This window comes from Anthonomus grandis, chromosome 12 (assembly GCF_022605725.1).
Source record: "Anthonomus grandis grandis chromosome 12, icAntGran1.3, whole genome shotgun sequence".
Classification (NCBI taxonomy): Eukaryota; Metazoa; Arthropoda; class Insecta; order Coleoptera; family Curculionidae; genus Anthonomus; species Anthonomus grandis.
In genome coordinates, this window is record NC_065557.1 from 22,518,785 (window position 1) to 22,590,873 (window position 72,089).

Consider the following 72,089-nt stretch of genomic DNA (forward strand, 5'->3'; position numbering starts at 1 on the left):
TAATTGTTTCGTCATTCTCGTCAAACTTAGGAAAAATATGTCAGTTTCGTTCATATCTTCAAAACATGTATGTTTATTTTGCGCTGTTAATTTCTCTTCGAATTTTCTTTTTCTGAGAGCAGCATTTTGTTCCATTATTGTCGCCATTTTCTCGACTGCAGTTTTTTTTTTGTAAACACGTTTTGTTTCTCTTCATGTGCTCTAACGTTTTAGTATTTTCGGCGAGCAATATATCGTCTTGCGAAGGTGTTTGTTGTTGTATAACTGTATAATATGTTCTTGGTGCCCTTCATTAGCTATATCTTCAGCGTCTGTACTGCGTTCTTGTATTTGCTGTTCGTCTGCGTCAACGTCATCGTAGTTAATTTATCTTTCGTCGGGAACGCGAATTTTATGTTCATTTTGAAACTTCTGCAAATTGCCGCGCGTCCTAAAAACACTTACATAGAATTGTAAATAAGACTCAAAAGTTATTTACCTTCGACCTTCTAAATACGGCAGCGCAAAAATGTCATCTGCTGTTCAAATTTCCATGGCGTAATTTTTTTGGTAGCCTAGCCACTTTGTGTAGACAGGCGTCTATTTCTTGCATTACAGAAACATCGTCTAAGTTTGTCCCATTTTGTCTTGGCGTTGTCCGCTTGAAGTAAAGCCAACGAAATACATATTACACTTTGTTTCAGATTTCTGACAACTGGAAATTCGTTTAGGATTATGGGATTTAATTACAGAATGGGATTCAGTACAGTTCGTGAAATAGTAATCGAAGTGTGTGATGCCATATGGAAAATTTTGGGGCCTATTGTACTGCTAAAACCAACGGAAGAGTAATGGAAGAAGTCGTCAGCTAGATTTAACCAACTGTAGAATTTTCCGAATTGCGTTGCTGCCATAGACGGCAAATACGTTAATATTCAGTGCTCTATTAATGCAGGATTCACATACTACAACTACAAGGGAAGTCATTCGATAGTTCTGTTGGCACTGGTTGATGCAGACTACAAGTTTATTGCCATTGACGTTGGCTCCTACGGCAGGAATAGCGATGGCGGCATATTAGAAAAGTCCGATATTGGAAAAATGCTTGAGAACAGAACACTGAACATGCCAGAACACTCTCCACTTGAACCAAATGGACCACCTCAGCCTCATGTCATCGTGGCTGATGAAGCATGCCCACTGAAAACATACTTGCTTCATCCATACAGCAAATATCACTTACAAGGAAATGTTGTGTTCCGATGCATACGAACCTGATAATGTCACTTTAAATATGCCAGATGCTGCCTTTCAGTATCTTGACGGAATGAGACGGAATTGCACTAATGACGCTTTTAGAGTTCGAGAAGCTTATACAGAATTTTTCAATTCACCTTCGGGTAGCGTACCTTGGCAGATAGATATATGGTTAGCAGAGGCAGAGTAGACCGTGATAACAATTAAATATCTACAGCATGGCACTTTCTAATAGAATAAATTGGTAAAAAATTAAGGACTAATACGTGATCAAAATTCATTAATTTCATTAGAAAGTTCCACTCTGTATATACTGTGTATGTGGTCTGCTAATGCGTTTATACATATTAATAATAAAAGAACAAAATCACTGAATTTACCTGTTATTTGTAAGTGTCTACCAATTTCTTCCCAAGCTTCTTGCCGAATCGTCTGGTCCCTATACTCGGCTGATGAGTGATTGGATAGCACTCCATGATTTCTTACAAGTTCAATTAACTTCTCGTCCATTTTTCATATACTTATATGATTTTTTTACACCAAAACCTGTGTCAAAACACTAATTGTAATGTCACGTTCCACTACAAAATGCAAATTGGCGGGATAACAGAGGCGTGCTATCATGTGAGAGCAAACGAACGCGCCGTGAACACGTGAGGTGACAACAGTGTGATTCTGATACATAAAATTCTACGCGTAAATGGACTTGCACATACTATGCAAGTCACGTGATAACACGTGAGCTCACGTGACGTGATGATAGTCTGTTTCCGCCTTAAGAAACACACGTTTTTTTGTTATCTTGAGTTGTAATAAGATTATTTTTAAGTATCAGTAATCATATATTTAAAATAAATAAGTTTCAAAGGCACATTCATGGTGATAATTATTGATAATATCCTACACGTATGTAGAAGCTGATAAATTGAGCTATCGGGGGAACAAACAAAATCCATGAAAACCACCATTTGTAAGACTGGAAAATAAGTCATTAACTTCAATAATTAAGAAAGTTGTTTAACAATAATTTTAAAACAGCCCAATAATATGATCTAACTTAATCTAAAAAGAGAGCTTTCCGCTATATTTTTTAAATCTACCGAGATTAAATATGAGCCCAAGAGGCTTTCTACTCGCATGTCAAATCAGAAAAAAACGAGAAATTCTTAGTTGCGATATATCTCACGTAATTTATTAACATTTACTCTCCATTTTTATAAAAAAATACGAACTATACGAATCTTAAGAAACCGTATCATGGCCGGACCGATGTTTTATAACTTAAGTAATTTTATGAGCCACGAATACGGCACTGAGTCAAAAGCTTTTTGTAGATCCAAGCCATCGATATATTTCTTCTTTTAATTTTGGCTTGTATAATTATGATAATGCTAATAAAAGCAATACTTTACAGCCTCGAGCTTTCTTTTCATTCATTCTATTGGCAGGCCAAGATTTGATTATCTGAGATTTTGGTATCCAAGATATATATCAAATATCTTATAGATAGCAGGCAAGCATGTAATTGGCCTATAATTTTTGAGCTTTATGTGATTTTTGGTTTTAGCGAGCATATATGTAGCTCCTATATGTACCTAGTGTAAAAAACTTTGAAATTGTGGTCAGGTATTTTATAGCTGTCTGGACCATGCCTGTTTACCCAAGCTTTTCATGGAAGGTTTTTCCTCCGGCGTTGAAGGTTTTGTGGTTCCAGTTCGCAGCCACGGGCTACTTATTTACTTCACATACTCTGCACTGTGCACATTACGCTTATCAGAGGAGCGTATTAGCGTCATGTTATTATTATATTATATAATTTATATTAAAGATACTCTCAGTTTTGTAATTGTAGCCTTTCTTGGTCTTTTGAAAGCTTTTTATAACTTAAGGGCGGGTGTTTTAGAATCCTTAAATACGGAAAAGCAATTTGCTGTAGCTAAGAATTTTAATATAAATTTTTTAGACAGTATAGGTACAACTGGACCGCTAAACACAATGCGTCACAACTTATACCAGACAATCTTTGACCCAACTTGGGAAAACAGCTGTCTTGATAATATTTTCTGGGATGCAGATCCTGGCTCTCTGGGATCATCATAAGAGACCAGCCATCTTTAGAAGGGATCTTGTTTTCTCATCACATTATCATTTCATATTTTTGCAGATTTTTTTCAGTTTTGTTGTTTATCTTGGAAACAATTAAACGATAGTCAACGCGAGTCCGGTAAAAGTTGTAATTTGACGTTGCCAATAAATAAGGTGTGTTCCTGGCGTAAGTGTGACTCAGAGAGAAGTCTCCCTGGGTTCCATTATATTATTACTATTATTATTATTATTAATATTATTATTATTTTTATTATTACTGTTAAAACCTCCAATACTACATATCGATTCATCTACTCTATTAGATGGGTGAGCTCAAATACCTACAAATGATATTACTTATCTAAAATTTCCATGATAATAATTAATTTAAAAAAAAGCACACTTTGATTAAAAAAATATTTGTAACCCTTACATATCACTTTTGTTCAATTCAAAAGGAAAAATAAGCATCATAATCAATCCTATTTGTCTACTATATTAAAGTAGAAATGCTTCGATAAATTCCTATTGCCTTTAATGATATTTCTTTTGTACCTTAAAAGCCTATTGCGAAAATTTAGACCGATTCCTTTTGTGGCTATTGAAAATTGGTTAATTGTATAGTATAGATTGCCGTTCGGGTAGCTTTGAGCTTCCTACATTACAATGCCAGAAAAAACGATTGATTTATTTTCTTTAATGGATTTTTTGGGGCTATTGTATTCAAACTAGAGAAAAACTTAAATTTCTTTAAATTAACTAGTCCCTATTATAGCGACTTCATGCCAAAGGTCATCGCAGTCTCCTCTGGATTGCGAAGAATCAGTTAACCCAAATATCTAAAATCAAAAGGAATAAGCTCTTTGGGAACTCCTTCAAAAATATGTATATAAAGGATGATATATAAAGGATTCCTAACAGGATTTTCCTTGTTCCTGTTAGGAATCCTTTGTATAGTTTTTTTTTTAATACAGCTACATGTATCTTAACAATAAACTTAACAAGGCTAAACAATAAAGCTAAGCCCCTCCCATTTGACGTTGACAGCAAGTAGAATATATCCGGCAAACTATTGGATGATATGTAAAATAGACAGCAGTAGTGATTTGTACTAATTTCATAGATGGCTTTATATTTTCGATTAGATTTCTCGAGATTATTCCTGTGATTGATACAATGATTAAATCAGTCTACTTTTATTTAATGTTAAAATATTTTAGTATAACTTGATAAAGTAAAGCTGCCAAAATCTGAAGCCGCCAAGATAAAAATATGAAGCAAACATTGGAACTTTTAAGGAAAAGTAATCTTAAACCAAACCTAATTTTATTATTGCAATCCCTAAAAAGTTGTTGTTCGTGAAAGCAATATCAAAGAGAGTTCAAATTTAAATTATAATACTAACTGACTAGAACTAACGCAGTATCAGATCAATATTACCCTTCAAAATGCTTGACCTAAATAAAGAAACACATAATATAAAATTACACAAGATTAAAATTCACAGTTATAGAACTCATCGACACTTTAGAACGCTCTACTTATCAAAAAAACACATAACATTTAAATGCTCTTACAGACTTTTCTTTAATTAAATTAGGCAGTTTGTTAAATAGATTTACTGTAATAAACTCTGGTCTGTTTTGGCATTTTTCTAAGCGGCAGTATTTTGGGACATAATTGGCATTCCACCGGAACCAGACAGAGGACCGATACATGGTGAGGCAGATGTTTGTCCATTGGCCTTTACAACCTGCCAGCGATCCAGCAAGTACCTGGAAATGAGCCCAATGGCACTATCATTAAAATTATAATATTTGAGATTTTGTAGTAATAGTTTATGAGACATACAATCAAAAACCTTACTAAGGTCGCAGAATAAGCCAGATAGAAAGAGTCTGTCCTCACAACCATTAGTGATGTTATGCAGTAGTTCAAGTACAGCATGTATAGTATTTTTGCCCCGTCTAAAACCGAATTGGCACTCAGAAAATAATTTGTTAGATTCAAAAAAGGCAAATTACGACGTGATTTGCCATTACTTTCTCAAAGAACTTCGAAATAATGAGAAGCAAGGAGATGAGCCCTATAGTTGTTAACAGCATTTTTATTTCCTTTTTTAAAAACTTGAGTTAGTAAATCTTTTTTTAAGCAGGATGGAAAAATGTGTTCGGATGTATTAAGATTAATTAGTCAATGGCATTACAATATTGTTTTTAATTGATAAAATAATTTGTACACTTAACCCATAAATATCACAACTTTTTTTGATTTTTATATTATCTGTAATTTCCGTAACAATATTAAAACTTACTTCTTCAAAGCTAAAGTTATTACAGACAATATTTAATCTGGCTGGGTGTATGAGAGGATCAAAGTCACTCCTCGGAAGATCTTTAAGAAGCGTTTCTGCAAAACCTGCAAAACAAAATAGTTAAATTCCTCAGAAATCAAAGAACACTTCAATTCATTAGGCCTCTGATTCCGTTTAGCATTCACAATATTCCACATTGACTTAGTTGGATTTTTTGAAGTTTTTATAGCTCGATCATTTCAAACTTGTTTTGCTTCTTTTATTGCATTTTTACAATTTTTTTTAAATCCTTATAGAAAACCAGCCTACTCTATTTAGTTGGTCTGGCCTTTTCGAGAATATTTTTTCTGGAAATGAGTCATGGAAAGAATCCTTCAGAATAGAAATAAATGTATTACATTTATTTCTAGCACTCATTGCCCCTTCTTGGTAAAATCTTATGAAGCGTTTTCAATTCGCAGGAAAAACTCATTCATACCTCTCTGAGTGCTAGGTCTGTGCATACCCTCAAAACACTCCACTGTAGGCTTGTCAGCAAGTTTGCTGCCAACTACTTGTCCCTGATGATTTGAAATATCCTAGTTAACTATTGTTGTCAAGGCAGGAAACCCACGAGTCGGTTCGGAAATCAGCCTTCGAAACCCATAACTTGAAAGTAAGTCAATGACTGTTCGGGAATCAGAGTCTCCTACCTCATTGCCTATTCCGAACGACACATTGAAGTCCCCCACCAGAACAACACGCTCCCGATGTCCAAACGGACAGATTGCATCCTCCACAGCTGCCTCTAAGAAAACAGCCAAGTTTCCTCTGGGAGCTCTGTACAAGCATATTTCTTGCTTGTACTACAATTAAATCAGGCTTATTAGTACACTGTGTCCCATTTTGGATGAGACTGCAGGGTATCTCTGTCATTTTTTAAGATAGATCTTTGCGGTTTTCGCGACCCTGTATCACTTTTTTGTAAAACTTTTAAAGCCACAAACAGAAATATTCTAACTACTTTTGTTCCTGAAATACAGGGTGAAAACGAAAATGTTCACTTTTGGAGATGTTATTATTCCTCAGGCCCTGTATAAGATAGAATAAAAATGAAAACTACTTATAATAGATATTTTTACATAAAAGTCAGTGGCGTATTAAATTTTTTTTTCCAATGCACTGTTTTTAAGATTGGGCACAAACTTGGTATTTTTTAAATGGAACACCCTGTATATTTTAACGTCAAATTTTTGCATTTTTTTTTCTGAATACATTGATGTATCACAACCTATTCTTTAGTAAATTTTAGCTTCAAAAATCAGAAAAATCCATATTTATTTTTGTTTTTAATAGTAGGCCATGAATTCTTACACACATGCATTTAATTATTACTTTTTTAAAACGCCATGTGATTTAAACCTGTTTATTTAACTATATTTTAAACATTAACTTAAAATATTAATATAAACATAAAAATGTTAAAAACAAAAAAAAATATATCGGACCAGGTTTAACATTAAAAACTAATTAGTAATTACAAGAATCAAATTAGAAAATTAATTACAAAAACCAAAAAAAAAACAACAAATATAAATTTAATAAAACTGTTCAAACTGCTGTCCATTTTGTCTTATACAAAAACCACATACAGTCTGTATTCGTCTTAAGGCATTTAAAATTATAAACGGTTGCCTTTGTAAGTTTATGAATGCTTCTTCAGTTGTCGCTCGGAGTTCATTTATATTATTATGCCGATTTGCATAAATTTTATTTTTTAAGTACGACCATACAAAAAAGTCCAAAACACTTAAGTCCGGTGACCTCGGGGGCCATCTGATTGGCCCGTGTGTGCCAATCCAACGTCTATCAAAATGGGCACTTAAATATTCTCTAACTACCCTTGAATTATGAGCGGGCGCTCCATCTTGCTGGAAATATATTTGATGTCGCTGGGCTAAAGGTATGTCCTCCAGCAACTCTGGCAAATTATTTTGCAATATATTTAGATATCGTTGGGCAGTTAAGCTACCCTCAAAAATTGTATATACAATTTTAGTGCCCAATACAAAACAGGAAACACTAAAACCAAATCGGCCTTGTTGCTGTCGTTCAAAAGTAATATTGTTGGTTTTCTTGATACCAATGTCTGGTATTTTGCCTATTAAATATGCCACTACTGCTTATATGGGATTCGTCAGACCATATTACCTTTTTTACAAAATCCGGATCTTCATTAGTTTTGGTTAAAAACCAATTAGAAAATTCCAGTCGTTTAAACGGATCGTCAGGATGCAATTCTTGAATAATATTTATCTTATACGGTTTAAATTGATGCTTTTTTAAAATTTTTTGCACTTTTGTTTTGGAAACTCCTATCTCTTCCTCTATCTTTCTACAGGAAATTTGGGGTCTTGCTTCCACACACGCTAAAACATTAATTTCGCCAGCTTCATTTCTATCAACATGGGGTTGCCTAGGTTTTGAATAGCAGCCATAATTTAAAAGATTAGATTTTAACCGGAATACCGTAGCTCGAGATGGCTGACGTCTTTCTGGAAACCTAATAAGATCTTTTTTATTTTTTGAATTTTGTAACAAAATAAAATAAGCTAGAGCTTTACCTATTTAAATATAATTGCTGCGCCGCTTCGACATTTTCGTTAGAAAGGTTTAAACATTTTATAATATCATACTTTTCAAAATTTTGGAATTCCATATTTTCACCGTCAGCCATCATTATTGATATGTATTGAGTCTGTTTGTGACTTAGTTTCCATGAATGCAATAAACAAAACATTTTTTTATGCATGTGTCAAAGAATTCATGGCCTACTATTAAAAAAATAAACATAAATATGGATTTTTCTAATTCTTTGAGCTAAAATTTATCAAAGATTAGGTTGTGATACATCAATGTATTCAGAAAAAAAATGCAAAAATTTGACGTTAAAATATACAGGGTGTTCCATTTAAAAAATACCAAGTTTGTGCCCAATCTTAAAAACAGTGCATTGGGAAAAAAAATTAAATACGCCACTGACTTTTATGTAAAAATATCTATTATAAGCAGTTTTCATTTTTATTCTATCTTATACAGGGCCTGAGAAATAATAACATCTCCAAAAGTGAACATTTCCGTTTTCACCCTGTATTTCAGGAACAAAAGTAGTTAGAATATGTCTGTTTGTGTCTTTAAAAGTTTTACAAAAAAGTGATACAGGGTCGCGAAAACCGCAAAGCTCTATCTTAAAAAATGACAGAGATACCCTGCAGTCTCATCCAAAATGGGACACAGTGTACTTTTTCGTTGATCTGTAAGTACTATTCGTTCCTCGTCGAATTCGTTCTCGTCATTTTCAAGTACTGACACCGACGCATAGTTGTAATATGGTACTTTATATGTTTCCAAAAATTAAGTTTTTCTAATACCTCTTCGTGGAATAGTCTAGCGACTAGAATCGTTTCGCTGTTTACATAGGCGAAAATGTCTAACAACCTTCTGTTATATGTTGATAAATTTAGATGTTGACAGAGTAAACTTCCAGAAAGTACAGCCTCAAATTTTCACATTTTAAAATTTTTATAGCGAAAATACTCCATGAAGAGCTAACGTAATGGTTTTATAAAATTTAGATCTCCTGATTTGAGATATTCTCGGACACAAGAAACTTAAAAACAAAATAGATGTAATAAATGTAGACTAATACTAATTATTCAGTTAATGACTGACTAGGCACGCACCTCTAAGACATTGTAAAGAAATAATTCCAAATACATTTGGACATGAAGCGGCGAGAGTGCACATTATTATAATTAATTTTAGACTATTCGGTTAGCAGTCCTAGTTTCTTCTCGAATTTCTTTGTTATGTTGTTGGTTTTTTTGTTTTACTCCCGAGAAATCAACTTATTTAATATTATTATATATCTGAGATTCAACATAACCTCCAACAATATGTTACTTTAATCCATTTAGGTAAATATATATAAACTCACTACTAAGAGCGGATTCCGTGTACTATTCAATTCCACATGTCGTATACTCCATTTTCTTATTTTGTATTTCGCGCACCGTTTGCTTCTAGCTCGCTACAAAGACGACACCTCTAGTCAGTTGTACAGTGCTTTCATTTCATAACGAACCACCCTTAATCACTTCTTAAAAAAAAACACGTCAATTTAGATATACAGGAGGACGTTTAATTTTATATTTGACAAAGTTCTACTAATCACCTCCAGCTAACCTCACACATTAGTTTTTGCTTGATGTTGTGTATGCTTCGGATTTACATAAGAAAAAAAGAAGCTATGCAATAGATATTAGAAACTATGCAAAGACCACATGATAAAATTTTGGCTTAACATTTTACATGGCATCATCATATTCAAAGTATTGCTGGATTGCTGCATTATTAGTAAAAGTGGTTCCGATTGAAAGTATTACCCAGTCTAAAAGTATTTGACCATTATCAATCAAATTTATCATAGTTTGGCAAAATTCAAATCTACGATTAGGATTGCCTCTAGCAGCTCTTGAACTGGTTTCATTGTAAAGGGTCTTTTTCCTGCTGACTTAGGCATTTTCAAAACTGTTTTGCGACTTACATCATAATCCTGAAATATTTATCTAGACCCAGTGATAGGTGATTCTTCATAACTCAGTAAAATATCCAATTTTATATCCTTGCTTACCGATAATTATTTTTGGCTAGGGATACTTCTTTATTACTATATTACTTTCACACTACGTTGACTCAGTGGGGGCAAATCAGGATGAATTTCTAGAAATAGCGCCGCAACTTCATTTTAAATATGCATTTAACGTCGGGATATTTTGTTTTAAATTTTTATACCGCTAAACAGTTTTCTTCAATTTAAAGTCAATAGTTAATTTATTATAAAAAGTACACTATCAATTTCCTTTTTAAAAGAACTTTTCAACAAGGAGCCACAAGTGACAATAATCCCATTTAAAAAAATTAAGTAGGGCTGGAAAAAATATTAGTAGCGTTTCTTTGGCGATTGAATTTCTATCCAATATTTTTTGATAACAATTAAACTGTTCACGAATATTTTAAATTTGTATAAACGTACTAGAATTAATATGACTATTTCCTACTGAAAATAAAAATGTTGACGAAAGAATCTACTTTCGGCAAGATGGTGCACCTCTCCTCATTATGCTGCTAATGTACGAAAATTTTTTGATAATTTCTTCCGCAAGAAATGGATTAGTAGTTACCTTTGTAGTTACCTTGAAGTCGAATCAGTAAGTCTATGCTAAAAGACTCAAAAATCATTAAACAACTAAAACATAGGATTAGAAACGAAATTTGATTAATTACTCCGAATGTTTTAAGACGCTTACAAACAGAATTCTATCATCGATTAGGCCGACAATTTTAAATAGTTGCTTAAGTAATAAACAGTTCTTTTTTTACAAAGAAATTATATATTATTAATTTTCATCATCTTTTAAAATTTAAATTGTAACAGTATTTTTGCGTTTTTCTAATTTTTTTCTTTATATATACAGATTTGGAATCGATCATAATGCATAAAGGCGAAATATGGCAAGGCGCATGCATACATTTTGTACAAAAATATCTTGCATAAATAACAGTATCGACAATTTGGAGCAACTGTTAAAAATGAAGAATGCCAGTGAAATAAATGACAGAATAATAAAAAAAATAAAAATCTGTACGGTTAGATATAGATTTTAAGATGGTTTTAGGTTCTATCCAAATATACCCCAATAAGTAATCCAATTTTAAAAGCAAATTTTATCCAAGGGATTACACCGAGAGCCGACAATACAATTCTATAAGCACCATCAAAACTTAAAACATATGTGAAGAAAGGAAAATCAACATGTTATTATTCCCTGGAAAATAATAACTAATTTTATTTTAGTATATTATATATGTAATTTTATATGTATACAAGGTGTTTATTTTAATGTAATCACGCACATAACTCTTTAAAAACGAATGATATGAAAAACTTACCTCTACAAAAGTTTGAATGTACGATGAGGGAAATCTTCATGTCGAATACACATTCAGAAAAATCCTTACGCTTGTAATAGTAATAATATAATACATATGTTTTAATACTGTTTAATATACAAATATATACATGTATATTGAACATTGTTGGTAGCCTTGACAAGGTATAAGGCTTAAAAAACTACTAAATATATATTTTATTTAATATATACGAGGGCGGTTCCCTTACGAATTGGATTCCTTAGCTGTTGAAGTTGGAACAAGAATTCTCGCCGAAGTTTGTCGCCGCTTGGTGACGCGAGAACAGGTAGAGTGGGAGGGTTTTTAAACGCAAATCTTTACTACAGGCAAGACATGGGTACACTACTTCACTCCCGAAAGCAAGCTGTCTTCTAAAGTGCGTAGGAAGAAGGAGGAGGAGTGATAGTCAAAGCAAAGATAAGCAGGTCTGCGGTTAAGGTTAGGAAATCCGTATTCTGGGATCGGCGCGGCGAGCTCTACGTCTACTTCCTGGGTACCCAATGTTCCATCAATGCTGCATACTACTCTAATCTTCTGAAAAAAAAATAAAACCCGCTTCTCGCTCAAAAAGGACGAGCATTCCAGCGTGAAATGCGATTCTTTTCCATGATAACGCGCACCTTCATACCGCGTGTGTGACGCTCGATATAATATCGAATCAGGGTGGGAGATACTGAAATAACTTCTCTACAGTCCGGATTTATCACCCTGCAATTACCATATGTTTGGACCACTGAAAGAAGCCCTCGGAGGTCATAGACTTAATACCAACGACGAGGTCGAGGAGTAAACCGGCTCGCTCACTACGTTAAAGATAAGCTCCAGACTAATGCTTTTATTCGATGTTTTCCCTTCACGCAAAATAAAGACAGTGTGAACTCCAGCTTTAAAGTCGGTGTCCAAAACAAGGATTTTTTTAGCCAGCTAAAAGAGACGAACGTATGGCCGGCTGGTGCTCTAGTGGATAAACGGAGGATGGGTCCATTACCACCGTTAAATTCTCCATCCGCAGCTAATAAAACCTTAAGTCCCAAACCTGTCTCAAATCAGCTGAATATGCTTCAAATTGGTTCAGATAAAGATGCGATACCTGCATCTAACTCATTTGGGCAAGAAAATGTCAGCTTCAAACTTGTGGAAAAGGCCAAGGATGATGATGGACTGCATAATATGGACCCGATGACTCCTCCAGTAGTGTGACTATCCCAAAAATCTGATGCGGAAAATGGACGGTACCTGTTGGCTAGACTGAGAGACCCCACCATCTTAAAAACTCTTAGGCTCTACTTGGCATACCTCTATGACTAGCCTTCCAACGTCTGTCTCGAAGGCCACACCAAGACCATACCCAGTGTCAAGCTAATGCTAGCTTCAGAGGGCCTACCTACTAACATAGACTCCCTCCGACGCTTGTTATCCGTTTCCACGACGTCTATGGAATTGGTGCAGCCGTGCAAGTGGAAGAAGACCTCTCCGCTTTTGGATCCTTCTTTTCTTCAGAAAAAAATTAAAGGCTTTAAAAAATACGAGAAAGTTAATCTAATTATTTTTTCAGTGGTTCCTCATCTAGGAACAAAAATGTTTAAATAACGTGACGCGATCACAGGATCAAGCACCCTCTGATAAATCGGATGATAGCAAGCTTAGCGTATTTCTTCTTAACATTCAGTCCTTAAGACACAAAACTAATGAATTATTTCTTTTATTAGAAGAGCTAAATTTTCCAGAAATAGTTGCTATAACCGAATACTGGCTACACATTGATGAACCTGTTTTTGTTCAAAATTACACTACAATAGCAAGATTTAATAGAACTAATTTATCTCATGGGGGCACTATGATTATGTCTATAAACAACGATTTTTCACCGGTAACTAAGTTTGATATTTTTTATCAGAAAAAGTATTTGAATTTTCCATAGTTTACCATAAAACATACGACCTCTATATTATTTGTGTATATAGAACACCTGACGTTGACTTTTGAACAAACTTTCCTTCAAAAACTACTAATCTTGCTAGAATCCTTGCCCTTAAAAGGTAAATTAATTTTGTGTGGCGACCTTAATATTGATTTTTCCAGTGTGTGTGCTGCTCAAGAATCTCGTCACTCTATTTTCATCTCAATGGGTATAGTAATGCAGATTAACTTTCCTACCAGAATAACTAGAAATAGTTCTAGTACCATCGACTATGTCGTGTCATCTTTTGCTCCTGACTTCGTAGATTGTACGGTTTTTAATTCCAGATTTTCTGATCATGAAGCTGCATTAATTAAATTTTCCATAAATTCTAAAGGCAAAAACACGTTACGTAAATTACGCCGTGTTTTTGGCAAAAATATTTTTTTACAATTCAAGAACTTATGCCAAACGGCTGATTGGGATTTTCTTTCTGACGATATAGATAGTGAATTTTCTAGTTTTATAAAGTCTTTATCAAGTATTGCAGATAAGTCGTTTCCTCTTAGACCTATCAAAATTAAACATCATAAGCCATGGACCACTAAAGGCTTACGTGTTTCTGCAAAAAACATGCGCTCATTATCACACCTGAAAGAATTTACAGACAGCGTATTTTTTCATAACTATGTCAAGCTTTATAGAAAAATGTACCATAAGACTATAAAAGCTGCAAAAGATATTTATTATACTAAAAGGATGATCGAATCAAGTAATGTTGCCAAAGAAACATGGTCTATTGTAAATGAATTAAGAAATAAGACTTCTTCATCTAGCACTATCCCTACTTCACCTGAGGCCCTTAATCACTACTTTGTTAATGTAGCTAAAAATCTAATGGCTACCATAACACCTTCTCACGATCCTCGTTCGTATCTCCCAAATGAAAATGTACACAGCTTCTTTTTTACCCCCATTGTATCCCCCACCAACAGAGCTTCAAACTACAATAAATGAAATAAAAAACAAATTATCATCTGGTACAGATGGGCTCACTCTCAAATGTTTTCCAATCTGCCAAATTGCACCATAATCCATCTAACAAACTTAATTAACAAGTCATTCCAAAATGGAGTCTTTCCTACCTGCCTTAAGACTGCAATAATTATTCCTTTGCATAAGGGAAGAGATAAACAACAAGCTTCAAACTATCGCCCAATCGCACTCCTTCCCACTTTATCAAAGATCATTAAACGATTGGTTAAAAAAAGGCTCTTATCGTTTCTGTTTAAATATAAAATTCTTATTCCTCACCAATTTGGATTCTTGAGTAACAAGTGCACAAATGATGCTATGTTTTCTCTCTTTAATAGTGTTTACACCAGTATAAATAATAATCATTCAACAGCAACAATTTTCTGTGATTTCTCCAAGGCTTTTGATTGTGTAAGCCATAACATCTCAGTTGAAAAATTGAATCACTATGGGTTCAGAGGAACGCCCCTTGAGTGGTTTAAATCGTATCTCAGTTACAGAAATCAGCTTGTAAAGGTTGATACGACGAAGTCTTCTTGCAAACCAATAGAATGTGGGGTACCTCAAGGTTCAGTCCTGGGCCCTTTTTTGTTTCTGATCTTTATAAATGACATGGCCAATCTTACCATCAGTGGCAAAATCTGTCTTTTTGCTGACGATACTAGCTTTACATGGAGCAATCCGGATGCTAGGGCACTACATGCTACTATTTCTAATGACTTAATTACCATTAAATCGTGGTGCGATTCTAATCTTCTGTGCCTAAATGTCTCAAAAACTAAAGTCTTATCATATAAAACTACTATTCAACCCTTTGTACTTAACAACACCAGTTTGGACGTCGTTGAATCTGTGAAGTTCTTGGGACTTAATGTTGACTACTCCCTGAAATAGGACTAGCATATTGATGCCTTATATAAAAAATTAAGTTCATCATGTTTTAATTCATCATGTTTTAATCCTTAAGATCAGTTTCCAGGGAATTACGTTTTTAAACATCAAGAACAGTTAATTATGCCCTTTTTGAGTCACATCTACGTTACGCCCTTTCATTCTGGGGCACATGCAGTGTGACTCAATTTGAGCGCATCTTTAAACTCCAAAAGAGAGCAGTTCGGTATCTGCTTGGACTTAATAGCAGAGCTCACTGTCAAGAAATCTTTAAAAAATATAAGATACTTACTCTTCCCTCTTTATTCATATTGGAATCTATTTGCTTAGTACGCAAACATTAGTCAGAAATGCCAAGTAGGCCGTCTCACAATTATTCACTTCGCAACGCAGTGCATGATCTTTATCTGCAAACCCCTCGGTCCGAGTTAGTAAGAAGCTGTATTCTATACAGAGCCAAAAAGATGCATAATCATTTGCCTTTGGAAATTAAATCAATTACTTCTTTTCCTCGTTTTTATAATGCTTTGAAGGCGTACATTCTGGAATTTTTTTCTAGGATAACTTTTTGGGTATCACACATAATACACACATCACAATAGAGAATATATTAGTTTTTTTTTTTTTTTAGTAAATAAATTGCACTTTCATTCTGTATTTAATTAATTTACTGTTATTGACTATTGTGTTTATTTTTATTGACATTTTATACATCATGATGTTGTATATTGATCAGGTACACTGTTTTTGTACAGTTTTGCATGTATTTATTTTGTTTGTATATTTATTTTTATTTTTTTATTTTGTGTGTTTTATTTTTATATGTTTTTTTTGTATCAGCTTTGTCTACAAAATTTTGTAATTTTTTGACAATAAAGCATGTGATTGATTGATTGATTGAGTTCGTGTGCACGGCTGTCCGAGTTGCCCAAGGGATTCTTTAATCCCGACACCAAAAGCTTCCGGAAACGAGGACAAAATGTGTAACAAGTGAGGGGCAGTACGTAGAAAAACTGTAAATTTTTTAGATAGCAAATAAACGTGTCAGATCATTTGTCTCGACCATATTTGGGTTTCCCTCCTATAATATCCGTTCTTTTTTAATTCTTTTTTTGGTTCAAACACAGCTGAGGTTGAGGTCATTTTTCAGGATTATGCCTTAGCAATTTCAAGCTCACCACGCAAATAACTCTGTAAAAGCGAGTTAGATCTAAAGTCATTTAAAAATTATTGCAATTTTTTTAAATATAGAAACCCCTTATTTCTTATGACGAATTTAGAAAGTTTTATATTATTCAACTCTTTATATTGTCGCAAAACAGGCTGAATGAAACAAACTATACTTAACTCAAGGTCGTTAAAAAATGGTTTATTTGGATTTAATAAGAAATTGGGCCAACAACGAATTTATATTATCCTCCGTTTTAGAATTCTACCTTAAATAAGAAAATCGATTCTGAGGGTTTTTAATGAAGGACTTTTAGACATAGTTTTTGTTTTGCAAAAAAAAGTAATGCGATTTGTAGATAGCATAAATTAAAGGAATTCTTAAAAGAAAGTTTTATTTTTTTTAAAAGAAAGTTTAATAAGCCTTGTCCGCCTTTAGAATTCTATTTCTCACTATAATAATCCTAAGAATCTCAATTTGTTCGAGCTGATTTAAAATAGGTAAGAGAAAGTCGCGTTTGTAGAGACTAGAAAAAAAAATTGCGATCGTAACATTGTTATCTATTTTCTACTTACATTGTATAGTGCACTCAGCGGTAAAAGTGGTTTCCCGCCGTCTCGTGCCTTCGTAAAATATTTAATTGGCTTTTCGGTCAGCTTTTACACGTTTTCATTATAGCGAACTGGCATTTTATCGTTTTTCTTCAGATTACATTCAAAGAAAATATGTGTAACATTAGCCATCAAAACAATAATACTAAAACAGCCATGTGTAGTGTATTATACAATTTTGATCTAGAATTAAATAAAGAGTAGGAATTTGGTAAAATATAAAGGGCGTTCTATTTAAAAAAACTTACTTGACAATGAAAACTTTGTTTTTCAGACACTCTGTACATTTATCAATACTGATAAATGTACAGAGTGTCTGAATCTTTATCCTAACTTTTTTTTCATATCATATATAGGGGTGAACAAATAATCGTGTGTAAACAGAGTTGGGACACCCTGTATACATGAAAGAAAGAAGCACAAGAATCAAATCTCAAACTAAAATATTCTTTTAATATGTATAAAAATACGTAATTATCCTTAGAACATTGAAAGGCTAGAACTAGCATTACCGTGGAACTATAGGCAGTTTGTTTGCTTGCAACATCTCTAATGCAATGATGCCAAATGCTTATGTAGAAATGGCAAAAAAACACACTTTATATTAAATTTTACAGTTATACTTATTTTCACAGGTGCAAAACAATACTATTCCTCTTTAGTAAAATATGAAGCATGTTTTTTTATATGATAAGATGCTGTATAAAGAAGTCAACTTTCAAAGTTCAACGTAGATGACGTATATTAAAGAAAAATGCAACAACATCGCGACGCCGCTTGATCGCATTGTTGATTCATGACACAGGTAATATTTACCAGTGACGTCGTCAAAAAATATTTACACGATAAATTTTTATTATTAATAGATTATGCTTTAAATTATAAACAATATTACCGTTTATGAACTTATTTCTTAAGTTTTTATTATTCTACGTTTATCACGACGGTTGTCCCTTGATATGTTATGACAATATCGGTATTTACTTGTGAAAGAACGGCTTAAATCGCCTTTTTTCCATGGTGCGGCACGAGTTTTTTTCTACCGTAACAGTTCACAAAAACACTGAAATGCGTCCTTTTTCAATCATAAACTGAAGAAAAAAACACTCAACTTCGCAAATGCCTAATGTAAAACACAAAGCCGTTTGTCAAAATGACATTTTGTAAGATGACATCAGCTTTTTACTGCGGTGTTGCCATTTCAAATTTTTTAAAAGGGTGTTAGGAATAAAAATGTTAATTTTTTTTGGCCTTGTGGTTGTTATTTTGGCGCTTAGAATATCTATTTCTATTTTTCATTTTTAATCCAAAATCTAATATCAATAAGTTAAATTTACATTATTATAATAATATGTGTTGATATATAGCTGAAAATGTCCTCTTTTGAAAATGCGTGTAAACTTGACAATAGAGAATCGATGAATATGTTGGTAAATAAAACACCCCGCTTGCCCCTGTGCACGTGCTGAAAAAAGTTGTTTACTAATTCTAGCATTTCAATGTTTTAAGGACATATCATATCTAAATCAACACGACACTAGGATGGAAAAAATTGTTGCAGGATTAATTACGCTTTAGACGGGATCTGGAGAATCCCAACTTTTATTCATTTGGTTAAAATATTTAAAAATGACTTTATTCTAAATTTTTCTTTCAAAACTGAGACACCCACCATAATTACAATTGCCTTCGACTCTTAATGGAATTCGCCAATATTTTTCATTAAACCACTATCAATATTATCACCATTTTAATTCTTTGTTATTGTTTACAATATGCTGTGCATGGAGAAGATTTCACGGCAATTGAATTGGTCAACCGGTTTACTAAAGCGGACGCCAGTGGCGCCGCGTGTCGAATTATTACGATTTGGCCCGTAATTGTACTTTCCACTAGGCACTCTATGGTTTGCCTATTAGTGACCTATGTATGGGTTTTGGTTGGGCCCATAGCGGCTAAACCCATAAAGTAACGAGTGAAGTTCCTCAATCTCCGGTCTTGCGCCCAGACGTCTTTTGGACTACTACTTAAGCAGTTCCGCGACGCATCTGGGGGTCTTTCCAGCTCCTGCGTCCGTCAAGAGTGAACCGTGCTGCCCGCTGTGACGGAGAGAGGTTTGAAATAAATCTATTATCATCTCTCTCCGCCAGCACCTTTTTTGTTAAAATAACATCTAAAACTAAAATGCATTAGTGTTTCTTCAGTTTCAACGAAGTATTTTTGAAGCAGGATGGGTTTTAGTAGTTTGATGCCTCTCGAAACTTCGTAAGTAGTTTTTCACCGTTGGTGACATTTTATTTGGTGTTCCGTGTTTCCATTGAGAAATCTCTCTTAGGGCTCCTTAAATATGACAGTGTAAACCGCCAGCCGTGACCCAGCAGTGATGAGGATTTCGCCCTGAAGCCTGAAAAATAATTTCGCCCTTAGCCCCGTCAACACACATCATGCCGTAAGCCCTATGTGGTGAAAAATTGCCCATCGCGGGCTCTCGCCCCCGAAAGAAGAACACCATGGAACTTGACCCGTAAGCACATTCTTTAATCTTAACCATATTCTTCTTTTGATTTTTTTTGTATGATTTAACATGAATTTTTTATCACTTTCTCATTTTAATATTTAAAACTTAAATAACTATATTTATGGTATAATTATCTACAGTAAAACAATTCAATGTTACGCCTTATTATGTAATGCTTCCGAAGTGATCACTGACGAATTCAGGTATCTACCTTTGGGTTAGAAACTTGTATATATATATATTTTTTTTTTATTTATTTTTGTTTACCTTTTTAAGACCATCTTGTATATTTACTTATATTTACTTACCATGTAGCTTTAACTCCTTGTTTCTGATAAATTAAGCTATTGAGTATGAAGACTTTAATAAACACCCTATTTAAATTAAATTACGGTGTTTTACTACTGAGTGAGTGAGTGTGACTGAGGCAACTGACTATACAGAGAACCCACGAAGCCGGCCTGATAGGTTCTTTTTTTTTTGTTCCATCTTTTAAATTTAACAGGGTTTCTGGAACCTATCAGATCTAGGGAGTTGTTCTTGTTGTTTAGAACTCTTAAACCAAGACTGTCGAACAAACTCAACTCCCTAGAAATAGCCCCTGTAAACCGGATAGTCTTGCCGGGATAATATTTATAATATAACAAGATGGCGCCCAAATTTTAAAAAGTTTTCTGGTCAAAAGTTGTCATTGGTCATCCTCACTTATCTTGGGGTAAGACACTTTTAATAAAACAAAAATTTAAATTTATTTCAGCAATTTTAATATATATATATATAGATATAATTTTTTTGTACATTGGGTATTGCTGCATCTTCTCTAGGGTTGTTTTAAAATTTTCATAGCTAGGTATATGATGATAATTGGGGGTGAAGTTTCATGGAATTGTGATAAATTCTTTTGGGTGTGATGATTTTTTAAAGGTTAAGATAACTAAGTTTCTGATACTTTTTTTTATTTTCTAATGTATTGTAAATTTTGAATTTGGCGGTGGCTAATGTTCATGGCAAGTTATGTAACAGTATTTTATTTTAAATATCGACATTTCAGTGCATAACATACAGGTGGTGTAATGCAACATTTCATTTTTTTTTGTTAAATATTCACATATTTTATAATTCATTTTTCTAAATTTATGACTGACATATTTTTTTTTCTCCATTCTTTATCTCCGGCTGATAGCATGAATTGTCTTAACTTTCAGGGGGGTGATTTAGTAGATAGTGATGGTGATATTGTGATTATTGTGACTTGGGTATATGAGCATGGACAGTATAGAGATAAAATATGTAGGGACTATAACATTGAATAGCATTCCTTACTATATATAGCTTTCCTGTTATTGACAATAATTAGTTTTTTTTTTGGTATCTTACAAGAAATAATTCTGAGAATTTTTCTATAAACCTTGATAATTTAATTTTAGGCAGGAATATGACTTATTAGTGGTTTTCATATACAAGTACATACTTATTAATAAGGGTTGTTTTAAATAATTTTTTTAAATAGGATTTTGTTTTACTGATAGGAAGGTCAGGGTCAACTTTTATTGTTTAATCAATTTAATAAATCTTCATTGAATTTTGTTGGTATACAGGGTGGACTTTAATCCCTGAATTTTTTTTTAAATTAATTTAATTTTATTATAGAATTATACAGGGTGGTGTACACAAGTAGTATAAAAGATACTTGAAGTAAATTTTTTTTTCTTATTTTGGTACTACAGGGTGAAACAATTAGTGGTTCCAAGTAACTTGTCTTATATTATAGGGAGTTTTTTTTTTCTCTTTTCCTTTTGCTTTCCATATACTTTTTTTTTTAATTTTATATACTAGATGCTTAAAAAAAAAAAAAAAAAAAAAAAATCCGCTCTACAAAGTGGGCGTTTGGCGGAAGTTGGATGACTCAGTGGCGCGAAACATTGGAGTTGTCCAACTCAGTCAATGGGTAGACTAACTTTGTACAGTTAGCTGGTGGTGGTAAAATTCCACTTAGTGCTCTTTTACCAGTATGGGGGGTCTTCCATTAGAACATACCCATACTAAGGCTCAACAAAAATATTTTTTAAAAAAATTTATGGAAATTAAGGAAGGAAGGGGAGATTGGATATTCATTTTTTTTATATAGTACTTTTCTTTTGAAAGTTTTTTTTTTTTTTATTTAATTTCCTTTTGGTAGATTTAATATATTATAGGGTGTTTGAAAGTTTGAAGATTACTTATCTACTTACATTTCATTTTCTAATTAGGATTATAACTTGTTAAGATTTTCTTTTAATGTAACGTTTCAGCTAGACAGGGCTAATTAAATAAATTACTTATAGTAAATCTTTAAGGCGAATTGAATTTTTTTGGGCAAAATTCTTTTGCTGGGCTAGGGGAAAATCGGCACTGCTGGGTCATGCTTACTGTAATACTGTGAAAATATAAATTGTTTTCGAATTGTTTTTCTGAATTTGGAGATTTTTTTAAGAGTGATTTAGGTATAAAGATATTTAGAGCTTATAGAAATAAAATTTAGATAGGTATTTTATATTAGATATTGTTATTATAGATATATTATTAGGTATAATTATTCTAGGTTGGGGGGGAATCTTACTGAGGTGTTTTACTAACAGTGATTAGTGTTGCAACTCAGTAAAGCGTTTATACTGTCATTGGGATTTTAACGTAGGTTAGGGGCAGTACAAACCCGGGACTTCAGATTTTTTTTTTTTTTAATTTTTTTTTGGAACGGGGTGGGTTGCACTGTGTGCACCGTACCTGGTTAGCGGCTTTGCTCAAGTTACATCACAATACACAATACATACAGGGGACTTAAAATAAAAAAAGTTAATTAAAAAAGAAAAAGGGGAAAGAAAAGAAAAAAATTTATTATTTTTTTTTTTATTATTTTTTTTTGTTTGGGTTATTGGCGGAGATATTTTTGGGGAAAATGGATATAAATAAATTGGAGCTGGACGAGCTTGAGTATGAGCTATCATCTCGAGGTGCTATCACGGCTGGTACTCTTATTGAAAAGCGTCAACGTTTAAGGTTATATTTGAAATTAGAGAAACTTAATAGCTTGCCGATGTTTGAGGTAATAGAATTGGACCCTGATAACGAAGTTGTTATTTGTGCAGGAAAGTGTAATTTGTTGGAAAGTGCTATCTCAGGTCTTAGTGAATTAAATATTAATAAAGAGTATAGTAGGTTGCGGTCTAAGGCCTTACATATCCAGGGTCGTTTCAAGAAGTTATTAGAATTTCATCCTGATTTTTCTGAAGAAGTAATGAGTTTATCTACTCAGCTAAATTCTATTATTGATAGGTTAGAAATGGCTAAGAGAACCTTGACAATGAGTGTAGAGGAAATTTTGCAGGTGCCGGTTACTATTGAGGCTTCCCCTGGAGAGGACTCCCTTCTGGATCATCCTCTTCCTGTTTCTCAAGCTCAGACAGAAGTCTCACAGCATCTTTCACCCAATGTGATTCCTTCGACGGTATCTGTAAATCCAGGTCCCTCTTGTTCGTTTCGGCCTGCTTCAATTCCGTTTACTCGAACAGCACCAACTTTTTGTGACCACACTTCGACACATTTAGTTCAGTCACTTCACACCATTCCTTCTACGAACGTTATTTCACAGGATCCAGTTAACCCAATAACGTGTTCTTATTATTCCCCATCGAGGAACTATTCCTTTCCTCCACAATCTAATTCCAACTTGAAGCGGAATGTACCCGTGTTTACTTCTGCTAATGCTAATGATGTCACGATTCCGTTAGGATCCGATGATCTGGCTAAGAGCTTTTCAACAATTTCAAAATGGCAGTTACATTTTGATGGTTCTGGTAGTGTTACCAATTTTATTGAGCGTGTAGAGGAGTTGGGTTTTGCTTGTGGAATATCTTGGAATCAGCTGCTGCATTGTGCAGTAATTTTATTTTCGGACACAGCCTTGTCTTGGTATAGATCTATACGCAGTGATATCAGGTCATGGGAAGAATTGAAATGTAAACTTAGGTCTGCCTATTTATCGTCAGAATATGAGGAGGATATTTGGTGTGATATAAGGAATAGGACACAAGGTCCAGTGGAGAAGTCGGTAATCTTTATTGCACAAATGCGAAACTTGTTTCGAAAGTTACGTGAACCTCCATCCGAGGAAATGCAACTTCGCATTATACGCCGAAATTTGCTCCCCTCATTGCAAAATCAACTTGCACTTCACAATTTCACCAACATCACAGAGCTGGAACTTGCAGCACAAGAGATTGAGAACATCCAATTGCGAACTCAACGCATGCAACCTCCTCCAGTAAACCCTAATAATGTCGCCGAGCCTGAGTTGATGTATCAGCGACCAAGAAACCCTCGTGTACATACAATGAATTCTTCACCGCACCTTCAGAATTCTCGTGGTCCGGTGGTTTGTTGGAATTGTCGTAGTACTGGCCATTTGAGTAGTACTTGTCCACAACCCTTTCGTTGACACTGTTTCCGTTGCGGTCGGGAAAATGTGACTACCCGTTCATGTCCAAATTGTAGTAGGTCGGGAAACCCAAGGGCGAACTGTTAGTTAGTCGAGAGATCAGTTCGATTCCTAAGGTCTCGACTAGTAACCCCAGCTACCCTATTCTAGATTACGCCTTCGCACAGTGCAAGGGTGATGATCGTCCTCATCTCGAAGTCTCGATATTTGGTATGAAATTTATTGGCTTATTGGATTCTGGAGCAAATGTTACTGCTATTGGTTTAAGCATATGGAATATATTACAACGTTCAGACATACAATTGTTATCATCACCTTTTTCTCAGTGCAATTTTGGAAATCATAGTTCTAGTAAAGTGATTGGCGCAATTAACTTACCTATTGTTTTGTATGATAAGGTAGCGGTTTGCAGTGTTTTGGTAGTGGAGAAATTGAGTTGTCCATTGATATTGGGTACCGATTTTTGGAAAACTGTTGGTGTCGTTCCTGATTTGCAAAATGGTTGTTGGTATTTTGGTGTGCCGTCTCAGAACATCTGTATCACTGAAGCCATTATTCCTCAGGAAACTTTAACCCCCGAACAGCGATCCGCCTTGGATAAATTGACTTCAAAATACTTTTCTTTAATGGGTGGTAAGCTTGGTCGAACAGATTTAGTGAAGCATCAGATTAATACTGGTAATGCCCAACCCATTCGTTTGCGCCCTTATAGATACTCACCCGCCACTCTAAAGATTATCGATGAGGAGGTTGATAACATGCTGCAACTCGATATTATCGAGCCATCACAATCTGCCTGGTCTTTCCCTGCCTTAGTAGTACCGAAAGGTAATGGTAAATGGAGATTTTGCGTGGACTATCGAAAACTAAATTCTGTTACGGCTAAGGATGCTTATCCGATCCCTTTTATTGATAGTATTTTGGACAAATTAAGAAATGCAAAGTATCTTACTTCGTTAGATGTTAACTCTGCATATTGGCAAATCGAGGTTGATGAACATTCACGTGATAAAACTAGTTTTTCTGTCCCTGGTCGGGGACTTTATCGATTTAAGAGAATGCCATTTGGGTTGACGAATGCCCCTGCAACTTGGCAGCGATTGGTAGATACCTTATTGGGAGCTGATTTGGAGCCACATGTCTTTGTTTATTTAGATGACGTAATCTGTATTTCTGAGACTTTTCAGCAACATTTAGAGGTTTTGGAAGAGATTTTCCAGAGATTTCATAGAGCCGGTATAACACTCTCTCAGGATAAGTGTAAATTCTGTCGATCCGAACTTAAGTATTTAGGATATGTTGTCGATAAAGATGGACTTCATGTCGACCCGGATAAGGTGACAGCCGTATTGAACATTCCGACTCCAAAGAACACCACAGAAGTCCGACGTGTCATCGGTATGGCGTCCTGGTACAGGCGTTTTATTCCTCAGTTCTCAACCGTTATTTTTCCCCTTACCGCTCTTCTTTGTAAACACAAAAAGTGGAACTGGACCCCAGAATGTCAAAATTCGTTTCAGAACATCAAAAATTCGTTAGTTTCCGCTCCTGTACTTACTTGTCCTGATTTCTCGAAACCCTTTTTGGTTCAGACTGATGCCTCAGCGTATGGGATCGGTGCTGTATTATCTCAAGAGTTTGATGATGGTGAACATGTTATCTGTTACATATCTCGATCTCTGTCTAAAGCAGAGAGGAATTTTTCCACCACAGAGAGAGAACTGTTGGCCATTATTTATGCTTGCGAGAAATTACGACCCTACTTAGAGGGATACTCCTTTAAAGTGATAACAGATCATCATAGTCTGAAATGGATTCATAGTCTGAAGGAACCAACAGGACGGCTTGCCAGATGGGTTTTGCGGTTGCAACAATTCGATTTTGAGGTTATTCATAGAAAGGGCCAAGATCATGTTGTGCCGGATGTTCTCAGTAGAGCTGTGCCAGAGATTGCTAAATTGAGTGTATACCAGGAACCAGAAGTTGCAGATAAGTGGTATCGAAGAGTTTTCAATCAGGTCGTAGAGAATCCTATTAATTATCCCCAATGGCGAATTGAAGGAAAGTTACTTTACAAGTATGTGAAATGTTCTTACCCGTCTCTTCGAGATGATGAAGATTTCTGGAAGGAAGTAGTACCCAAGGATCGAAGACGTATGATTTTGGAAGAAAATCATGATCATCCTTTGGCTGGTCATGGTGGTGTCATGAAGACATACGAACGATTGAAGCGTCGTTATTATTGGCCAAAAATGAGAGCTGATGTCCTCCGATATGTTAGGCATTGCGCCAAATGTATTTCGCAAAAGCCCCTCCGGGAGCGACACGGATTAATGGGACAACAAACTCAAGTTTTGAAGCCATGGAACACGATTAGCGTCGATCTTTTTGGGCCCTTGCCTCGTTCTACTCAGGGATACAAATACGTATTGGTCGTCTTGGATACCTTCACTAAATTTCCTTTGTTCTTCCCTCTTTGCTCAGCTAAGGCCCCTATGATTTGTCGTCTTATAGAGGAACAAGTTTTTCTCATTTTTGGTGTTCCCCAATTTCTTATTTGCGATAATGGTGCTCAATTTCGAGGTGAACTTTTTTCCAAACTGTGTGAGCAGTATAAGGTCAATATCCGATATACTCCGGCTTATCATCCCCAGGCCAACCCCGTGGAGCGTGTGAATCAAGTCCTTAAAACCATGTTAAGTTGTTATATTGAGGATAATCATAAGAATTGGGATCGACTTCTACCTAAGGTTGGTTCTGCCATAAGATCTTCGGTGCATGAAGCCACCGGGCTCACTCCCTATTTTATGAATTTTTCCAGAGAATATATGCCCTCGTGCGACCAACACAATAATAGGGATGTTCCCAGTATCACGGTTGGCGACTTTATGGCACGTTCACGTGAATTAAGTAAAGTATATAGGGACGTTGAGGAAAGACTGAAAGCGGCGCATCAAAGATCAAAGAATCGTTATAATCTTCGACGAAGACCAATTAGTTTTGAGATCGGTGAGCGAGTTTATCGCAAAAATTACGATCTTTCTGATGCTAGTAAAAACTTTACCGCCAAACTCGCACCAAAATTTTTGGGCCCCTTTACAATAAAGAAGAAGTTATCTCCGGTAGTCTATGAACTGATTGACGAAAAGCGCAAGTTTAAGGGTGCTTGGCATGTTAAAGATTTGAAAAAGATCCCAAAAGAAGAGCTACTCGTTGATTCCGATTCCGATTAGACTTTATCGATTTTGCTTACTGGTCGGGACGTATGTTTTTTTTTTGTGTTTTACTTATTAGTTCTTTTGATTTTTCAATTCTAATATAATTTCTTTTTCTCCAGTTTCTTTCCTCAAAGCTGTGCGGACTGGGTATTTTGATGTTTTTGCGGTTATTGGATAGTAGCTACCTTGTTTGTTTTTCTCTTTCTAGTGAAGTTTCTTGTGGTGAAGGCCTACCACTTGAAGCATTTTAGATTTCCGATTAGGAATTCTATCAGAAATTACTAGAAATTTTGTGTTATTTGGTAATTCGTTGGTTATTATAGTATTATTATTTCATGAGTCAATCAATTTGAAGTTTTAATTTTTCTGACTTATTTTAATGCTTGAATAGCATTTTCAAATAATTAGATTGTTCGTACATTCTTTACTTCCCTTCCCAGTTGGATGCTTACTTCTCTTCGCATGAGAATTACTTTTCTGGTAATTCTCTTGGGGGAAGAGGGGGAGTTGTTGCAGGATTAATTACGCTTTAGACGGGATCTGGAGAATCCCAACTTTTATTCATTTGGTTAAAATATTTAAAAATGACTTTATTCTAAATTTTTCTTTCAAAACTGAGACACCCACCATAATTACAATTGCCTTCGACTCTTAATGGAATTCGCCAATATTTTTCATTAAACCACTATCAATATTATCACCATTTTAATTCTTTGTTATTGTTTACAATATGCTGTGCATGGAGAAGATTTCACGGCAATTGAATTGGTCAACCGGTTTACTAAAGCGGACGCCAGTGGCGCCGCGTGTCGAATTATTACGATTTGGCCCGTAATTGTACTTTCCACTAGGCACTCTATGGTTTGCCTATTAGTGACCTATGTATGGGTTTTGGTTGGGCCCATAGCGGCTAAACCCATAAAGTAACGAGTGAAGTTCCTCAATCTCCGGTCTTGCGCCCAGACGTCTTTTGGACTACTACTTAAGCAGTTCCGCGACGCATCTGGGGGTCTTTCCAGCTCCTGCGTCCGTCAAGAGTGAACCGTGCTGCCCGCTGTGACGGAGAGAGGTTTGAAATAAATCTATTATCATCTCTCTCCGCCAGCACCTTTTTTGTTAAAATAACATCTAAAACTAAAATGCATTAGTGTTTCTTCAGTTTCAACGAAGTATTTTTGAAGCAGGATGGGTTTTAGTAGTTTGATGCCTCTCGAAACTTCGTAAGTAGTTTTTCACCGTTGGTGACATTTTATTTGGTGTTCCGTGTTTCCATTGAGAAATCTCTCTTAGGGCTCCTTAAATATGACAGTGTAAACCGCCAGCCGTGACCCAGCAGTGATGAGGATTTCGCCCTGAAGCCTGAAAAATAATTTCGCCCTTAGCCCCGTCAACACACATCATGCCGTAAGCCCTATGTGGTGAAAAATTGCCCATCGCGGGCTCTCGCCCCCGAAAGAAGAACACCATGGAACTTGACCCGTAAGCACATTCTTTAATCTTAACCATATTCTTCTTTTGATTTTTTTTGTATGATTTAACATGAATTTTTTATCACTTTCTCATTTTAATATTTAAAACTTAAATAACTATATTTATGGTATAATTATCTACAGTAAAACAATTCAATGTTACGCCTTATTATGTAATGCTTCCGAAGTGATCACTGACGAATTCAGGTATCTACCTTTGGGTTAGAAACTTGTATATATATATATTTTTTTTTATTTTTTTTTGTTTACCTTTTTAAGACCATCTTGTATATTTACTTATATTTACTTACCATGTAGCTTTAACTCCTTGTTTCTGATAAATTAAGCTATTGAGTATGAAGACTTTAATAAACACCCTATTTAAATTAAATTACGGTGTTTTACTACTGAGTGAGTGAGTGTGACTGAGGCAACTGACTATACAGAGAACCCACGAAGCCGGCCTGAAAGGTTCTTTTTTTTTTGTTCCATCTTTTAAATTTAACAGGGTTTCTGGAACCTATCAGATCTAGGGAGTTGTTCTTGTTGTTTAGAACTCTTAAACCAAGACTGTCGAACAAACTCAACTCCCTAGAAATAGCCCCTGTAAACCGGATAGTCTTGCCGGGATAATATTTATAATATAACAAAATTACCATCAAGCTCCGATCGGATTTATCACTATATTCAAGAGGACCAATTCAATCGAAACTGGTGGTCTTGTACTTCTGATCACTGCGTCTATTAATAAAAAATATCTATGTTGCCATCATTTTTTTTCCTTTGCGAGTTTTTAAAATAATTTGCAAATGCAGAACTCTAGCAGAGACGCGAATCTTCGATAGAATAATACCGATTCAGTAAGAAATGAAATCATGAATTAATATAATAGGACATTTTAAACCTACCCATTCTGTATATTTTCGTTTTCTGGCGTCTCCGCCATTGACCTCGCCAGCCAGTTATTGATTCTAGTTCTATTATATTCTATATAGTTCTCTCTCGTTTTCTCTCTGTTTTAATATTGCCTCAGTTAAATATGTCACTCATTATTAGTGCTTACTTTTTAGTGGCTCTTTTCCTGGCTTAAATAAATCATTTGACCGCCATAAAAAAGTGATGCCGTTTAAAGGGTTTATTATATTATTATGTTATATCGACATTTCAAAAAACAACTAGATTTCGTTTTTTTTTGTAGATTTTGTACCAACGTCTAAATCAGTCAAAGAAGTTTTAAGTTGAAAAAAAAACAACAAAAAATAATAAATATAAAAAAAACGCAAAGGATATTTGAAATTTTGGGAGTTATAAAATTAAAAGTAAAAGGTAAAATTAAAGGTAATAGGTAAAAAATTAAACTTAATAAAATTATGATTTTTCTCAGAATTAATATATTAATCCCTACTTCGTAGAGATTAATATATTAGTTTTAAGTAATAGTTGATATAGAAAGTAGAAAATTGTATATAAATAATAGTATATAATAATAGTTGTAATGGTATTTACTGGCGCTTACTAATTTTTTCTATCCCCTCTCGATCTTCTGGGTTATTTATAAAGTTTGTAATTGGTTATCCAACCATTATCTCGGGCGCCACCCTCAAGTTTAATGTGGATGAGAGACCACGGCCTATCGGGTAGTCTTTAGACAGTGGATAAAGTAATCCAGGTCTTCTGTGTGAGTTAAACTATAGGTAGGCAACATTGTACCAAAATCACATTTATTCATCCCAAAACCTAACATGTCATCTCTTTGCTAGCACTCCTCAATAAGCGGTAAGTCACCCACAGGACCGTTATTAAGCGGTCTAATATGGAAAATAAATGCGGTCGCTCGTAACCTTGGTCAACTCTGTTTAAAATGTCGGTAGACGCGGTCTTAATTATGTAGGTATAAGATGGAAATGTTGTCAGGTTGGGAATAATGGGAAAATATCCAATGCAGGGTGATACCTGGTCCGACACGTAGCACTTTTTAAGGAATACACAGTGTTACCCCGTAACGGTCCGCCACGCAACCCCGTGGACACTAGGAATAATGGGATAATGTCCAATGCAGGGTGCTACCTCGTAACGGTCCGACACGTAGCCCCCTAGCACTTTTTAAAGGAATACACAGTGTTACCCCGTAACGGTCCGGCACGCAACCCCGTGTATCCTGTAGACACTAGGAATAGGAAAAAGGGATTTGCCTACCTTCTTACCTATTATACTTACATGCTGACAACAGCGGCGGAGCGATGTACGGTACTATGGGGCTTCGGTCGGTCGGACTATTCTCCGGCCGGTGCTGCACGTTCTTTTTTGCATTTTGTATAAATGTGTTTGCCTTTGCACTTATGGCAACGCGGCCCCGCATTGCAACTGCTCGCGGCGTGTCCAAATTCCTGACAGCGATAGCACTGTCCCACCTGTCTTATGTTGTTGATTTTGTATGTTCTAAGGTGCTCCACTCGGACCCTTATGTTCAGGAGGTTGTCGACTTTATAGATATCTTCCTGCTCTTTACTGATTAGGAACCGGATGAGATCCGTTTGCCTTTTTCGGCCTGGGCCGGTGTTAATCCAGCCCATTTCTTCGGGCTCGAATCCCATCCGGTTTAGTGCCTCCTCTATCTCAGATCGAAATTTCTATCAAATCCTCTCAGGATCAGATTTAGTTTCCTGTCCTCCTCTAGGAAGAAGGAGTGGAATTCCATCTCCCTCTCCCTGAGGAGAGCAGTCAGGTTTCTGTGATCCTTAGCTGTTTTTGGGAAGAGTGCCAAACCTAGCCTCTCCTTTTGTACCTTCAACGGACATGCGCGGTACTTAGTAAACGCGGTAACAGTAGTGGTGGTACGGACACGAACAATACTGAAGTATTAACGCGGTGATAAATTAATAATTAACGCGGTCGCGCGTTTATTAACAAAATAGAAACTTTCCTAACTTTACTGGGCAAATCTTAGTTGTCAATATGAATCTTGAAAATTATTAATTTAAGTTGGAAAAAGAACCGAGTAATTCTATAGATAAATAAGAGAATTACAGAAAATTTTGTAACTTTGTTACATAGTAATAAAGTTTAAATTTAGATTCTGAATGTTACACTTATGCATTTTTTTTCTTCATTTAACTTCCAAAATTTAAATTGTGCGATTTATTTTTGACACCGCATACGAAAAGTAGATTAAATTTTTAAGAGCGTAAAAACCGTAAAAATAAATTTTATGGTTTGTCATAATAAAACCTTATTTGGATAGTTATTACAAAAAAACGTTGAAATAAATTTTTAATAATGCTTTAATTGGCGCAGTTGGATGAAGTCGATACACACGTACACTCTAATACTTGATTAATAGACTGATGTTTATGGACATGTACGATATTCCAAACGAATCTGTTTAGTTCGATATACACCTTAAATTTACAATCAATTATATTGCAAGAAGTATGCGGCTGCACTTTTTATTTTTATTGCTCAACGCATGAAAAGAAATGAAATTTATGTAAAATAGTGATTGCAAGTTACTTAAAGAATATTTGAGTATAAACCATGGATTTCTAGTTTTTGCTTAATTTATTTTTTTGCAACACTATCTTACAGGCACAAAATTTAAGTGCTAAACAATAACAAACAATTTCTGTTGATAACTACATACTATAACAACCTATTTATATTTTTTTCTCATAAAAATGGCCAAGATTGCACAAATAGGTCGACATTCCTTAATGTAGCTTTATGATTATAACATATGAGGTAATTTCACATACAAGGTAATATTATCTTAGCTTTATCTAGAAATCGGAATGGCCCTATAAGAATAAATGTAATTTTTTTTTCCTTTTTTTCTACTTAGAATAAGTGGTTTTTGGTTCATCTATCAAATTCTTCAACAAATCGAATAGGAGCGAAAAATAATTGTGTTTCACGAACAGCAATATATTAACAAAAAATTTAATTACATTTCAAATGACTTACTATAGCATTCTTTAATAAATTTAAGATAAGAATACCACATTTATATACTATATTACTTTTGAAATAGCAATAGCGGCCTTGCAACCCGTTTTTATAAAATTGGACAAAGCTTTGTAGAAAGGAGCTTGTTCTGCTCCATGATCGATACCTGCAATAAATGAATATGTTAAATTAATAGAACTCAAATAAGAACAAATACATAGGTAACAAAATTTATATTTTACTTATTATATTTGTTATTTTAGATGACTATTAATTGGTGCTTTAATTTAGCAGATTTCTTACATTTTTCATAAAACACAAAAAAAAAATCGATAAAAGAAGTCAGAGATGTAAAGGAACATGAAATTGTTATTTTGTTTGGTTGGTTTAGAATAAGGGGCAAGGAAAAAATTGAGTGAAGCGAATTTTTGATGCTCTTTTTTTGGGATAAAAAATAGCGTATGTTTATCACGTCAATTGTGATAATGTGCCTTGTGGGTATTTTGGAACATAACATATACGACAACTCGTCTGAAATTTTAAGTGGAAAGAATAGCGTTTTCGTTAGATCTTAAGACTGAAAGGGTGGATTATAATGTGTTACTCAGTAAAAGCTTTCAGCTTCCAACAGTTATTCCCGAAATTAAAATAATAATTCGCATCATATATTCAACTCCGGTAGTAAAATCGATGCGCTAATTATAGAAAATAGTGTACAATACTCAAGATAAAATTATAACATATTTTTTAAAAATCATGGCCAGTGAGGGTTCAGGGCTGTTCTCTGTACTTAAATTGAATTTAATCAAAAGTTAGCTCTTTTTTTCATTCTCCCCAATACTTTAACATAATAAAACCTGAAACAAAGTTTCCCAAGGGGCTGAAACCAACACCCACTCAAAGACAAGGCCTTAGTGCTTGACGCGTGACGTCATCGATGTGGGCCACCGATTTTTAAAAACCAAGGGATTTCCTATGCTAATATATCAATATTTGGCTTATTTTAAAAAATGCTAGGAATAGAATAGAGTTCAGGAAACATTCAAAGGTATGTTTTAGTTCTGGTTGAATGTCAGGTTAAATATTATTGTGTAATATTAAATGCAGACTCCCAACTCCCCTACATCTGCGCCAAAATTCAACATATGTATTTAGGTATTTATAATAATTTTTTTATACCATCAAGTAGTAAAAAATGTTATTATATACACATAAATACATATATTGAACTATTCCACACCTTGTCATAATTAAGAAAATTTAAAGAAAACTGTCATAATCAGGAATGTCATATTAATTAGAATCATTTAAAGTAAATCAATTGGATAAAGAACTAAATTAATTACCTAGGACCTACATAGTCTTTAGATTCAAATATATATTTTATATGTTTTTTTGTAAGTAGACTCTTTAAAGTTAAAATAAACTTGATAAAGAACTATTATATTTTAATTAGTAGTGTTAGTGGCTGATATATTATATATATAGCCTACTTCGTTAGGGTATCCAGTTTTCTTTTTTTACTTATTTTTTTTAATTGATCATTATTCTTAGTGCAATCATTTTTTAAAAGTGTATTGGATATACTTTTAAAATTATCTTTAAAACATCTATTGCATTATGACTAGTGCATCCATCAAAATGTAATACACGTTTTTGTGCAATAGAATATTTTAAAATTAACTGACACATGAACTGTCTTTTGTTATAGGTTTGTAAAAATATGTCCTCAAATTCATTTATTAATCTGTTAAAAATTATGTAAGTCAAAGATACAATATTTACAACTTGGTCTTGGAAATATAACAGTCCGCCACGATTTAATTTATTAATTAGGTCAAAATTGTCTTCAACGATAAATTGCTCATTATATACCAGTTTTCCTTTACAGCTGTCACATTTTAGCTTTTTGACTGTAACATAGCAACAATAACCATAAATATGTAATTAATGGCAATATGTCCTTGATGCTCTGAAAATGATCATCATTTACTGAAATTTGGGACAACAAGGTTTGAATTTGGGAAAAGTCTTCTGGAGAGGAATAATTATCATCTAGGTCATAATCGGGAAGCTCATAGAACTTATTAATTTTAATAGGGCCAAAACTGCAAGACTGAAGTGTTAATATAGATTGAATTCTAAGTCTCTTTTCTGTCTCATACAACTGTCATACAGAGATGTAATAATGACAGCAGTCCATAAACAGTATTGCTGAAAGCAGTTCTTGTTTGTCAAGTAAGAGTTTTAGAAAAATTACTAGGTTGTAATTATCAAGCCAGCTTAATAATTTTTCTAAGAATTCAGTCTTGGGATCTATGTCAATATCAGTGAGTGTTTTTTAACAATTGGTTCTTCAAATATGTCTCGTTTATGTTTGCCTTTGAATGGGGTTTTGACATTCACAATTTTCCACCATGTTGTTATTATGTGGACAAAATCAGCAGTATCTTCAGAAAATGGTATACGGCTACCAAAATGCCTCAATGCTTCTACTACAAAAGAATTAAAAATTTTTAAAGAGAGTTTAACATTCTGTCTTTCTAAAGATGAGGGAAACAATTCTTTTTGGTTTAAAGAATAGCCAAACTTTAAAAGCTTATCATACTCCAGTTCATGTAATTTTGTAATTGCAGAAAAAGAAGCAAATTTTTTCTTCGAAGTGTCAAAATCAGGAAAATAAAATTTTTGGTCTGGTTTAGAGTTAAGCCAATTATTAAATACACATTTAAGTAAGTGAACTGTGTTAAATAGGTAAAATAATGGCCTCTAATTATCTATGGGATGAGGATAAACAATGCTAAGTTGGTCTGCAGTAAAAAATGACTAATGGCTTTCCTGTTAATGGCATTATTATCACCCTATTAAAAAACCTGTACCCAATCTGCTCTAAATTTTCAATAATTTGCTTCATAAAATTATGAAGTATGTCTGATGTAATTTTGGAGATGAGAGCTATATGAACTACTTCCTTAAAGCTGGAACACTCACTTGTAATCATAAAAGTAAATGCCGAGGAAGCTAGAGACTTATTATTGACTGATGTTCCAGTGATCTTACCACCTTTATAGTCCATGTAAGGGTCAATATGAATTTCATCAAAAAGTAGTGTCACAAATCTCTCATTATCCTTTAGTAAACTAAACACATTTCGGGCATAAGTTAAAAACATTTTTTTTTCATCTATGTGGGGATCGGTCATGTGTTTGTTACAAATACCCATTATAGTTTAAGGAAGTGGTAAAATTAGGGATCCATACCTAATTTCTTAAATACTTGTACGCATGAGGACTAATAGTATAGATTATAGAAGTCAAAACTATTGTACTACTTGAATATCAATCTGTACCTTTCCTTTGCAGTTGTAAATCGAACACACGTTTCATTTTATTTATGTCATTTGATGGTTTGACATGATCAAGAATAGTATTGCCAAGGGTATTGGTAGCAGTCTCAGTAGCAGTATTTAGATTTAAGTCACAGTCGGGGTTGTCATTATTGGTAACATTTTCCTCCAAAGGCAGGGTAATAATAGTAAGGTCTATTGCTTCAAGTATTGCATATAAATCATCTAAACTATGGGAAGTATATGGAGTTTTAAATTTTGATATTAAAACACAAACTGGCTCGCTATGTAAAAAAGTTTCAAAAGTCAGCCATGGTTTTAGTAATTCTATTCTAAAAATTTTACCTGTGTTGGAATCTTGAACTTAATATGTATAATAAAACGTATAATAAAGTACTCTTTATTATACTACCTTCAAGAAAATGAGCTTCACATACTTTGGTGTTGTTTGTGGGCTCAAAGTCATCTCTGTGTATGGCTTTTACCCATTTTCCCCTTAGATTTAGGTATATCATTAGGAAAACCGAAGACATGCACTTTAGGTCCGTTTTTATAGTTTCTGTTACAACCCGGAACACAACACTTTTGAGGCATATTTACACTCTGGTATTAACTACAAGGTGAACTAGGAGAAAAACATTAAATTAAACACGAACTAAAGTATTAAAGTTTGATATAAACAAATAAAACCGCGACCGAGAACCGGATTTTCCGAGGATTTTTCTACTCCGAAATTACGATTTTGCGATTTAAAAGTACGCGAAGAGTTTACATAAATATAACATACAGGTTTCGCGGAAATAAACAGTTCCGATTTTAGAAAAAAACACAAAAATGAGCTAATATTTACTGCGGATCCCGTCAGAAATACCGGCAACCACAGAACATAAATATAAACAACCTAACCTCTCGTTTCATCAGGTGGCACAACTAGTAGATGCGCTCCTATTGGCAAGTAACAAGGTATTAGATAAATGATAAAATTTGAAAAAATGGAAATTTAAATTATAAAAAGAGAAAGGAGAACAAGACCACGCACTGTTGAGTTAGTGTGTAGCTCAGATTGTAAGTTACTGTCGAAAAAAAAACAGATTTTATGGTCTTCACTCCAATCCGCGAAGTTCATGATAATATCCTGAACTAGGATATGTTGTTATACCTTGATTCAGCGTAATTCTGAATTTTTGGAGATTATTGTTTAACCTTCATTTGTCTTGGGATGCTACCAACTAGCATGAACAGTTTTGCGATCGGTTGTTTCGTAGTAATTTTGAGATTTCACAGCTGTCAATTATTTCACCCTAAAATGTTCTTATTAGGCTACAGTTTCTTAGAATAAGCATAGATCATCTCCGATGGTTTGTCTGCTGGGGTCACTCTCGTAATATTGAAAAACAACGTGAAAAACGAATTATTTATTCCACGTACCGTAAGTGAATTATGTATTCCATTTAACAAGACGTATTGTGGATTTTTTAAAACCACAAATATCCCTATCCCAATATTTGGAATGCGCTTGTGAATACTTCTGAAAAAATCTGGAAACCGGGGAAATACGGAGACTTATATTTACTACTATACTAGCTAAAGGCCCGCGGCGTTACTCGCGTGGAATTTGAAAATAAAAGAAAAGTTCTACTGAAGGACTTCTTTGTAACAACATTTTTCGTTTTGTCTTCTTGTAACATGTAAAAATATCAATTTTCAGCGCTATAAGTTTAAAATGAAAGAATTGTCGTTGAAGAAATTTTCACCCCATTTCACCCCTTCAGGGTCGCGGAATTTTCGAGAATCTGTTGTTTTCATTAAAATGAAATTTAATTAAAGTGTTTTGCAGTTTTTTTTTTGAAAAGCAATGAATTTAAGGATAAAAAAAGATGTTAAAATCCTTGGTGGTTTTAACTCGTTTCAATCCCTTCCCGATGAAATTTCAGAAAATCCCTTCTTAGTGGATGCCTATATAACCATAGGAATGTTGTTCCCAAATTTCATATTTCTAGGTTTTACCGTTTGGGCTGTACGTTGATTATCAGTTACGACAAGTCTTTTCATGTATGAAAGAAGATTATATTAGTTTTGCCTGACTAGCTCAAGTGATTAGGTGCTGTAACTACCTTTCTTAATCTTGTAATTATCTCATAATATTATACATGTCAAAGCAAACCTTTAGCTGTTTAAAAAAAACTTTAAAACCCATACTATTTAACTAAACTTTCTACTCTTGACAGATTTATTAAATGTTATGTCTAGTTTTTGTGATACAAATAGTATAGCTACCTGTATCATGATGTTCTTGTTCCTCATCTCTAAATTTAGTTATGATCTCCATTAGTTCTTTGTTATGCTCTGGATCTTCGAGAAGTGTCCGAAGTTGATCGTTGTAGTGGTCAACTATAACAGTTTCTACCGCAACTGTGCAAGCCATAGCCGCTTTCTCACCTAATAATGCTGTCCCTACAAATAATAAAATACCTTTTTATGTAGCTACGACCAAAAAAAATATAAAAAAATTGTTGTGTAATATATGTTCTTAGGTTGGGTTTCGATATACTTCGAATTATTCATAATCTCCAGTTTCGTGGTAAACAGCATAAACTGGATGACTATTTAAAAATAAATAATTCTCGATATTAAAAAGAGAGAAAAACTTTGAATTCTTGGGAATTGGAGTTATCACATTTTTGGAATAAAATATGTAATCGCAATTTGACTATTGCCCATAGAGAGATTGGGTATTGAAGTACACCAATTTAGGAAAAATATTCTAAATGTCTTTAAAGCCCAAAAACATTTAAGAATGTATGTTCTTTTTACAGCAATTTATTCATGAACCCCTAACTTTCCTAACTTTCCATTCCCAATGTACCATGCTTACCTGCTCCCAGCATAAAACCAGCTACATTCCAAATTGGAGTCATCGCAGTAGGACGTACTCGATATTTCTTAATAAGCTCTTCAAATTTTGCCCTATGGCCCTTCTCTTGATCCCACATATGCTGAATCAATCGACCCTTAGAAGAGCTGCCTAAAACAGCCATCTGCCCTGCATAGATCCTATCTGCTCTAAAGAAATAAAACTAAGATGCAATTTTTATCACCATTTACTGATTTATAACATTCAGGGAGTAAAAAATAGATTATTGATTGTTTCGTCTACAGCCAAGCGAATTGTGAGACCATAAAAACAAAAATAGAGTGAGAGTTGATATAGAAGGAAATTATAGAGTTACAAAAATAGGAAACTTATTAAAATTCAGCATTTTCTTCAAAAAAAAAACTAAGAAAGGGTGGCTTATAATATATTTTAGTCAGTCGAATGAAAATCCGCTTTCAACAAATATTAAAAATCAAATATTCGACTTCTAGTAGTAAGATCGATATGATGCTTATAAAAAATAGCGTACAATGCTCGTTGAAATTAATTAACCAAGCATTAGCCCAGCCATAAATGTTTCTTGTACATAAGCCCTAAATATCTTTCCGATTTGATTTCTCTATACTATCAGGATAATTATTATAAACTAAAAATTAAAGCTTAAATTATGTTAAAGAAAGAGGAAAAGGAGAAAGTTTATGGAAAAATATTTATGGGATCCAGGATGTCTAATGGATCTATTAAGGATTCCGCTCGTAGTAATCGAAAGAACAGGATATTTATTAATCCTGCGACCATTTGTAAGCAGTTTTACTCGTGAGAGAGACACTTTAAGCAATTTTGTTTCAATTATGTCCAGTAATGAAAGTGAACAAGGATTACAAATAGGGGAAGTCTTTATCTGCAAGAAAAATGCATTTAGGTCGCTTAGGTAAATGTATTATGCATTTCGGCTGTGTAAACAGCCATCATCAGATACAAAACATTACAGAAAACATATACGTTCACCAAATGAAATAAAAATTACCCGTTATCGGGAATAAAAACAATATTTTTTTTTTTTTTTTTTAATTTATTGACCTTGTGCTGAGCACATTTAGTCACGAAAAACCTCTATATAATTTTTTAGTACTTAAACTAAATCGGACATCACAAACGACCATGCCAAGTCTGGGACTCGAACCCAGGGCCACACGACTGCTAGGCACTATAGGTATATACCCACCGCGCTGCAACAATCAACATTTATTGTTGTTTTTATTCCCGATAACGGGTAATTTTTGTTTTATTTGGTGAACGTATATGTTTTTTGTAATGTTCTGTATCTGATGATGGCTGTTTACACAGCCGAAATGCATAACACATTTACCTAAGTGACCTTCATGAATTTTTCTTGGAAAGACTTCCCTATTTGTAATCTTTATATACATATTCTCCTACAAAATATGGACTTCTATTCAACTAAAGTAAACAAGTATTTATGCGTACAACATTAATTTATTAGTTGTAACATGTCAATAATACAGTGTGATATTTCTAAAACTTAACATTTTTAAAGATTTCGTTTTTACTCACAAAATGGTGAACACTTTAAATTTACAGTATCATTCCCTTAATAATGATTTACAATACAGTTTCCTACTGTTATTTGCAACAATGCCTGAGAAATATGCATGTCTCTTTATTATCTCACTTTAAGGTTGTTATTGTATTTAGTTACTTGTTTTTAATTTTTAGGTCTGATGATGTTCTTAATATGAGCGAAACACGTGTAACCTACTGTTAGAATTAATAAATACTTTTGAGAAAATAGACAATTTCTTTCAATCTGCGAATAGAGTGAAATTGCCATAAATGCTAATGTTAGTCAAATCATTGATTTAGATTAGCAAAAGTGAGGGACCAAGGCCTGAACCCCAAGGAAGTGCTGATACAACTCTGAAAGCTGAAGACCTTGAGGCACCAGATACTACAAACTGGGTATGATCCTGCAAATAGGGTGCAAACCAATTCAAGGCTTATTCATAAAATCCATAGCATTCAGGTTTTGACAGCAATATCCTGCGATCAACATAGTCAAAGACCTTTGATGGAGTATAGAACACTGCTGCCACTGCTAAGTGCATCTATTGCATTGAGAGTCCCTATTGCTGAAAGCCATACACCAAGGTGACAAAGAATCACCAGTAGAAACTAATGACATTCTGAGAATAGCCTATTTTTGGTAGTGTCATGGCGCATGTGTTACCTGCCTAGTTGGGGAGGATATCCCTATTCACAGGAGGTCTTTGATCTGCAGAAATTATCAGGATTTTTATATTTTTACTCTGTCATAATTGTATACCTTCGAAAATCTTATTTTTATAAAAAACAGCATATACCTAATATTTAACCTTTCTACAAATACATAATCATAATATAACATTAGTATATTATAGATAACATAAGTAAAGTCTGCCCAACCAATCTGTAGCTAAGCGGTATCGGTGCGGGGAACGTGGTTGTAGACTAGACCCGCCTCATTTCATTCATGTAATGGCCAGTGACGTGCGAAATTTTATAAACCGATTACGCAGATTTGAATGTATTAAATATTAAAAAATATGGTTTGGTTTTAATTTTAAAATAGGTATTTGTAGGTAAGATATTAATTTGGAAATTAAGGTCTTCTAAAATATTTTATTTGTAAATATGTAATAAAAAAATGACAGACAAGATTAGGGAAGTTTGAGATAAAAGTAAAGTAAAGAAAACACAAAATTTGTAATACACCTACTTAGTTTATTCACTTAAAATAAGAGTGCCGTACTCGATGCCTGGATATCGCGAGGGAAAGAGCACGGCAGATAATCCGAATTATGCTGTTTAAACATTGAATTTACTACTTAATATGTATAATTTAAATTATAATTTAAATAAGTATAATCAATTTGTACCTGTTGAAGAATATATTGCTAACCACTCCAGTAACAGTCACTCTGCCAGCATTTTTTAAACATTAGGTCATTGTCTATCCAAGTTTCATCTAAATAGACAATATTGCGACCTTCGGCTCGGTGTTTTTTTATTTCTCTTAGGTATTTATACCTTAAAGATGTTATTTTTGGAAAAATTTTTTCTTCTGGCAATTTTTGCAACAGCTTTCTGCTAGTAGGCACAACTTTAAACCCATATAAATTCGATTTATTAGGTGTTTAACTATTTGAAAATGAAAGTTGTCGTCTTGTTCCACCTTCGTCATTCGCGGTCTTTTTTTGCCGGGACTAGAAAGCATTTTGTTGGGGTCCGTCCGCATTCTTTCTTCATCTTCTTTGTGAATTTTTTTCACCATTGAAATGCTTACGCCAGTATATTGAGATACTCTTTCAAGTTTGCGCTTTACTGGTAGATTAACGAAGTTATTAGTAGCTCCTTCATTGCAAACCCTAAGAATTTGTACAAGAAGTATATAATCCTGATATTCGATTTTTTTTAGTCGTCGTTCCAATTCATATTACTTATATTTATAGACATTTTATATTCAAAATAACCAACATTAACTTTAAATCTTTTTTGTTTGTAAAGCAATCGAGCTTGGTTTTATTTCATTGAATATGATTTTTATTTATTACAACATTAGGTACATAATTTTTGAAATTTAGTGTCGCATAAATTATGATTTTATTTTAATGTTTTTTTTTTCATAACTGTGCTTAGGCTTTATAATTCTTTTATTATCATTTTACTTACCTATAAACATTCGCAATCACTTCCCTTGCCTGGCTATGAATAAAGTTATTCATTTTAACGTAAATAACACAAAAACTGTTAAAAATTATGAACAAAGAAACAAATAACACAAAACAACAACAAAACAGCAACAACAATAATAGCAAATAAACTAAACTATGCTACACTACTCAAAAGTCATAGGTCAGAAATTAAGTAGGTACCTAAAAATACAGCAATAAAAACAGTTTAATAGCTCAAAAGTATTAACATACGCCGCCGCCACTGAATCCGCAAGAAATCGATATTATTCCGAAAATTACACAAAACCTGGTAGGATGCGATCCAATAAGATAGAGAAAGACAGAGTGCTGCATAAAAATAATAAATTAATGGCCGCGATGCCATCAACCAATCACCTGTCCCCAAACAGCGAGATGCTTCCGCGAAAGCACGACGTTGCCGGCTTTGTAAGTTTTATTAGGAATTTCGGATAAATGTTAGTCAATATTGGATTTTATAATATGCAAAACATTAGCAAATAGAACTAAAAAATATGGTTTAAACTGCATTACATTATTTATTATCTTTTTTATGATTAAATAGTTTAATTTTACCATTATATTTACTTTTTATTCAATACTATTTCATTTTTGCAGTAAGACGTGACAACGCTTCAAAATTTCGGCCGCATTCTTTTCGTAGACACAGATCCGATGGTCAAACTGTATGTTAGTGTTATATTATGATCAGTACTACCACCAATTGTTCCAATGCATTTCCACTGGAGAAAATGGTTAAGTAGACCATAATTAAGTTGTTTAACAGACTACCCAATGATATAAATGACCTCTAACGCCTATCATTTTCTTTTTGTATAGTTATAGGGGATGCAATTAAAAATCTAAAAAACTACAGAAGTAGATTTACAGTGCGGCTCTTAATTGTCTCCCTCCTCCTCTTACCTTTTGAATGCCTTTATATCAAAATTTGAAATTTAGCACACATCATTAGCAAACACCTAAATATTACTTTTTGGTCCCTAGCTCGTCATCTCTTCATTCTATAATTTCAAAAGTTTGTGGGTTAATATTAAAAGATCCATTTAAAATTAGAGTATATGTATTTTGAAAATGTATTGTATTATGATTATGTATTGTATTTTGAAAATAAGAATTTATTTGCCTTCAAATTTGATTTTATAACGAAAAATTTACAACCTTAGCAATAGAATATCTTACAAAGAGTGTGACTGAAGGTTAGGAATAAGACATTGATTCATATCCTGCTATTTATGATCTCACTAAAGCATTTGTATATCTTCTAAGATCCATTGCGAAATTTAAATCATATTAAAAAAAGCAACATTTCATCTTTTGTTTTTCATGGAATTGTTTTTTTATTACGATTTTCAATTCTCCGAGCTAAAACAGCTTTATTTTTAAGTTTCTTATTTTCTCTTTGATATATTTGTTGTGAATCTATTAATGTTCTAGGGTCATTTTAATGTATGTAGAGTGACAATTTAGAAACTTGAAATAACCATATATTATTAAAAACGAAAATCTAAACAAAAAATCCCTGAAAACAGTTTCTATAAAATGAATAAGGAACAAAAACAAGCAGGGTGAGATACATCCCTAAAATCTTAAATAGAAAGACTTGTCGAGTGATACATCATCTTAAAACTTCCGAAAAATGCTCTAATGGTACTACATTTCAGGAAATTATTCTCTGTTTATCACGGAAATGTATACATAAAAACAAACACGCGTTTTAAAAACCACAAATTTTAGGTGACCCCGCAAGAAGAGAGGTGGTAGGTCCAGCGATCTAGGCAATACGTCCTATAATAAGACCGGAGCGCTTAACGCGTGACGTCATCATATGTAGGCCTAGGCATTTAGCAGTGTATATAAATCATGAGAAGCTTTAACGTAAAATAAGCATAGTATATGAATTTCCTGAATGATATTTAAGGGTTTCTGGTTGAAACATGACTTCCAGAATGTTAACTAAACCCTTAGTCGCACACCATTCGATTTTCTTTTTGGCAAAACAAAATTTCAAAGCAAAAACCCCTTATTGTACTTGAATTTTTCTTACCATGAGTACTAACTACTTTTTTCTTAAATATGCTTCTAATATTATTTTGGTGAAAGGTTCTTGGTACTTATCCAATAAATGTTTTCCCTTAAGGGAAGTTCTTACATTTACAATTTGCCACCGTGTCTATATTACGCCAATAAAATCTGCTGTATCTTGTGAAAAAGACATACAAAGCTCTTCAGAGCCTCAATTACAAAAGGATTAAAAATGTTAAGTGCTAATTTAACATTTCGTCAAAGCTTTTAAGCTAAGTGAATAGCCATGTTTTAATAAGTTGTCTTGTTCCAATTCATGCAGTCTTTTTATGATGGAAAAAGCAGTGCATTTTTCTTGACCTGTCTCAAAATCAGGATAAGAAAATGTTTGATCAGGTTTTAAATTAAGCCAGTTATTAAAAATACATTTTAATAAATTAATTATGTCAAAAAGATAAAATAGGGTTCTTGCTGGATCAATAGAATGTGGGTGACTTTATTAGTAAAATTATAGAGTGAAATAATACTCATTGCCTACTCATTGCCTTATTATTTACTGCATTATTATCACAAACTGTACAAAATACCAATTTCCTCTAAACTTTCTATTATTGTTTTAATAAACTGATATAACATTTTCGAATTTATTTTGCACACAGGACATATTATATGAATAACTTTGAATTTTGAATGTGGGCTAGTTATCATAAATGCCACCACAGAGGATGCAATAGTATTGTTATTTACTGCAGTTCCTAGAGTATTGTCAGCTTTATAATCCAAACAGGGGTCAATATGAATTTCATCAAAATATACCTATAACATTTTTGTCTTTATTTGTTAGGATATACTGGAAAATATTCCAAGCATAGGTTAAAAAAAATTTTGTTTCATCGTTATGAGGATCTGTTAAAAATGCATTGCAAATGTTTCTTACTGTTTTGGGATGAGGCAGTATAAGAGGGACATGGTTAGGCATATATTGATAACAATGGGGACTGATAGTAAATAAAATTGAACGTAAGATGATAGTGCTGGATGAATATCTATACCTCTCCCTTGTTAAACATAATAAAGTTAGCAGTTCTGTAACAAATTTTAAGTTTTATTCTAATTTATTAGAGCCTTTTATACTTGAAAGAACATCTAAAACAAAATTTATTCTGTTTTTAGTTTTGTCGGAATCAGTCTGGTTACCACCTTAGTAATTTGGCTCAGTTAATGGTTCATATATGTCATTGCTACTAGTTGCTAGGTAACTTAAAGGTTCAGTGTTAAAACTTAAGGAAGTTTACATCATCTTATTAATAATTGTTCCTAACTTATCCAAACTGCTAGTTTTAAATAGTGACTTTAAATTTGGTATTGAAACAGAAATAGACTGGCCATATAAATACGATTCTAATTTCAAATCATTATAAATAATAATTGCCCCAGTTGTTACAGGACCAGGAGTATATTCTAATTTAAATAATGTTCAATTATCAGAATTTGATACTGAAAACCACCCACCCTTAACATTAAATCTTTTAAAAACCCTTCAAAATTGGAAGTATGTCTCCTCTTTATGAATATTAAACTCATGTCTCCTTTGCTCTAACGCTTGCAAAAGATTCTCCTTACTTTTCCGCAGAAATAAATTTTTCGAAAAATAATCGGGGCAATTTGGAAAAATACTGGAATAGAATTTTCTTTTATTTTTCTTTCCTCGGGGTTTTTTTAAATTGACTAAATTAATTTTACCTGTTTTTGGATCCTGCTCAGAAATATATTGCAAATTATATTACCTTTAGGAAAATGTAATTCACACACTTTAGAGTATTTATCAGGCACTAAATCGTTTCGCGGAATTGCTCATAACCATTTGTTTTACAAATCACTCTCCTTTGGAAAACTAAACACATGAACTTTAGGTCCGTTTTTAGAGTAATTTCCCCAACATCGCGGTGCATTTGTGTGTGCACGGCACAACACTTATACGGCATATTTAGATTAGTTTATTATAGATTTAAAAGCGGGAAGATAAACAACATACATAATATAAGTATATAATAACTAAAAAGCATAAACAACCTGTAGCCGACTGTCACGCCTCGGTCGGCTACCATGTGATCCAATTTGTTAGGCCTACATATGATGACGTCACAAAAAAAATTATTGTACCTTTCTAAATGGGGTATTGACTATACCCTTCTCTAAATACTTATGGGTTCTCGTCATTCCAGTAACGACAGTTTTACTTATTAATATGCCCACTTAAATAAAAGGTACCCTTATCACTGAAGTAACTATGTTTTTGAACTAGTCGAGGTTCTGCCGTAACTCTACCGTCATTATTTCACAAAGCAGTTTAAACGGATAGAACTTATAAGTTAAGTATTTACATACTTTGACTACCATACTTACATATATAACTTTTGTAAATAATGATTCACAAGATAATCCAGTTCCAACAGTTGCTTGACAAGTTGATACTGTTGAATTCATTGCAAACTGATCCAGCGTTGTTTCGTCGACTAATCTCGGTTAATTTATCTTTTTACTCATGACGGAACCGGTTTTTTCAAATGTGGCTACTAGTACGAATATTCTCCAGGCTTTATATTTTGACCTGGATGCCTCTTGTTAAAACCTTGAGCTGTCCTTAAGAAACATTTATCCTGGGAACCATAATTGAAAATAATGTCTACACGTTCAGCTATCCTGCTAAAGAAAAGAAGTACTGCTTTTCTTTTAAATTGATCTGATAGTCAACTGTTCTTAAAATAATAATACTAGTACAAGTTACACTTTTAAAGTAAATTCTGTGAAAATAAAATGCAAATATTATAAACAACGCTTTTTGTCGTTAAAAAAAAACATATAGCAAATAAAAACCAATATAAAGCACATACTGCTTGACATGTTTAAAATTCTTAAGAGACATGTCAGTATTTTGGTAGCGATCATTTTGAATATTTCATTAAATAATAAAAAATTTCAAAAATGTGTTTCCATTTTGGAAAGCATTTTTCAAGAGCATCAAGATGATGTATCACTTAACCTCCCTTTCTATTTAAGATTTTAGGGGTGTATCTCACCTGTCCCAGGGGTTGCAGATAAGGGTGAGATAATATGCTTGTTTTTGTTCCCCACAAGAATGCTATAGAGTGAGTGTCTCTAAATATAATATTTCAAAAAGCGCCTTTGGATGTATTCCCTTGAATTGCATTCATAAGATAGATACCAAACAAGAGACCATCCATATTTGACAAAGAGAAGTTATTATCACAGAAGGCAAATTGCTAAAAAGCAATTCACTTTCTAATTCTGCAATTCCCAGAAATAAATCCCAATAGTCTTGTGGAAGCAGCCACTTTATAATCAATATAAGGGAAATATTAACTGTAGTTGTTGCATAAACTTTGTTTCGTAATGCAAAATTATTACTCTTTCAATATGACTCTAAGAAATAATAATTTCAGATATATTATGATGGGCCTGCATCTTGTTAGGCTTTTTGTAAAAATTAACTGGTAAACAAATGTTTTAGAATCCAACTACTAATTATATCTGTTGTATAATTTGTAGTTGATAGAAATAAGAAAAGATAAGACATCAGATTTTAAAGAATTTTGCCACCATTCTGAATTTTTATCTAAAAAATCAACTGCAATTTACAGAAATCAAAGGAAGGCACTAGGTTTCTTACATTTTCATCAACCTCAGGTGTATGTCTGAATTTTTATTGACATTTTTGTATGTATGTTTAGTATTAAATCTATATTTAAATAAATAAATTAAAAAATAGATTTCTTGTCAGATTGTCTCTACAGAAATGTCTTGAAATAGAAAGAAGTGAAAGATTTAAAAAGTCAATTACATATTCATAGAGCTTAAAGAAAATTTCATTGAGGTAATTAAATATCTGAGAGTTTATCTTAATGATCAATTAAATTTTTTACTTTAGATATAAATATTATAATACTTTTTCTAAAGTTTTTACTTTTTCTAGAGTTCTTACTTACTTGACACCCTGGCATATACACCCTGCGAAAGGGTGTATATGCCATTTGTGGTTTTCTGATTACTTAAATAGTGGTTTAGACCTAGGAAGGGTTCAGAATAACTCCATACAGGTTTTGTTTGGTTATATTATTATATTAGGTTAGGTATATAGATTCCCGAGGAAAATGTTTATGATAATGCTCTGAAAGTTTCAAATATGGAAATATTGAAGCAGAGACAAGTATATGGTGATTTGGGATTTGTTTTCAAATTTCTTAATGTCCTGTTTTTTTGTTGGCAAAAATTAATTTTGATATTCTCTCCTCCTAAATCTTGCAGCAAAAAAGATTTTTTTAAATTATGCTATTCACTCTGGCTCACAGCTGAGGGGACATCCTCCCAACTAGGGACCTAATGTTAATAAATAATATTCAAATTAAAATTCAAATTCAAAACGTTTATTTGCCAATATCAAAAATTACAAAACAGTTGTACTTATGATGTAAGTGAAGTTAGCAAATAGGAATGCATCTCGATTATAAAAACCGTTTCTCAAAAGTACCTCTGCAAGAGGCACCTTTAAGTGATACATCCTCAAGAAAAAGCAACAAAAAGGAAACAAAATAACAAGAAAAGTAAAAAACCCTACTAATATTTCTTCGATACTTTTTTACAGTGAGAGCTTGAAAAAAATTAAAAAAAAAATACAATTTATTTATATTTATGTACACAGGGCAGGGGTAGGCAGCGACTGAATCAGGGAAGCGCAGGAGAGGAAACACATCCAATATATATGAATATAAATAATATGATACAGGCATATCTTGTTAAATGCGAAACGAAAATGTAAGTGAAGACTCGACCCAGTACAGCTACATGAATATGACACAACCTGAATGAAAAGAGACTGGAAAAAGGACCTATTGACATTATTTCAATACATATTTAATTATTAGGCATCATACTGTGAGTGCATAAGCATATTTCTTATGTATTTTCTTAGATATGGTGGGTTTCCCGACTTTAAAATTCTGTATATGAAAGAGTACATGTAATATTTGCGTCTATTTGACATTGAAAGAATAAAATGATTGTTAAGATATGGGGTAATATGACTTCTGTAGCAAATATTAAAGGAAAAACGCATACATGAATTCTGCACTTTTTGAATAGAAGATGAGACTGCCGAAGTAATTGCATCATTGTAGATTACATCACCATAATCAAACAATGATAATATTAAAGAGTTGCACAAAAAATACTTGGTTTCACCCGGTAAGTGACGCTTTAGATTATTTAAATATTTTAAGCGCATAAGCAGTGGCAATTTTTTTGTTTATGTGGGCTGAAAAAGACAAAGTATTATCAAAAATAATACCCAAATTCTTTGCTTCATTAACCACCGGTACTACTGTATTGTCTATTTTAACCACAAAGTCTTGAGAAATATGTTCTATGTTATTTCTATTGGATCTTGGAAATAAGAGACACGATTTTGAAGGGTTTAGTTTCAAATTATGAGCCTTAGAATATATATGTAAATTATTTAAGTCGGAATTAAATTGCGTTTGTGAGTGTCGTAAGGAGTTTAATGAGAACGATGTATAAATCTGAGAATCATCTGCATATTGTTATAGTTTTGAATAAGATATAAAATTTTTCATCAGCAATACTATAATGAGAATAATAAGGGTCCTAATAGAGATCCCTGAGGTACCCCAGTGGTAACAAGAATAAATTGAGATTTTGAGTATAAGGGATGAGAATCAATCTCCACGCATTGAAACCTGCTGGTCAGGTAGGATCTCAGCAAGGCAATAGAAGTATTAGACAAACCAAAGAAATTTAATTTAGCTAGCAGCATATCATGATTTAGAGTGTCAAATGCCTTACTAAAGGCTGTTACTTGTTTCTGTTCTTCATAGTGCCTGATATCATTCATAAGATTTACCAGACAAGTAGATGTACTAAAATGTTTCCTAAACCCGGATTGACACTCACATATAATTTTATAGGAATTTGAAAATGCAGTAATTTGATTATGCATGTGTCTCTCTAGAACCTTAGACAAAATTGGTAAAATACTAATAGGGCGTAGATCTTTAGCTTCTTTAGGGTTTGAAACTTTTGCAAATGGTTTAATGATAGCCTTTTTCCACAAGTCTGGAAATTGATTTTCTAAGATGCAGGAATTAGTAATATTGAGTAGTGGTTTGCTACAAAATGGAAAACAAGCAACAACATCTCTTATTGCTATTCCATCATGACCTACTGAATTAGTACCAAGTGATGCTATAATATCTTTTAAAGTGGTCTCATCCATAAGATTAAAATTTAGTGAATTGGGGAAATTGAGAGCTTTGTTATTTTGATAAAAGGAAATTTTTTCTTTGCAAGTAGTGTCATTCAATTTATTAGAAGTAGCAAAGAAGTCATTGAGTACATTTGCTTCAGATAATGCGGCAGGTATATTGTAATAATTTTTTCTTTGTATAATATTTAACTTCTTTACTGTATCCCAAAAGGGCTTTCCAGAAGTTTTAGATAAGTTGCGAAAATAAGCATTTTTCTCGTGTATCATAGCGTGTTTAGTAAAATCTTTTAAATTACAATAGTACTGGAGACAGTTACCACTTTTAGTTTTCAGATATTTTTTATGTGCTTTGTCTCTTAGTTTTATAAGTAGTTTAATGTTATCGGTTATCCATGGAGTAAAAGGCTTACTTTTATTATTTTTCTTTAATTTTATAGGTGCAAATTTGTCAATTAAATATTTGATATTTGAATTAAAAATGTTTAACTTTTCATCTATATTAGGAGAATAATAAATTTCGTCCCATGGTAAGAGGCTAGCAGCATAATCAAAGGCATCTCAATTATTAGAAATATTATTATAGTCTTGACATCTAAAATATTTGGCTTTAATTTTTTCTGTACTAAAATTTAAAATAGCATAAATAAGACAATGATCAGAAATCACAGTTGAAATTGGTATTGAGTCGCAGCTTTTAACGGAGAGCACTTTTAGATGTGATAATAACCAGTAGGTTATTATCACATCTAATAGACTACAAGAATTATTCCGCAAGCAAAATCGGGTAGGTTCTGTAATTATCTGATTTAAATCAAATCTATTTATAAGACAACTTATCCTAGTCAAATAGGTTTGAGGGTTTAAGAAAGTCCACATTAAAATCACCGGTATAAACAACTTTATCATAAAATGGCACCAAATAAAACAAATTTTCAAAAAAATCCAAAAACAAATCAACATCACTGGAAGGCGGGCGATATAGGGATACAACAAGAACACTTTGCTTTTTTAGTTAAGTTTTATACCCATAAATTTACAGGTGTGTGAGACAATATCTAAGTCTATATGTTTGTATTGCAACTGTGACTTGATATACATTCCCACGCTAATAAGGATATTCAAATTGTGGGCAGATCAGAGGACATTAGATTTAGGAGGCAATTATACATATCTTTTAGGGCAAATAAATTTTCATGTTCCTTAAATACATTCAAGAAGTTATGGCATATTTTCTTTCCTTAGGGCATGATCAAATATTGTACAATAAGGTCCCAAATCTTCTCTGTGCAAAAAATTCAACAATATATCTAACTATTATGGTGTAAACGACAGTACACTAGTTCATATTTTGGACTGCTTAAATGATATAATGGGTGAAATTCCAAATAATTTTATTAAATTGATGTTTCCACAGATGAAATTGCTTAGTGACTGTCAATGAAATTATTAATATATCTTTAATAGAAGCTTAAAAGACTATTTTAAAGATTTTTTGTTTTGAAGAATGTTCTTGCAAAACCAATCAAGGCACAGTGCGACCTCAATAAATGTTTAAATTTTAAAGCTCATATAAAATATACTAGCAGATGACATTGTCATATATAATCCAAAATTGCAATTTCTATTTTATATAGTATAAAAAGTATAATTGAGTCAGTACATATTATAATATTGCAGATTTATTATTGTAGTCCAACTCAAAACCAATCTTACACATATTAATTTTCTCAATAAGCCAAAATAAGACTAATTTTACAATAAAAACAAGATATATGCTAATTTGGTATTGACAGAATAAACCATTTGAATTTGAGTTCAGTTGTGCTATGTTATATGCAGAGCACTCAGCAGTTACCTGTGAAGAGTAAATCAATAGATACAAACCCTAGTTCTCCAGCATGGTCCACCCTAATTATTTCCTCTAATACTGCTTTGCTAGTATAGTGCCTTTTTAGCTGAATGTTTATTAATCGGGTTGTCAGTTGATTAGAGATCATATCTATATGTCTAACAAGATGTAACAAATATTTCAAACTTTAGTATTAAAATTCGTAATGATTTGTTTAGAGTTAAGATTCACTTAATATCAACTAATCCTCATTTAATTTAATGAAAAATATTCAAATTTCAAAGATCATAAGCAGTTGCCAAACAAAAATCAGCTGATAAGGCGATGCCGATTGCCATTTGCACAGCCGAGTTTACTCAAGCCGCGAAATGATAACATCGGCAACATGGCTTTAAGATCCGTTTTTATAGAAATTGTTGGTTGATCCATATGAGTGGCCGACCAATATTTACTGCTAAAAGTATATTTACAAAATTGTATGGAGGAAAATTGGAAATATACTCTGTATATGACAGCAGCTATATTTTTGTGTTTTGTGAGGGCAACAGTCTTACCCCTTACGTCTTGGATGCGGATGGAAGGGCTGCTGGGCTATAATAAAAAAATTTAAGAGTTTTCTGAGATTTGTAATGGCTGTATTTGTATCAGGCATATATTTCCATTTTGTCACAAAATAGAAAGTTTATATTTGTACACTTTTTTAAAAGACCAGTCAGCTACGACCAATCCCTAGTTCTAATTCTAGTTAACTGCGAAAGCAAAAAATCCTGTTACGTTAATAATACAGGTTTTTCCAGCTGTATTATCATCTGCGGGGGTTACGCAACCTTTCGGGCGCGTCTCTGGATGGCGCCCCGTTTAACGATTATAATTGAAGCCAACAGTCTAAAACCCGTTTGAGCTGTTTGAAGGTTATCGTCGCAGACCAACAATACACCGTAGACCGCTCATGGCGCAACGACCCAGCGCCGTAGCTACAATGGTTCCACGGGTTCGGTGGAACCAGGCCCGCCACTCTCAAGGGCCCGTAGCCAGCTAATAAACATAATAATAAATAAACAAAGGATGTAAATTTAAACTAAAACTCAATAATATATTGTGAACTTATATTATCTAACAAACCACATAAAAATCGAAGACTCAGCTAAAATTCTTACATCGATGTGCCTATCCGCAGCCGAAGCAAATCTTTTCTAGCCTTTAGCCTTTAGCCTTTACTATTCTTCTCTGTTTACTGTGCGACGATCTAATGGTCCCGATGCAGACCATACATACATAATTATAATAATTATTATTATCCGATAACAGTGTACCGGGCCCGGAAAAACCCATCAGAGTTGTTATGTAATGTGAGACAGATTATTTTATTTTTTGGTTTTGGTGTATCGGTAGGGCAGGGCAGGGCGGCAATTTGTATTTTATTCCTACTTTTATTAACAGTCTATAAAATGAGTTCCAATTTTAAACATTTATCTGGTGCAAGTAAAAGGAAAAAGAAAGCCGAGCTTGAAGAGAAAACTCGAAAACATCCAAAAATTTACAAATTTTTAAATTCAAGCAGTTCCTCTTTAACTAATTTTGTTCCTGGTGAGATTGCTACACCCTCTACGTCTACGATTGTGAGTCAATCTCCTAGTGGTAAGTATTTTACAAATTCTCAATATCTCACTTCTTAGGTCTCGAAACATAATTATTTATATTAGGCCGGCCAAATATTACAAGTGTTCTTAGAAACTCTCTATCTTTCATTGACCTAATGCCGTCTGGCTAGAACAGTTTACAAACAAAATTATTGAAGTATCATACTATCAAAAGTCTCTCATCAGCACAACGATTCATTCCTTAGAGTAAGCCATAATTTTTAAAGTATCAAACGGGCCTCTCAAAACAACTATTATAGGGTTTCTATAATAAATTAATCTGACGACTTAGCCTTTCCTGACATTAAGTATGTTATTTTACTTTTTTTTACGTATTTTTTACATATGTACATACATACATATTAATTTAATATTAAAAATAAGAAGGAATTTTGGTAAAAGAAATTAAAATCAATAGTTATGCGTATTATGAATGTTATGTGGTATAACAATCATAACATAATCGTTTATTTTAATTTTTTTTTAGGTGAAAATATTCCTGAACCTGAAATTGAACTTAAGGCAAATACCGAAATTTCCGACCTAACTGAATGCTCAACTAATAAAGATGAACTCGAATCAGAGATACTTATCACTGATGAACCAGATATTAATGTAAGTAGGTGCATAGTCTGACAAATGGATCTGTAACACTAACAATTATGTAAAACTAACGTCCCGTAGGTTTTACATAAAATATTTCTGTTTTTATTAAAATCGCATTTTATGATCAGATTATAAAAAACCTATATTAAAATTAGATCACGAATAAATTATAATTATTTTTTTTTGGTAATTTGTATTCAATTTTTTTATTCGTTCGCTGTTCCATATCCATTTGTTCCGTTCCACATCTCTTTATTCTAGAATAGTTTTAGCGTTAGAGCTAAAACTTGGAATAAAAAATAATATTTATAGGTAAATTTTCCTACGGACAAAGCTAATTTTGGCGAAGCTTTATCAATCCAAGAGAAAAGATTTATTATTGATAACGAGCCTTGTCGTGCCACGAGGACCATTTCCCAAAGATGCAAACAATAGAAGTTTTTCCTCATTTTATTATTCAGAAATATCTAAATCTGGCATTAAAACAGAAAGATGGTGGCTATGTTATTCACTGAAACTAAATAAATGTTACTGTCAACCATGTTGGTTATTCTGTAAATTACAAAAACCCTTGATTTGATTGATTTATGGTTTTAGTGACTGGAATCACTTAAACCGTATCATAGAGAGACACGAAGTCAATGATGAGCATAATAATTGTTGTGTCATTTTTGATAAATGGAAAAATAATAAAACAATAGACAAAGCCCAAGAAGATTTGTTTCGTCAGGAGATTAATAAATGGAGGCAAATACTAGAGCAAATTATTGATGTAACTCTTACTTTAGCGACAACAAATATGCCATTTCGAGGTACAAATGAAAACTTAAATTCAAGCAATCCAGGAGTGTTTTTGTCCATTATAAAGTTACTTTCTAACTATGATCAAGTTTTAAAAAATTTATTAGAGAATCATTCGAAAATGTCAACTACTTATTTAAGTCCGCAAATACAAAATGAAATAATAAATATATTAGGAAAAGCTGTTAAAAATGAAATAAAAAAATCTATAGAGTCGGCTCCTTTTTTTTTTCAATAATTATAGATACTACCCAGGATATATCTAAAATTGATCAGCTTAGTCTTATTTTTCGATATGTTTCTGTTGAATATGATAAAAATAAGAAGTTAGTAGATATTGTTATTAAAGAGTCATTTATGGGATTTATTCCAATTAAAAATCAGACATCGGAAAATCTTACCAATGAAATTATAAATGCAATTAATGAAATTAGCAACTTAAAGAAATTGCGTGGTCAAGGTTACGATGGTGCCGCAAATATGAGCGGTATGTATAATGGGGTTCAATCTAGAATTTTAAAAGTGACGAAAAATGCTCCTTTTGTACACTGTGCTGCGCATAATCTTAATGTTGTATTCTTTCTGTTGGTCTTCACGAAATGATGCTATAAAAGCCTTAAGATTTAGGTATCTTGATGCTCTTAAGGCCTTGTCAAAAATTATTTTAACATCAAATAATAAAACTGAAATTGACGACTCTAAAGGATATAAAATTACATTGCAAAACTTTGAAACAGTATTTCTAATTATTTTGCAATCTAGAATTTTAAATAGCATAGACGCAGCATCAAAACTTTTACAAAATGAGCAGCAAGATATAGAAAAATCGAGTAAACTCCTAAAAACGTTACAAATGACATATCTAATCTTCGAAATGAGTTTCTAAATGTAAAAGAAGAAGCTCCAGCCACGGCGAGTAAATGGGGTATAAGTCCAGAGTTTGGCCAAAAACGAATTTCTAAACGTAGACGTTTTTTTGATGAATCTGCAAATGACTTTGTTTTTCAAACTGCGGAAGATAACTTTAGAGTTGAAGTTTTTTATAAAACGCTAGACATTATTATTAGTCAGTTACAATGTAGAACAGTTAGTTTACAACAAATATCTACTAACTTCAATATTTTGGATACAGAAGTTCTATTAAATTCTAGTGACACAGTAATATACCAAATGGCTGAAAATATTCGCGAAATATATCAAGATGATATATCAGATATACTTTCTAATCAATTATTAGCATTTCGAACATGTTTTTCTGAAGAACTTAAAAATATTAGGTCAGTTAAAGATTTGCTTAAATTTATCATTGTTGACAATTATTCGTCTAGTAGTAGCTTTACTGAAATAATAACATTATGCTTCCTATATCTGACAATTCCTGTAACGGTTGCATCGGCAGAACGATCGTTCTCAAAATTAAAATTAATCAAAACATATTTAAGGAATTCGATGAATCAAAATCGATTATCTTCTTTGGCAATGCTGTCCATTGAAAATAAAGTTACTCGCTCTATAGATTTAAAGGAAATTATTAAATCATTTGCGACTGCTAAATCTCGAAAAGTAACTTTTTAATGGGTGTATTTCTTCTATATTAACTTTGTATTTGTATCCTTTTGTAAATGTTTTTTATAAATATGTACATATGTTTTTAATATTTTTATATTTTTCCGTAACTACTGTTATTAGTATTTTTGTCTTAATATTAATTTCATAAAAGTTTAGTTAACATGTAATAGCCTTTTAATTTTTTCTTTCCTTAAGCCGTCGATTTAGGGAGAGATGAAGGTTAGTATCTCTTTAGAGGCCCGCGGATATAGTCACGAACCTAGGCCCGTTATGTTGTTGCTACGGCGCTGCAACGACCCGAGCAGTCCTGCAAGGAAAACCGTGAGGTAGAAAGCCTATGATAAGGCTTTATACCTCCTACCTATAAGGCTGATGAGATGTGGCACAAAGTAATAAAAATGGCCATAATAGCCAGAAGCACAAATCTTGGACGAGCAGGCCAACTCTCTAAAGGACTGACTCCAGAGCAGAATACTTATCCCGCTTCTATTAACTCCTAATAACGGAGGTCAACAAACTCCTAAAACCACGCAAAGTGGTGGATCCCGTCAGGGAACCGAAAGTACCTTAGGCTAGATGTACAAACTAATATCAAGCCTGTGGAAAGTACCCCTAAAAACCTTTCTCATGAACAAGGATTGTGAGTCAGTGAGGAAAGCGAAGTATTCGCTTTACCTCAACTTTAGTAGCACAAATCTGAGGCTCTTGGATAAGCCCCAAGAGAAAGAAACTTCGGTGGAGACGAGGGTACACACGCCGGAAACTTTGGCCCAATGGTAAAAACAGACATGCTCTCATGTAGGCCTATTTATTAAGGTTATTACAAATTAACTCACATCACTCCAAGGCAGTCACGGCCTTAAGTAAGTACATGGCCGACAATGATATTCAGATAGCCCCAATCCAGGAACCGTATATTTACAGGGGCCAGATAAGAACACTAGGGCACCTTAAAGGAAGACTTATGGCAGACCAATAAGATAGACCCAATCCAAGAAGCTGCATGTTCATAAGAAAAGATGTATAGACCACGTCGCTGTGTATGTTTTGTGAGAGGGACACGGCGGCAGTTCAATTGCAAATTCAGACAGCGGAGAATGGCTACGATACAACAATGGTATCATCATATTTCCCGTACCACCGACAAGAGCAATCATCTCCCACGACAGTTCGGAGGCTGGTAGACTAGCAAATATTAAAAAAATCTATTAATTGAATGCGATGCCAACTCACATTACACTATTTGGTGTAGTACTGAAAAAAGAATCGAGGTGAATTACTATTAGATTACTTAATATACTTAATGTGAGGGACGAGCCAACATTCGTCAACGTACTCGGCAGCGAAATATTGTGACAAAGTGAACATAAGATCACAGGAACATAAGATTCGAACAACAATCTTCGGACACAGTTCCGAGGATTCACAGGAAAACGAACTGAAGTCTATAAAGATACACCAGGATGCAACCTGGACAACTGTCCAGCGGAGGCTAACAACAACCTGGAGATCGATGTGCTGACAGAGTCAATTATAGAAGCTATCGTAGATGAATTTGAGAAAGCATGTCCCCTAAGCAAACCATGTCAGGCAGGGAACACCTCCTTGTCTAACCAAGAGCTGAGTATTCTGGGAACAACTGCTGCAACATATCCGACAGCAGAGAGCAAGGAAGTTTTAGTGAGTAAATGGGAACGGAGTCCCACACTACCGAGGGTTCAAGAACTACGGGTTTTGCATGTTATCTTACTTTCATTTTTTTGTCGGAGAGTAATTGAACTGACTTACTCTTTATTTTTCTTAAATACAATTTTTTGAAGAATTTACACCCTTTTAGCACTTTTAGCAACATAGGAAAGCAAGAGAGTTTTCTACTTAGATTAAATTTTCCGTTTCGTTTCGTTTCCGTTTGCGGCAATTTTTTTAGTACTGTAGGTTTCCTACAGGCTTCTTTAGTTGTTGACAAAAAGATTCCAAGTTTCATGGTTTTCTAAAGACAAAAATAGACGTTAATAATAAAAATATAATAATAATATTTAGTAAAACTAACGTACGTATAAGATATTTTAAATGTAGCTATAAAGGCACAAATTTGCTAAGAGTGTAGTTCCACTGTCATGTAATTTTTATAAATACATTTACTTTTCCATAATTTCATTATACTAGACTTAATTAAATGAATTTAAAATCCACAATTTCGAAATTATTTTTTTAGAAGTAAATTCAACTTGCTTTAGTTTAGTTTTAAACTTGTTTGACTTTGGACTTCTGTTTACGTCCGACAAATTAGTATGTTTTAAATATAAATTAATAGACTTAAATCTATACCTAGATCTACGTATCATCTTTGCTTTTAGAAGTAAATATCAATAATAGTTTAACATCATATTCTACAACTATACAGGGTGGTCTTCCGGGAACTGCATTGATGGATTTTAGGAAAACTATTAATATGAAAATATTGAAAATTTAACAATGTTTTGGTAGTTTTGGTACGTCCGGTAATAGCGAAAGTTGTCCATTGCTCGTTCAACTTTGTCGAATTAAATAGAATGCTATTTATTACAACCCTTTAATAATTCCAACAGGGCTTTAGAACAATGTCAAGTGAACTATTATTATACATAGATCTATTGTACAAAAAACTTTTAAACAAATATTTTTACAACCCTTTTAATTTACTAGATGCTAAAAATTTTAACATAAAAAGGAAATATATTAAAAATTTGTATGAGCCTAAATGGATATAATTTTTTAAATAAATGAATACGCCTTTCTGACAATAAGTCTTGCTCGGATGTCATTATAAAAAAAGATCTTTATTCTTTCGTACAAACATTGCAGCTTAAAAAATATATAAACCAATGACAGTTATAATTTTTTGGTAATAAATATATGTTTACAGTTTTTTCTATTTATTTCACTTTATACATTGTCCATAGATACTATTAAAATCTTGTCCATGCAAGAATATAGTTAAGTCGAAGTTTTAATTATGCATTAGATTAGATTAGAGTAAAATAAGGCTGAATTACCCTGCGACCTATAAGATCTATTGTGTGCATCTTTTGTCTGCATTCACTAGTCTGTTCTAGTTTCCTACGGTGTTCTCGAAGGTGACAATGCCCCGTTAGAAAACCTGTAAGAATACGTAGTTTAGTTTTAGTTAAACTTACTAGAGCTTTAGATCTTTTTAGGCTAATGGTTTCATGGAACATTTTGGGTTGCCTCAACCCCGGAAGATCATCTCAGAGGTGGTCTCTGAGTTGTTTCTCCATTTTTGAAAGCTCATATAGGTAAATACTCTTAGTGCCTATGCCGCAGAAAGATTCCGATCTCAGAAACTGAGAGCCGGAACCCTTTTTTGCCAAAATGTTGGCTTTCTTGTAACCTTGCACGCCTGTGTGATCAAGTACCTAAAATATTGTGACTTTATTTTTCTTTTCTAGTTCAATGAGTTTCCCTAAACAGTCTCTTACCATTTTAGAACATGTGAAATGTCAGCTCAGTGCTGCTATGGCCGCTTGACTATCGGTGAAGATTGCGATGTCCTGTTTGAGATAGTGTCTGTCCAGGATGAATTGAGCCCATCTTTTTATAATGTGTATTTCCGCTTGAAAGACGCTAGTGTATTTACCCAGCGACGTAGTGTAAGGGCCGAATACTCCAGCTTCTGTTCCTTCGATTTTAGAACCATATGTGTACCAGTTGATGGTGTTCGATTTAAGTAAATGGGTGGCTATTCCATTTTTCCAGACACTTTTGCTATTAATTTTTGAATAGAAATTTCTCACAAACTGATACTTCCTTGTTATATCATGCTTGGGAAGATCAGAGGAATAGATCTTGTTTCAGATGTCCAGGCTCTCTGATCAGTACTCTGGCTTTTCGTTCTATCCCTGGTTAGTCTAAACATGTCCCTTTAGCAGCGCCCTCTATCTCCAGATGAAGAGGTTCTAGGTCAACTATAAGCTCCGGTGCTGCTATTGGGCATGTTTTCAAAGCTCCTGTAATGCATACGCATGCGAGTCTTTGCACTTTATCAAGTTTACGCCTTTCAGTGCTTAACTTCATTGAGTCTTGCCACACCACTGCCCCGTAGTTAATTATGGGTTTTACCATCATGGTGTACATTCAGCGCAGTATTTTTGGAGAACATTCCCAGTTTTTTCCCGCTACATTTCTACAGATCATAAAGGCTTTATTTATTGTGATTTCTAGATGTTTATTCCAGTTAAGTTTGCTATCCAGTGTCACTCCCAGATATTTTCATTTGATGCATATACTAGTTGTCCGCACAGGTAGATATCCCTGGTGGGTTGCATTTTCCTTTTACGAGTGAATGGTACAATGGTAGTTTTTGCCGAATTCATGCTCAGCCCTACTGATGTACACCATTCTTCAGTAATCCTTAGGCTTCTTTGTATGAGGTCTCACAATATGCCCTCGTACTTGCCTTTGACGATAATGTCATCAGCATATCCTATGCAGGTCATTTCATGGTTTGTCAATATTTGAAGAATTTCATCGACTACTAGACTCCATAGTAGGGATGAGGTTACCCCCCATTGGGACGCCACCTTGTATCCCGACGCTAAGCTCGTTCTTCCTACTCTGCCTAGGTGAGGCAGAATTTTCCGCTTTGTAGGAGAGCAGGGAAAATTCCGTCCACTTTCGGTGATTTGTACAGTTGAAAGGTGTTTATTGCGCACTCTTTTATTGTGACCGTTTCTATAGGTTTGCACCCTGGAAAGTGTATTTGAAGTAGATGGATGGCCTGCTCCTCTTCTGCCTTCGTGTAGGTACCTGGCTTTTTGAGAGACATACCTAATAATGTATGTGCCTCCCTTAGCCATTGTTTTGTGCAATCTAGCAGCAGTTGGAGTGTCAGCAATTTCCTCACAAAATGTTTTAAAGTGCTGTCTTTTGGTTTTCCTTATTTCTTTGTTATATAGAGTAAGCACTTCGGTATATACCTGCCAGTTGCCGTCTCTTTTCGCTGTATTGAAAAGTTGACGCACTTTCGATTTTAGTTCTGTCAGGTGTGTGTTCCACCATAGTGCGTCTGTGGCCTTTTACTAGTCACTGGGATTATGCATAGTGGGCATAATAATTAATGCCGCCTCTGAAATATGTTCCGAAATTAGATATAACAATATCGCGATACGCTACCTTCTGAAAATCTACATGAAACTTCTAGTCTATCTAGTCTTACATATTATCATCTACATCTCCTGCATAAACTCCAAAATATGAAATATTGATTAATAGATATATAGATATATATATAGGTTATAGTTTTCATATTGTATCTACTAAGTTGTTCAATATTTTCTGTTTCCAAAAACAATATTTTATATGTGGTTCATGCATGATGATGCTCCACCGCATTTCCCTTCGGAATTATTTGCATCAACAATATCCAAAATATACATCTGTTGGAAAAGGAAATGACGCTCCTGTAAGCTGGCCACCTCGCTCACCACACTTGACTCCATTAGATTATTTTTTTGGGGCGATGTTTATAAACGATGGTATACTCTAGAGCAAAAGATCAAATACAGAAGAAGAATTATGCGCAAGGATTCAAAATGCAGCCAATATACTGAAGAACGATGAGGAGTTGATGTAAAGAGTACTTTTTAACTTTTTACGCCGCGCCGTGTTAATATGTGTATTCATGTTGACGGAGATCATTTGGAACAAGTGTTAAAAACTTATAATAATTAAAATTACTTTAAATGAATTATTGTTTCTCACTAAATTAAAAGAAATATTCTTGCAAACTACGTTAAAACTAACAACACAAAAAATTTTATTCCAATTTTTTATTATTCCGGTGCGGCATCAAAGACTAAAGCATGAAATATCTTGGTAACGGTTAATTTTTTCGGGTTCTAACAAAAGTGCCTTTTTTACTCAAAATCGTTAGGGAAATTGTTTCCTTTACAAAAAAAATAAAACCACACTTGCAAAAAAGTTATGGCCATTTTACAGTGCAGTATGGAGCGCTCTCTATCGGCCACAGTAAAAAGATGCCTATTTTCGGGTTTCTCATACCAAAAATCCCTAGGTTCAAAGTAATATGTCGCAAAATGTAAAAAAAATTAAGTAAAATCGATTTTTATTTTTTTAAATTTAACACACTAAGAAACGAAGCAACTTTGCACCAAGGTAAGTTGCTTTAAATCGGCTTATTTTGAACTCAGAAATATATCCTACGATTTTGTACAGACCTCTTAGAGACACCCTGCATATGCATCCACTAAACTAAATTTGTTAAAAAAATAATAAATAAAGTACAGTAAAAGAAAATATTGTAAAAAATAACATAATAAAATGTAATATAGTTTTTCATATTAACCAAATATCCTTAACATTGGTAAAATAACAGTACCCCATGTTATTGTAATAGAATATGAAGGAAAGATAAAAGTTCAATGATCAAGATTGTAAATAAGTATTCAGAATATATTGGTTTGTTTTTGAATAAAATCCCTAAAACCGAGCTCTGATTCCACGCAGCACACTATTATATTGCCACCCTTTAAAAAAATAGAATTCTGAGCTTTAAAATATATGACGATCCTGCCACGAATGCAACATATTCGTTATGGCTTATTGGAAAATATAATCAAAAAAAAAATTTGATATTACACTGACGTTTTCAAATTCCTTATGTAAGAAATCTTTCAGAATAAGTGGCTGATACACCTATTGAATTTTTTACTGTAGCTTTTAAATGTCAAAATACTACCTAAAGAACTAGTTAGAGGAGTTCCCTAAATAAAATTTTCTGTCTGTGAAGGATTTGAAGGATTTTATATTGGACCAGGAGATAAAAACAGGAATTATAGAACGTAAAAAACCTTAGAACATTGAAAGGCCTTTCAATGTTCTAAGTAAAAAACAGATTAAAAATAAAAGGGCTCTTGCCGACAACATGCCGATATATAAAGGCGTACCAATTAAATTTTCAAGATTTAAAAATGTTGGATAAGCAAGCAGTTTATAAAGAAGAATAATTTCAAAAATGATCAACATTAGAAAACATAATAAAATCATTAATACAAAACAGGAACTAGAACATTTAAGTAAGTCGTATTTCAACCTCATTTAAATCATAAAACCAAATGGCTAAAATGTAATTCTGAGATATCCCCTGTAGTCTAAAAAAAATCCGTATTTTACTTATTAATTGTGTTATCAGAATTAATAAGTAATATATGTTGCGTTATCTAAGGAATTTCGTACCGCTCGACAACAAAGATTGAAAACAGTAAAATGTTACTGTAATTAAATCACTTATTAGCACGACTTATGTTTAAGAACCAGAAAGACCATTGCTTCGAATATAATTTTTCTTAACGATTTCCTAGATTTTTGTATGTTTGTAATTGTAATGCTTCTCGACAACAGGTTTTTACTATTTATGCAAGAAAAAAGTTTTTTTAAGCGTGTAAACTCCTCTATGTTTTTGTTTATTATAAATTGGTTTAAACTTTCATGCGAATCTTTATTCAATATTTTTCAAAAGTGTTAATTATAACTGTTGATGTTTTACCAATGTTTTAAAAATCTTGTTATTTTTTTAAAATATAAAAGATATTTTATTTAAAACTAAAATAAATTTTATTTTGATTATTTTAAATATTAAAAAAAAACAAACTAATCAATGATTTTATAATTTTAATCAGCAATATTTATATCCATCATACGGCCTTGAGGATGAGTTTTATTTGATCCTACATTCAATTGACTTAAGAGAATAAACAGTTTTGGGTCGCAAAAAACAACAAATTTATAATGAGTTTCTTTTTGGTTTATTGGGTATAACGTCACTTATAGCAAAAATCAATTTAGAAAATACTTTCTCACACGCTCAAAAATTTAAAGAAGAAAAGAATAGACCTATTTACGTTATTATTTATTTAAAAGAAATATGAACTTAAATCTTTAATGATACCTTTCGTTATACTTAATTTAATTAAGTTTAATAATTTTTAAATACAAGAATGTACTTGAGGTATAATAGATTTTTTTATATACCTAGGAGCTAAGGTTCATTCTATTAATCTCTGAGCTCGTTTCTTCTTTTCAATATCCTACGTAACTTTGTTATGAATATTAAAATTGAAAACGATAAAAACAACGAGAAGACTTACTTTTTTAATAATAATAGCTTTGTTCGCGGTGACAGTTCTGAACGCGTCCCGGATTAGTGAAGAACTCCTCATCCTTTAATGATATGCGCATCCGTGACTCATAACCGATTCGGAATCTATTTTAACCACGAACGATACACGGACTGTCAACATCTAAATTTGTTTGATTAGTATAAGTTATGTTTTTCGATTGTTTTGTTTAAACTAAATAAATTTGAATAGAGGTATTTTTAATTTTTACTGGAGGTATTTAAGCAACAAACTACCCATAAAACTAATAAAAAACAGTAGAACAAGCAATTATTATTTATAACAGCTACTATTATTGGTTTTAAATAAAAAAAAAAATAAGAAAAGCACCAGTTATCAGAAAATAAACACAAAAAGAGTAAATAGTAACATACCTCAAATATATCATTCAAAATCTACTGCGCAAGTCTAGGACTCAAAATTCTAATGAGAGTCCAAGGATCGATTGAACTAGTTACAGATTGATTCTGAACAAGTAACAAAACATCTGCGAACGGCAGGATTTCGAACTAGAAGTTCACGAGACCGCGAACGCTCTTTTTAACAATGCGCATGCGAAGTAATTCTGAAGTTGTCCAGGACTGTCACCGCGAAAAGTTAATTTGAACCAAAAACAACCTAATTTGAACCTAAAGTTTCGGTAGTTATATCTACTGGATCAAGGTAAATAAAGATAAATTAAATTAAAAATATGAACAAAATATGGTTCTACTTTTTTGAATATGAGATAGCAAGCTAATCTTCTTTGGACTATTTTAAGCAAAAAAAATTGGAAAATGAATAATATTTTCTGTAAAAAATAATAAAAAAAGAAAAAAAAATCATGACAATGTGTACCGAACACCGATGTACGATATAAACTCGTTTTCGAAAATTCGCGCTTCATGGCTTAATCGTATGAGACTGAATTATGAGCCCGCCAGCCTGTGTTCAGATTTTCAACAATGCGAGTTTAACTTTTTATTTTTTTGCAATTGAGAATTTTGTAGTTTTGGAAAAAAATTATTAAATTGTAATGAAATTTATACACAAAAAATGACCAAAAAGAGGAAAATGTTAACATAACATTAAAAAAAATTGTTTTTACCTTTATTGTAACTAATGCCCTTAATTTCATCTAAAAAACATGCCGAAAACACCCATAATGTATTATTTATTGTTTTGGTACTTTTTAGATTTCGGTCTGAATTAGAAATATTACGAAATATAAAATATTTTATTTAAAAAAAAATAGTTCTAAAGAAAATTTATTTTTTGTTTCAATAACAAAAATAAAATTGTTTTCCATCTTCCTTCATTATTTTTTTATTGACGTTTGACATAACGCCGCGAGATGACAGCGTTGCTATACATGTTCTTTTATTAAAGAACTTCTTATTTTGTTATGAATTCTACAGGGTGTTTCAGAACTATGGGATCAGACTTCTAGGGGTTAATCAGTGCAACAGCAGAAAACATTTGAGTATAGGAACCCACGTCGGGAAAAGTACGGCACTACACCCCTAAAACGCGTTAAAAAGTAGAAATTAGGACAATGAATTGCTTAAATAGGATTTAATGCATATAATTTTTGCCTACATAATATCACAATAATTCTTCAAAATGTCAATGTCAATGTTTAAAAATTAAAATAAAAAAATTTAAATAGCTGATGCTTTTAAACAATCGGCGCTTGTACATTGTCAGTCGCCTTAGTCGTGCTATCTTATTTCTGAAGTTTGCAAGAATTTAACAAAAATTAATTGCTGCTACTGGAAAATTTTCCAAATCAACAATTGGTGGATATGCATTTGGCATAAACTGCAATGCACGAGCAGCAGCGGGGCTGTATTAAGAACGTTATCCCGAACGATAGCATCCGGGATACAAAAGTTTCTTTCTCAAAGTCACTTGATTTAACGTCGCTAGATTTTTTACTGTCGAGACATGTAAAGTCTTTGGTTTATGAAATTCCAGTAGCAACAGAACAAGACTTTTGGATAAACTATAGCAGCATTTGAAATCATTTAAAACATAATAATTTTTCAAATTTTTTACAATTATTATATCATGTACAAAAGGCAAAAATTAAATGCTTAAGATTTTATTTAGGCAACATTTCGTCTTTCTAAATGTTAACGCGTCTTAGGGTTGCAGTACCATAATGACACTTTTCCGGACATAGGTCCCTATACTCAAATGTTTTCTATTGTTGCACTAAATAACCCCTAGAAGTTTGATCCCATTGTTCTGAAACATCCTGTATATGATTGATTATCATATTATTGAATGATATTCATATGAATTTTTTTAGTGTTTTGGGCTCGGTTGAATTGAATTGGAATATGAATACAATCTCAAAATGTTAGAAAATACGGAGGCTACGAACCTCTGCATAAGGGTATGAATTTTTCAGCGCTGCTATCATTTTGGCAGATAGATTTAGATGTATTTTGTGATTTTTTCAATATAGGATATGCTTTTTAGATGTGCTTATTTCTTATTACTTACGTTGAGCGTTAGCGTAATAATTATGTTTATTATAGAGAATATACACAATTTGGTAACTGCGAGTTCGTATGTCAAAAGTTTGACAATGTAGTTATCAATAGCAACGAGCCTTCGTTTCGATCCTCAAATAGACTAGAGTAGACCTTTTTTAGCATATTTTAAAGGAATTAAATATTATTTTTTCGTGTCCTATGTGAATAATTCGCAATTTTTTTTCTCTTAATCTACTCTTTTTAAAGTACTCTTTTTGCTCAAATCTCGAAAAAAACTCGACAATGCTTATTTTACAAATACTTTTTTATTTTATATTAATCAACCGTTAACTTATACAGGGTGTTTCGGGAGGAAAGGGAAATATTTTGGGAACATGTTCAGAAGGTCAAAATAAGATAAATTAACCCATATGTTTTAATTCGATTCTCAACCGTTTCTGAAATAATGGGCTCTGAAGTTTTTTTTGTAAGATTTTTTATTTTAAAAGCAACACAAATACTACTAAAAAAACAAAATTCCACTAATTTAAAATGTTTTCGAAAATACCCTCACCAACTTCAAGGCAAGCCGCAGCACGTGTGTTAAGCACTCGTGTTGCACGTTTAATTGCTTGGGGATTGTTTTTAATAATATTTGAAGCATTCAGAACTTTATTGTGGAATCCTTCTACGGTTTCTACTGGTATTTAGTACATTAGAGCTTTCATCCACGCATCCACCCCCAGAGGCAAAAATCCAGTGATTTTAATCTCTGTAATTTAACTCTGATGATCGGTGGCCAAACTTGAGGTCCTCCTCTGCCAATCCAACGATCAGAAAAACGATTGTCTAAGAAATTACGCACTCGACGACTAAAAAAGGGGGGCTCTATCGTGTTGAGAATATATTCGGTGTCGAACAATTAGCAGAACATCATCCAACATGTGTATTAACTGGTCTTCCAAAAAGTGTAAATATCCTTCTCCAGTAAGACGCTCATCTAATACAAAAGGACCAAACAACTGGTCGCTCAGCATTCCACACCACACGTTGACACTGAATCGATGGTGAAAGTTTCGTTCAAACGTGGCATGACGATTTTCATCTGACCATCGATGTTCATTGTGTCGGTTATTAATTTCATTGCGGGTAAAATGAGCTTTATCGCTAAATAATATATATTTATGTAAGCCTCGATTTTGTTGGATCCATTCGCAAAACTGAACCCTTAAGCCATAATTAACCTCTTGAAGATGTTACCGGTTGAATATGAAAAGGCTAAAAAACCGTTTTTCGAAAGTGTCTTCCACATGTGATACTAATCGTTCTTTTGTAATCCGCCTCATACTAACCTCTTCAGCCATATCCAGAACATTTTCTCCATTTTCCACATTTAGTCCCGCTTCTCGTTCAGAATTAATACGTACGCGTTTCCTGAGCATTTGCAAAAACAGTCTGAAAAACTTTTCGATTAGAAATTCTTTGATTTGGAAAACGACCTCGGTATTCATCAACAGCACGTAATGCGCTACCATTAAAGAAACCATACACGAATATCGTGTCAGCATACTCCCTATGGGTGAATGCGTGAGGTATTACGTTATGGAAACTTTGCTCTTTACAAATTGAAACGCTCAGAATCAATCAAACTAACAGTCAATTAAAATAGGTATTAACAAACAATTATGAAATACCTGCAACGTGAGTTAGATATGCAGACAACGTATATATTCTAAAAATTTACAAAAAAAACTTTAGAACCGATTATTTCAGAAACGGTTAAGAATCGGATTAAAACATAAAACATGGGTTAATTTATATTATTTTGACCTTCTGAATATGTTCCCAAAATATTTCTCTTTTCTCTCCGAAACACCCTGTATAAGTTCACGGTTGATTAATAGCTTAACAAACTGTTTTGACAGATAAAAAAAATTTAAAGGTTACTTCTTTCAAAATTAAAGGGGTGTGATCTTAATGTTCTTTAATGATGGAAAATACATAATATATTAAAATATTCATATTTTGAATGTCATATATTTTAAATTATTAATTAATTTTGAGAATGCCCTGTTCTAACCCTCTTTTTAGCAAAGGAATCCATGTATTAACATCAGCCGAAAAAGTACCTAAGCATTTACCTTGATCATTTAACATTATAAATGCACTTTGCTTTAATTTACGTAATTTTGAAATTAGTTCCTTTGCTAAAATTGAGGAAGCATTCCAGTTTATTCTATGGTTGTTGTCAAATTCATGTGTAATTTGAGATTTTTAAATATTATTGTTTTTTATGTAAGATTTATGTTCCTTAATTCTTTTTGGTAATGGTCTACAGGTTTCACCTATGTAAAATTTACCACTTAGATTATTAGGTATATATTATTTTATTATTATTAGATTATTATTATTTAGATTTTACTTAACAAATTTATAATTTGGTGGAAAAAAACTGACGTTTTCCATTCAAAATTTATTGTATGTCATTCTTGTATTAAAACCAGATCATAACTTATATGTTGTTTTATTTCATTGTAAAATTTTTAGGAATACTTGAGAATATCATCTTAAATTCAGTTAATGTAATTTAAAATTGAGTGTATGTATACAAGGAACAACGTCGAATGCTGTATGGAGCTCTGAGATACTCCACTCGTTACTCATTATTTTTGATTTCAAAAATTCTGTATCCAAAGCCATTTTTCTAATTATAGTTAGCCTACGATAAATAATAACTGTTAGTAGGTTAACACTAAACAACAAATATCTTAAGAGTGCAATAAGCCTAACATCTGATAAATGGCTTGTATAGGGTGGCCACTTATTAGGAGCCTATACCTTTTCTCAAAAAAAAATTCTTACAGAAGTGTTTCCGTTTCAGGCGAATTTTTAAATTGTTTTAATTTCATCAATACGGGGTGTTCAAAAAGTATTGCACCGAATATTTGTAGGTTCCTTGGAAGAAATAAATACGATGAGAAATGGGCGAAACGGCGCCAAAGAGACATCTAAAAGTAATTTTTATGACTTTAAAACACATTAATAAAAAAATTTTGGTTATGAATAGAGTTTATTACATACTGTTTGTCTATAAAAAGTTATAAATCTTTGACACATTGAACTTAAGAAATGTTTGTTTAGTTAAAAGATCTGGTATCATAAGTTGAGTTAATAATTTGAGTTTTGTTAAGTAAGTGAAGAAGTACCGTTCCAGTCGAGAATGCGGTCTTTTCCTTATCTTCTGGGTGCATCTTTACCTACCAGTATCCACTCTTTAGACTTTTTAGAGTCGTCAATTCTTGGTAGGGGATAACTGTCTTTCTTGGTAATGTCATTCAGTCGCCGATAGTCTACACAAAATCTGCTCGATCCATCCTTTATCATCACTAGCACAACTGGAAATGTCCAAGGACTTTGGGAACGCTCTATCACTCCTTGTGTCCCCATTTCTTGAAGCATTGAGGAAACTTCACCTTGTTTAGCTATCGGAATCCTTCGAGCTGCTTGTTTTATCGGGGCATTGTCTCCAGTGTTAATTCGATGATGCATCAAACCAGTAGGTGCTTCCCAGGTCATTATCGTGCAAGGAAAACACATTTTGATTTTCTTCAAAAAGACATCGCAACTTACTACACTGGTCCATGGTTAAATTGGCAGAAGATTTCAAATAGGTTTTGTAAACATACAGGAAAAGGTCTGTTTGAATAACGACTTCTATCAGCATTTTTCATGACTGCTACTACTTCAGAGCATACGCCAATGTTCTCTCCTTGTTTCAGG

At 33.2% G+C, this 72,089-nt stretch overlaps 1 protein-coding gene and 1 long non-coding RNA gene across 4 annotated transcripts; one reads left to right on the top strand and one right to left on the bottom strand.

Annotated features, from left to right (window-relative positions):
• Positions 1-4,632: 4,632 nt before the first annotated feature.
• On the bottom strand, positions 4,633-53,348 carry LOC126742671 (5-demethoxyubiquinone hydroxylase, mitochondrial). 3 transcript variants are annotated; one of them, XM_050449415.1, is made up of 4 exons: positions 53,072-53,348; positions 39,095-39,282; positions 38,497-38,673; positions 4,633-5,096 (listed from the first exon to the last, which is right to left on the bottom strand). In XM_050449415.1, the coding sequence occupies exons 1-4, from the start codon at positions 53,182-53,184 to the stop codon at positions 5,068-5,070; spliced, it is 507 nt and encodes a 168-aa protein (XP_050305372.1). In that variant the 5' UTR covers positions 53,185-53,348; the 3' UTR covers positions 4,633-5,067. The 3 variants fall into 3 exon arrangements, with proteins under 3 accessions (XP_050305372.1, XP_050305371.1, XP_050305374.1); XM_050449414.1 differs by lacking the exon at positions 4,633-5,096 and adding an exon at positions 32,832-33,039; XM_050449417.1 differs by lacking the exons at positions 4,633-5,096; positions 53,072-53,348 and adding exons at positions 32,832-33,039; positions 47,293-47,316.
• A 1,177-nt stretch (positions 53,349-54,525) lies between these two features.
• Positions 54,526-57,942, top strand: LOC126742672 (uncharacterized). Its single transcript, XR_007662648.1, has 3 exons — positions 54,526-54,674; positions 55,164-55,291; positions 55,595-57,942. It is a non-coding gene; the product is annotated as an uncharacterized LOC126742672 (long non-coding RNA).
• The last annotated feature ends 14,147 nt before the right edge of the window (positions 57,943-72,089 follow it).

Coding starts and splice junctions, on each gene's coding strand:
- LOC126742671 (XM_050449414.1), bottom strand. CDS start 53,184: ATGATCTCTAATCAACTGACAACCCGATTAATAAACATTCAGCTAAAA. Junction 39,283..53,071: donor GACCATGCTGGAGAACTAGG/GTTTGTATCTAT, acceptor TTATTTCTTTAG/AGCAGATAGGATCTATGCAG. Junction 38,674..39,094: donor TGGTTTTATGCTGGGAGCAG/GTAAGCATGGTA, acceptor TATTATTTGTAG/GGACAGCATTATTAGGTGAG.